The following is a 53,042-nucleotide window of genomic DNA, read 5'->3' as shown; positions in this document are numbered from 1 at the left end:
GTCCTTTACTGTGTCACTGTGTCTTTGAGCAGCTTAGCTTGAGTTCGTTCTGTTTGAACTGAGGTTAGAAGGTCTAAATGTTGTGGTGGACCAACAGTCTAAGACACAGCATGTAACAGTGGAGTCTCAGGTTCAAGTCCACACTCTTTACTTTTTTATGTCTGTTTTCTGTCACTTTCTACTGTCAAATATCAAATGAAGGCATGAATTCAAATATAATATAAAAACAGAAGTGGTCCAAATGTACAGTTGACCATTTCCTGTCTGTTTTTTTCAGCAGATAACTTTTACATCAGTACTGCTCCTGGATGTTTGTTCTTGACCTTCAGGAACAATATATGGAGGAGAGAATCTAAACTCAAAGGTCCACTTACTAATGATTTAAAGCTTTCAGCTGAAAGCTCTGAACCACTAGGAAATAAACCTTTGAGCTTCATTTTTAGTAGTTATTTAAAGAACAAACTCAAACATCAACACACAGAATCAAAGTGAGCAAAGCTTTTCTACAAATGCTTTTTCACCACATGTTGCACAGTTATGATGTGCACTGATTCAAGAAGCACCTGGTAGGTCTGAACAGCTGATTTGAGTCAAATATGAGAAAATGAATTAAACATTTGAAGCACATTCTCCCACATTATGAACAGTGACTATAAAGTTTGGGCAGAAATATATGAGTATTTTCTTGAAGAGTAAATTCTGAAATGGAGGTTCTCAGGTGTTTTGCTCCAGAGAAAAACATCAGTAGTTTGTGGCTATAAAACCCAGACTAAGATCATCTTAGTCTGAAACAGTATCTGCACTAATAGTTCTGCATCAGCAATATAAATCTTTGAGCAGAATATTTTGTCTTCATCCTCAATGCATCATCTTCATCAGGTCAGCTCACAGTAAAAACAGTCTCTTACTTTGTGTCTGAGGGTCCAGGTTCATTACTGAAGTCTGGAGGATAATCTTTGGACCAATCACTCTTCATAGACAGACAGCTGGATACTGGAGACTCTGCTCTCTGTCTGTACTGAACTCTGCAAACACCAACATGATTTTATTCATAATGAATCCTTGATAACAACAAAGACATTAAAGGAGCTCTGAATACACAAACTACTGTTACTGCTGATATTTAGAAGGTTTAACAGTTTGTATTAGTCCTCTTAGATTACATTACAGCTTTTCTAGGTGACTGACAGCGGTCACTGATAATAAGAGGAAGAACCTCAAACTCAACTTAAAATCTCTAAATCAACAGAAAACATTGTCAGAGGTACAGTAACTGAAAATGACTCCTATTAATGAGTTAGCAGCAGTTCTCTTACTTTGTGTCTGAGGGTCCAGGTTCATTACTGAAGTTCAGAGGAAGACCTTTGGAGTCGTCACTCTTCATAGACAGACAGCCGGAGACTAGAGACTCTGCTCTGTCCTCCTCTTCCTCCACACAACCACTCATCTTCTGATCTGAAGTCAGTCTGAGAGTAAAACAGTAACACTGACTGTGAGCTCACAACACAAGAATCAAGACCGAGAGAACAGGAAGACACACACACACACACACACACACACACACACACACACACACACACACACACACACACACACACACACACACACACACACACACATAACACACACACACAGTTAATAACAGCAGACAGTTCATTCTAACATGTGTCTCCTCTACAGTCCAGGTGACTCACAGACTGACAGTGTCAGATGTTGATTAACACTTTCACACTCTTCATAGACAGACAGATTCGGAGACTAGAACTGTCCTCCTCTTCCTCCACACGATTACTCATCTTCTGATCTGAAGTCAGTCTGAGAGTAAAACAGTAACACTGACTGTGAGCTCACAACACAAGAATCAAGACAGAGAACAAGTAACACACACACACACACACACACACACACACATGGAAACACACACACACACACACACACAACAGAAGAAGTTCACACAACACACACACACACACACACACACACACACACACACACACACACACACACACACACACACACACACACACACACACACACACACACACACACACAGTACAAAGTGTAATAACAGCAGACAGTTCATTCTAACATGTTCTCCTTACAGTCCACAGGGTCCAGAAAACTGACTCAAGACTTTGACAGTAAAACAATCAGATGTTGGATTAACACTCTTCATGACTCAGCCTTCAGTTTACCTCCTTCTGCTCTGTCCACTCAACATGGAGTCTGAACTCCAAGACTGATTATTCATTCTTCTGATCTGAAGTCAGTCTGAGAAAAATCACAATAACACACAGACTGTGAGCTTGCACCACAATATTTTTTTTAAAATGTAACACAACACACACACTGAGAAGACAATTAAGTGACAAGACAACATTTACACTTTAATAGTCAAAAAAAACTAATTCATTATTCAGTTATTAATCAGTATTTCAGTTCTCTAGTTGAACAGCTGGCATAGTGTAGCTTTTTTTTCTTCATCAATATTATTATCATAATTAACCTTTATTTAGACAAAATCTTTGATCCGAAGGTCTCATTTTCAAAAGTAACACTAGTGATATAACAACACAGAATAAAATAAAAAGAAACAAACACACAACAAAACACAAAACACACAACACACAATAAAACACAAATATACACACAACACACACACACACACTCACATACTACAAAGTCATAATAACACTTAATGGTTAGCAGTCATTCTCTTACTTTGTGTCTGAGGGTCCAGGTTCATTACTGAAGTCCAGGAGGATGACCTTTGGAACAAGTCACTCTTCATAGACAGACAGCCGGAGACTAGAGACTCTGCTCTGTCCTCCTCTTCTCCACACGAAACACCTTTCTGATCTGAAGTCAGTCTGAGAGTAAAACAGTAACACTGACTGTGAGCTCACAACACAAGAATCAAGACCGAGAGAACAGGAAGTAACTCACACTCTACACTCACTGCACAACAACACACTGCACACACACACACACACACACACACACACACACACACACACACACACACACACACACACACACACACACACACTGCTTCACACACACACACACACACACACACACAGTACAAAGTGTAATAACAGCAGACAGTTCATTCTAACATGTGTCTCCTCTACAGTCCACAGGGAGAAAACTGACTCACAGACTTTGACAGTAAAACAATCAGATGTTGGATTAACACTCACCCTGCCTCAGCCTTCAGTTTACCTCCTTCTGCTCTGTCCACTCAACATGGAGTCTGAACTGAAGACTGAACTATTCAAGGTTCACTTCCTGATCTCAGGTAACTGGATCACCTGGTCACTGTGGCTTGCTCCCCCAGGATAATTTTATTTTAAATATGAGCTTTAAAATGTAGCATTCTGGTGTACTCTGAGAAGAAAATTAAGTGATAAGACAACATTTACTTTAAGCAAAAAACTAATTTAATATTCAGTTATTAATCAGTATTTCAGCTCTAGTTGAACAGCTGGCTTGTTAGCTTTTTTTTTTTCAATCAATATTATTATTATTATTAACCTTTATTTAGACAAAATCTATTGAGACCGAGGTCTCATTTTCAAAAGTTTTAGTAATATAACAACACAGATAAAATAAAATAAAAGAAATAAAAACAAGAAAGGCAAACAACAACCATGAATAAAACAACCATGAATAAAACATCAAATATACATTTTCACATATCAATCATCATATACAATATGGTTAAAGTCATTCATGGAGTTGAACAAGTTGTGGCTGGTGAACCAAAGTCCTTTTTTTGGCCTGAACAAGTCCTTCAAGGACTCGTTTGCGCTGCTTAGCCATGTGCCTTTTTCTTGCAGGCCTTTCTGCCTCTACCTCCTGCTTCCTTTTCTCTGCCTCTACCTTTCCTGCCTCTACCTCCTGCTTCCTTTTCTCTGCCTCTACCTCCTGCTTCCTTTTCTCTGCCTCTACCTCCTGCTTCCTTTTCTCTGCCTCTACCTCCTGCTTCCTTTTCTCTGCCTCTACCTCCTGCTCCTTTTCTCTGCCTCTACCTCCTGCTTCCTTTTCTCTGCAGCAGTAGATGTTGCCTGACACTCCAGCTCCATCCTCCTCTCTCTGGCTATGTTCACTGACTCTGTCTCTGGGCCTTGTCCCTTGTTCCTGCTAGATGTTGATGTTGCTAATATAATGTAACACTTAAACTTGGGCCTTGTCCCTTGTTCCTGCTGTACTGATGTTGCTACATAACACAACTTAAACTTTCCAGATTCCCATCCCACTCCAGAGAGGGTTAGGTATTATGGAAAAACAGGAAGTGGTTTGGAGGAGGAGAGGTTCTGCTCCTGAAATACTGCTACGTAGCTTCAATTGAAGAACTGGAACATCTGAAACTACACTTTCATCCAGAAATAGATTCTGTTTCTTCTTCTCTGGTGTTTTTAGGACTGTAATGTGTTGCATTCTGTTGCTACACACTGAACACAGACAGGAAGTGGGGAGCTTTATTCTGAAAGGATTCACAGGAAATTTATAGCATGCTGTTGTGTGAATATATATTAACAGTGTTTAGTGGAGAGTGCAGTTACTCACTCTGACCACTGGAGGAAAACTTTGGAGGGAGAATGAAAACTTTACTCAAAGAAACAAAGGCCTAAAAACAAAATATTTATTCTTTAATAGTATCTGTTAAAAAATGTGAAGTATTAAAGTTCCAGACTTTTGTGCATATCAGCATTCTAGAGCCTGTGTAACAATACTGACTTTTATACATTTATAGGATTATTATGAGTCAAAGAAAGGAGCAAAAACAGTAAACATCTTTACCAACAGTAAGAATGAATATGAGCCTTTAAGGGTAAAACAGTATCAACTGCTGTAAAGTTTTATAGTTTATAGATTATGAGTCATACCTTTTCATGAAACAGTAAACATCTAGTTGGTGAAATAAAGTGTTGAGTGTGATACCTTTTCATGTTGGTGAGCCACCTGATGAAGACAGACAGACGGGTTCATCATTAGTCTTCAGTCTCATTTGATTTGTGTCTCATCAGGAAATCTAATCTGTTTCTGCATGTAGACTCTAAAGACAGCCAGCTGTAGTTTCAAGTACTTGTTGTCAGATAAACTTTGTTCTGTGGAGTCATTATCAGAGACAGGAGGTCAACACATGAACCCACAAAGAGCAGCTCGTTGGTCATGAAACACACTGGAATGAATAAAAGTTCCACTTACTCAGTTTCTTCTCATGAACTTCAACACTCTGCAGCTCTCTGCTGTCTGGACCAGGTCTGTGTGGAAAAAGAGTTTTCTGTTGATCTGAGTGGGACGATGAGCTCCATCAGGATTAAATCCTCTTCTTTGTCTTCATCAGTCCTCTGCGTCTGCAGGCTGCTGTCACACTCCAACACTTAATAATAATAATAATAATTAAGACTTTATTAGTCCCACAATGGGGAAATTACCATTATCTGCATTTAACCCATCCCGGAGGAGCAGTGGGCTGCTAAGAAGAATAAACCAGTCTGAACCTGCAGCACCCAGTTCAAAGATCAGCTGTATCATGTTTATATGACTTGTATGCAGTCTGACTGGTTGGACTGAGTCTCAGTCTGAGCTGACAGGATCAGATGTCATTGTGAACACAAACCTCCTCACAGCTCAAACAAGAGTCTGGATCTGCATCTGTGGAAAAATCATTACAACTTGTGAATTCTGTTGTTTGGAAAGAGTTGTTTGACAACAGTCTGAGTTGACCAGATAGTTTAGTTTAAACACACACAATCAATGAGGTCTCCACTTACTGAACTTTTAGCCATGAACTTCATCAGTGTGCACTCTCTTCTGTCCTCAGCAGGTCTGTGTAAAAAGAGCTCTGCTTCACTTCAGCTTATCAAGATGAAGTGACCAGCATCCTTCATCAGAGAGGGTGGTCCTCAACCATCAAAGTATGCAGTCTGACTGGTTGGACTGAGTCTCAGTCTGAGCTGCGTTCACAGGATCAGATGTCATTGTGAACACAAACCTCCTCACAGCTCAAACAAGAGTCTCTCAGGATCAAATCCAGCATCTGTGGAAAAATCATTACAACTTGTAAAGAGTTGCTTTGACAACAGCCTGAATTCTGTTGTTTGGACCAGATAGTTTAGAGGATCCATGCACGCCCCTCTTTGTCACCTTGTCTTCTTGTATCTGTAGACGAGGAGGGAACAGATGATCAAGCAGGAACCTTTGCAGTAAATGTTGTGTAGAGTTTAGCTTGAATAAATACATTCACTAAGACAACAGAGTCTGACCTGAGAGTGTTTTTATTCATCACTCCACTTTGTTGATCTGGTTGAACTTGTCAGTGTAGTGCAAATAGTTGGTGACATCCCATAATTCCCAGCACAGCTCCACCCAACTGCCACCTGACTAGAGGTCTAATCAGCCAGAGTGGTTGAAAACAGCTGTGTGGCTGTGCAGAGACTTTAAATTGTAAATAAACTATAACTGTATCTGTCAGATACATGTAGTGAAGTAAAAAGTACAACATGTACCTCTGGGATGTCGTGGAGTACAAGTATCAAGTAGCACAACATGAAATACTGCAGTAAAGTACAAGTAGCTCATCAGTGTACTTGAGGAAATGTTTTCACATTGGAACAGAGACAGAAATGTGTCACATGAGAAAGACTCACATTGTTGATCTGGTTGAACCTGTTTGGGCGGGACAACTTACCCACATACCCGTCTTAATCTGCGTTCCAAATCAAATACTTTTTATCTTTACTTTTAGGACATACTGCAGCTTCCTCACAGAGTACATACTGCTGCATGCAGAATGCATTCAACTGGGACGTACTACATCCTCCCAACATGGCACCTTGAACTTTGACCCTCTTGCTCACATATCTGCTGTGCAAAGGATTTTGGGTCAGAATAGCCCGGAAAGCATGCTGGCTTGCGAACAGCTAAGTTGTGAACAAATGTGGAACACAAGCTGTGATTCCTGCAGCAAACAGCCCCAAGGTGGATCCAGCACGACCACTGTCAGAAAACACCTGCAGGAAAGCCAAGATATCCTCAAGGGAGCAGGAAGGTGGTGTGAGGCCCTTGATCCTAATTTCATCTGATCCTCATTCATTCATTCATTCATGTGCAATATAAATCCAATGTATCCACTGTGCAATATTAACACCCGTTCTGTTCGTTTGTATCATACTTTAGTTATTTTTGTTGTTATTTTTTACTTCTTTATTATACTTTTACTGTGTCATTACATATTTCGGCCTTGAGGGGATGGAGCCCTCTACCTGCAGAGCAGAGGGCAGGTCCGGTACCCACTAGGGCCGCTAGTGATGCAAGGTGCAGGACCCACCCGGTGCCTGGACTCTACGGAGCTACCAGTAACATGAACAGGTGCTGCTTTGAACCCTGTTGTAGTTGCATCATCAGGCGCAAAGGGGGGCAAGGCATTCAGCAGGATGGAGGGCCAGGTCGGCCAACGGGGGACACTGGTTGTTTTCTCTATTTGTGAATGAGAGAGAAAAGGTGATGATCTGCCCACGTCAAGACACACTGCTGCCCTGTGTAGGGCCGGGGATTAGAGGGCTCCATCCCCTCAAGGCCGAAATATGTAATGACACAGTAAAAGCATAATAAAGAAGTAAAAAAATAACAACAAAAATAACTAAAGTATGATACAAACGAACAGAACGAGTGTTAATATTGCACAGTGGATACATTGGAATTTATTATTGCACATGAATGAATGAATGAATGAATGAGGATCAGATGAAATTAGGATCACAGGGTGTTCCACATTTGTTCACCTTCCTGCAAGCCAGCATGCTTTCCAGGCTATTCTGACCCTGCACAGCAGATATGTGAGCAAGAGGGTCAAAGTTCAAGGTGCCATGTTGGGAGGATGTAGTTCGTCCCAGTTGAATGCATACTGCATGCAGCAGTATGTACTCTGTGAGGAAGCTGCAGTATGTCCTAAAAGTAAAGACAAAAAGTATTTGATTTGGAACGCAGATTAAGACGGGTATGTGGGTAAGTTGTCCCGCCCAAACAGGTTCAACCAGATCAACAAAGTGAGTCTTTCTCATGTGACACATTTCTGTCTCTGTTCCAATGTGAAAACATTTCCACAAGTACACTGATGAGCTACTTGTACTTTACTGCAGTATTTCATGTTGTGCTACTTGATACTTGTACTCCACGACATCCCAGAGGTACATGTTGTACTTTTTACTTCACTACATGTATCTGACAGATACAGTTATAGTTTATTTACAATTTAAAGTCTCTGCACAGCCACGCAGCTGTTTTCAACCACTCTGGCTGATTAGACCTCTAGTCAGGTGGCAGTTGGGTGGAGCTGTGCTGGGAATTATGGGATGTCACCAACTATTTGCACTACACTGACAAGTTCAACCAGATCAACAAAGTGGAGTGATGAATAAAAACACTCTCAGGTCAGACTCTGTTGTCTTAGTGAATGTATTTATTCAAGCTAAACTCTACACAACATTTACTGCAAAGGTTCCTGCTTGATCATCTGTTCCCTACTCGTCTACAGATACAAGAAGACAAGGTGACAAAGAGGGGCGTGCATGGATCCTCTAAACTATCTGGTCCAAACAACAGAATTCAGGCTCTTGTCAAAGCAAATCTTTAATGGTAAATGATGGTAAATCGACTGTACTTTTAAACTTTTCTAGTCTTCTGACCACTCAAAGCGCTTTTACATTACTAATCATTCAATTCACACCCATTCATACACTGATGACAGGAGATACCATGCAGGTGCCACCTGCCACCTGTCAGGACCCTAACTAACATTCATACACATACATACACCGCAACTGCGGGAGCAATTTGGGGTTAAGTGTCTTGCCCAAGGACACAGTGGACTGTCAAACCGCCGATCCTCTGATTGGAGGACGACCCTGCTTTCCACTTTCCACCCACAAGTTGTAATGATTTTTCCACAGATGCTGGATTTGATCCTGAGAGACTCTTGTTTGAGCTGTGAGGAGGTTTGTGTTCACAATGACATCTGATCCTGTGAACGCAGCTCAGCTCGACTGAGACTCAGTCCAACCAGTCAGACTGCATACTTTGATGGTGACGTGAGGACACACCCTCTCTGGTGAAGGATAAGAAGCTGCGTCACTTCACTTCATCTGATAGAAGTTTAAGCTGAAGTGAAGCACGGAGCTCCTTTTCTACACAGACCTGCTGAGGACAGAAGAGAGCTGCACACTGATGAAGTTCATGGCTAAAAGTTCAGTAAGTGGAGCTGTGATTGGTTGAAATGACCTCATTGATTGTTGTGAACGTGTGATTGTTTAAAGCTGCTATCAAACTAAAACGTCAGCTGGGAAACAGAAATGTTGAAAACCAGATAAATGTTGTTTTAAATTATGACACTGTGATGAAGAAGATGAGCTCCGTCTGATCTGGGGTCTGTCAGGACTGTTACTGATGTGGAGGGGAAGGTAGCAGACAGACGAGCACTAGGACCCAGCAGGGACCAGAGAGCTCACCTGGGCCTTTGTTCCTGCACTGAAACACACCTGAGAGACTCTGTTTGCTCTCACCTGCTGCTTTCAACCCTTTAAGTCCACAAAGCTTCATGTTCATTTCCTTATTTGATTTTCAAGAGATTTAGTCTACACTGTGTGCACATTAATCAGCAGGTTGAAGTCGACCTTTTTTTCTCAACTTTCTGAGAGTTTTTCTATTTTACTTTTCTGTGTTAAAGAGGAGCTGAGCAGCAGAGACGGAACGTTTTCTCGTGTGCTTTGAGTTTTAACTGTAAAAACAACTAAATGTATAATTAACAAAAGGTTTGTTCACTTCAGTCTTTAGTCTGAGCAACAACAAGCCAAAGGGATTCAGCCCACACTGATAGGAACCAGAGAGAAGCAGCTGATAGAGGAGAAATGATGTGAAGGATGAATGAGTGATGATGTGCTGATGATGATGATGTGCTGATCAATGATTGGACGGATGCTTTCAGCTCTGCTCTCACTGTTTCCTCTACAGATGAAGGTAGAAAGTCTCTGATAGCTGATGTGGATGTGAATTCAGCAGCAGATAACAAGGTCACATGATTGATTTTGGATTATTGGACTAGCTGCCACTGCATGCTCTGACTGGATGTAGTAGACTTGGAGAAAGAGGAACATTTCAAACGTTGAAGAGCTTTTTAAAGTCAGTCAAATAGAAGTGAAAAGTGACGTCATCCCCAAAGAAAGGCAGTCGGTCTTCATTCTTGTGTTGTGAGCTCACAGTCAGTGTTACTGTTTTACTCTCAGACTGACTTCAGATCAGAAGATGAGTAATCGTGTGGAGGAAGAGGAGGACAGAGCAGAGTCTCTAGTCTCCGGCTGTCTGTCTATAAAGAGTGATCAGTCCAAAGATATTCCTCTGTACTTCAGTAATGAACCTGGACCCTCAGACACAAAGTAAGAGAACTGCTGCTAACTCATTAATAGGAGTCATTTTCAGTTACTGTACCTCTGACAATGTTTTCTGTTGATTTAGAGATTTTAAGTTGAGTTTGAGGTTCTTCCTCTTATTACCAGTGACCGCTGTCAGTCACCTAGAAAAGCTGTAATGTAATCTAAGAGGACTAATACAAACGTTTAAACCTTCTAAATATCAGCAGTAACAGTAGTTTGTGTATTCAGAGCTCCTTTAATGTCTTTGTTGTTATCAATGATTCATTATGAATAAAATCATGTTTGTGTTTGCAGAGTTCAGTACAGACAGAGAGCAGAGTCTCCAGTATCCAGCTGTCTGTCTATGAAGAGTGATCGGTCCAAAGATCAACCTCCAAACTTCAGTAATGAACCTGGACCCTCAGACACAAAGTAAGAGACTGTTTTTACTGTGAGCTGACCTGATGAAGATGATGCATTGAGGATGAAGAGAAAATATTCTGCTCAAGATTTATAAAAAAAGATTTATATTGCTGATGCAGAACTATTAGTGCAGATACTGTTTCAGACTAAGATGATCTTAGTCTGGGTTTTATAGCCACAAACTACTGATGTTTTTCTCTGGAGCAAAACACCCGAGAACCTCCATTTCAGAATTTACTCTTCAACAAAATACTCATATATTTCTGCCCAAACGTTATAGTCACTGTTCATAATGTGGAAGAATGTGCATCAAATGTTTAATTCATTTTCTCATATTTGACTCTAATCAGCTGTTCAGACCTACCAGGTGCTTCTTGAATCAGTGCACATCATAACTGTGCAACATGTGGTGAAAAAGCATTTGTAGAAAAGCTTTGCTCACTTTGATTCTGTGTGTTGATGTTTGAGTTTGTTCTTTAAATAACTACTAAAAATGAAGCTCAAAGGTTTATTTCCTAGTGGTTCAGAGCTTTCAGCTGAAAGCTTTAAATCATTAGTAAGTGAACCTTTGAGTTTAGATTCTCTCCTCCATATACAGCGGCTAAAATAAGTATTGATCACGTCTTCAGGTCTGGAAACAGGACTTGTTGTTTTAATACAGGGACACTTGTTGGATGACAATGATGTAAACACACAAAGGTCATGCTAAACCTAATGAATAAAACACATTTTAATAAAACGTTTTTAGTTTTTATAAATTTTCAGTGACTTCAAGATTAACGAGGTCGAGTTAACGGCGCTGTATTAAATATTCGGATTATATATTTATTCATATCTCATCAACTACTATCATCTTTTTAAAGATCTAGAGGAGGGATAATATAACCTGGAGTCAGCTGCAGGTGGATTAAAGGTCGTTATTGTTTCAGAAGCGTCTCCGCTAAAAATACGGCCCTAGTCTGTTTTTTACGGAGTCGTGGTTTGTTGCAAAGAGCAGATCGATCCGGGCAATATACCTAACAGGCTCTGTATGAGAAATATGAAATACATGTGAGGATGAAAGTATTTTAACAACTGAAACACAGACACAAATCTTTGATCCGTGATCATAAAAAACTATAAACAATATATGTAAAACACTTTGAAGTTCTTTTGACTTCAGAAAGTGATGATGACTTTCTAACCTTCACGTCTTTATATGTTCTCTCTTGTTTCTCTGTTTCAGCAGATAGAGGTCTGCAGGAGGTTCTAGATGAACATAAGATCAGTCTGAGGAGGAGATGTGAACGTGTGACTGAAGGAAGTGATGAAACAGGAAGTGGAACCCTCCTCAACAGGATCTACACTGAGCTCTACATCACAGAGGGACAGAGTGAAGAGGTTAATACCCAACATGAGGTGAGGCAGCTTGAGTCAGCTTCCAAGATGAAGACCCTCCATGACACTCCAATCAAGTACCACGACATCTTTAAAGCCTCACCAGACCAACAGAGACGCATCAGAGTCGTTCTGACCAACGGCGTCGCCGGCGTTGGAAAAACCTTCTCAGTGCAGAAGTTCACTCTGGACTGGGCAGAGGGTTTGGAAAACCAAGATGTCAATCTGGTGATTCTGCTTTCGTTCAGGGAGCTGAACTTGATCAAAGATGAGCAGTACAGTCTTCTGAAGCTGCTCCATGTTTTCCATCCAACATTACAGAAGGTCACAGCAGAGAAGCTCTCTGTCTGTAAACTTCTGTTCATCTTTGATGGTCTGGATGAAAGCAGACTTTCATTGGATTTCCACAACAACGAGGTCGTGTCTGATGTCACACAGAAGACATCAGTCAACGTGCTGCTGACAAACCTCATCGAGGGGAATCTGCTTCCCTCGGCTCTCGTCTGGATAACTTCCAGACCTGCAGCAGCCAATCAGATCCCTCCTACACGTGTTGACAGGGTAACAGAAGTACGAGGCTTCACGGACCCCCAGAAGAAAGAGTACTTCAGGAGGAGATTCAATGACGAAGAGCTGTCCAGCAGAATCATCTCACACATCAAGACATCCAGGAGCCTCCACATCATGTGTCTAATCCCAGTCTTCTGCTGGATCACTGCTACAGTTCTGGACCACATGTGGACTACAGACCAGAGAGGAGAGCTGCCCAAGACCCTGACTGACATGTACTCACACTTCCTGCTGGTCCAGACAAAGAGGAAGAAGCAGAAGTACCATGAGGGACACGAGACGAGTCCACAGGAGCTGATGGAGGCTGACAGGGAAGTTCTTCTGAAGCTGGGGAGGCTGGCGTTTGAACATCTGGAGAAAGGAAACATCATGTTCTACCAAGAAGACCTGGAGCAGTGTGGTCTTGATGTCACAGAGGCCTCGGTGTACTCAGGAGTTTGTACAGAGATCTTCAAAAGAGAGAGTGTGATCTTCCAGAAAACAGTCTACTGCTTCGTTCATCTGAGTGTTCAAGAGTTTCTGGCTGCCGTCTACATGTTCCACTGTTACACAGACAGGAACACAAAGGTACTCGAAGACTTCCTGAGAATTACATTTCTGGAGGACTTTCTGAAGAGAGCCATGGAGAAATCCCTTGAAAGTAAAAATGGCCACCTGGACCTGTTTGTCCGCTTCCTTCATGGCCTCTCTCTGGAGTCCAACCAGAGACTCTTAGGAGGCCTGCTGGGTCAGACAGACAACAGTCCAGAAATCATCCAGAGAGCCATCAACAACCTGAAGGAGATGAACAGTGATAAAATCTCTCCTGACAGAAGCATCAACATCTTCCACTGTCTGATGGAGATGAACGACCTCTCAGTACATCAGGAGATCCAAGAGTTCCTGAAGTCAGAGAACAGATCAGAGAAGGAACTCTCAGAGATCCACTGCTCAGCTCTGGCCTACATGCTGCAGATGTCAGAGGAGGTTCTGGATGAGTTGGACCTGAAGAAGTACAACACATCAAAGGAGGGACGATGGAGACTGATTCCAGCTGTGAGGAACTGCAGAAAGGCTCAGTAAGTCCAGATGTGATTAACTTCATGAATCCGTGTAGATCAGGAGTTTAGTTCTTCAAATATAGACAATATAATGTTTTCCAGTTTTATTTAGTCACAGATGTTCTTGTTGTTTCAAATGCTGACATGCAAACCTGGTAAAACAAATGAAGGACTTTAGAGGTTGTGTTTGAGGTTTAAGATTTAAAGTCTGCAGGTACGAGAGAGATGAGAGTTATTGTTATATGTATATATGTTAAGATAAGATCAGCTGGACCACTGATGGGAAGCGCAAATGTTCATCAAAACAGGAAGGAGGAAGTAAATATTAAGTGTCCTTTTTTTTATAATATTTTGTAATATTTGTGTCATGACAGACTTTCTAGCTGTGAACTCTCAGAGACTCACTGTGAAGTCGTGGCCTCAGCTCTGAAGTCCAACCCTTCCCATCTGAGAGAGCTGGACCTGAGTAACAAAGACCTGCTGGATTCAGGAGTGAAGCTGCTGTCTGCTGGACTGGAGAGTCCACACTGTAGACTGGAGACTCTGAGGTCAGACACCATTCTTTACTTCTGTTCTGAGATTAATATGATGTGAAAGTTGTGACGACATTAAACTACAGACATCAGGCTTATATTCTTCTGATCCACACTGATGCTGAGGTGGAATAGTTCACAAAGTCCTATGTCCTTTCCTCACCACTTCTCCTTGACCTCCATGGAAGACGTCATGAGGTCAAGGAAAGAAGTGAAGGAGAGTTCTTAAGGACTTAGGAAAAGTTGACCGTGGTACTCAGAGAATCCCACTGCACTTACGCAAGACTACAGATGTTTGTTTTTTAACAAAACTTTATTTATAACACATACAAAAACGATTACAGTTACAAACTCAATGTTGTACAATTCAAGTAAGGATTCTTGTCCACACAGAATCATCTCTCCTAAGAGGATGTTTTCAATGTGTCATCAGTGAACAATTAAAGAGAGGCGATGGATGTTATTGAAGACCGAACGGTGCGTCACTTAAACGTTGCTGCTGAAAGTTTGTGCCACAGTCATTGTCTCCTTTTCTTTCATAAAGGAAGGTCCAGTGTTCCCTATGCTAAAGGAGATGAGAAAGGAAGCACTGAAGCACCTTTCCTTAGCATTTAGAGAATGGGACCAGCTCTCATCATGACTGCTACTCAATACTTCTGGGTAATTTCACTCAGTTAGGAAACTTTACTGAGATAAAACAGACTATTTGACGTGGTCTAATCCACTGACTGTGGCAGAGCAGTGTTGAGCCACACATTTAAAACCTGAATATAACAAGAAGAATACGACACTGGAGGATTCACTCTGAACCTCTGCAACACTTGATTTTCATCTTTTATTCCCCATCAGCTTTATTCTAATAAATGATAATAATAAAAACATAAAACCAGAGGCCATTTTGTGATATGATCACACCAGTCATGAAGCTAAATCAGATCAGGGGCTTAAAGTGTGTGTGGGGGACTCCTTCCCTACCTCCTCCCCCTACTTCCTGTCCCCTTGCTCTGACCACACCCATCTTCACTTGGATCTCAACTACACACCTGTAAAGTTCTGTGACTGCATCTCACACGGTGGAGACTCTATGGCAGAGACTAAATCTGTCCACAGACAGACAGAAGTATTAACACCTGGTAAAGTCCTCAACCCTCCTATGTGGTAGTTCCTGCTACAGTCGCTGTCTCCAGGACCACATGTTGCCATGGTGACACACACACAGACTCACAAGGTGAAGACAACACCAGCGTCTCCGTCAAGGCTGGTAACAATGAAGAGTGACGATCAACAGGGACCCAGATGTCGGACACTGACTCAGAGGTGGAAGGATAAAGGAAGCTTTACTGACTGGTTGCAGAGAATGAAGGGGGAGGGAGGAACTCTGAGGGTGGAACGCTAGAAGATAATCAGAACAAACAACACTCATGCAGCCTGAGATGTGAAACTTCCTCTATAACTGAGTCAAGGATCTGGAGATGAGAGGATGAAGAACCGGGTGGATCTACTGCAGAGATGAGGAGCTGATGGACTTCAGGTGTGTGACTTTAAACAGGTGAGGAAGCAGGACAGCAATCAGACCCTCAGAGAGAGACAGACAGGAGGACAGGAGACAAAGTAAAGACACAAGAAACACAAGAACGATCAATATATAAAGAATCTCTATTTACACTGTCAGACTACAACAAATATCCAACATGTTTATGAATATATATGAGGTTAATACTGACTGAAGAGTTTAAACTGAAGTTGCTTTGATTTTATGACTCCACTATTATTAAAGAAATATTGTTCACATTTCCTCTAAATTCATCCTGACATATTTAACATCTTTGAAACTTTGGACCTTTAGTTGAATCTTCAGTTTTAGTTTCTGTGTGTTTTTGTTTGTGTTTGACTTCACAACCTGAGTTTGTATAGATGGAGCCTCTGGTGGAGGTTAAGAGGTGGAGTCACTAACTCTTTATTGAAATAGCAGCACGTTGTCATTAATATTAATGAGAGCTCTTTTTCACAGTTTCTAACTTGCATCCTGTTGAGTTCAGGTGTAGTTTCCATTTTCTAAACTTCTACATTCTGAACCTTCTTCATCTCTGAACAGATTATTAAACATTGAATGATTTCAAGAAGGAACGTTGTCGTCTAAAGTTACATCATTTATTCTTTATTCAGGTTGATGAGCTGCAGTTTGTCAGAGATCAGCTGTTCTTCTCTGATCTCAGCTCTGAAGTCCAACCCCTCCCATCTGAGAGAGCTGGATCTGAGTTACAACGACCTGCAGGATTCAGGAGTGAAGCTGCTGTCTGCTGGACTGGAGAGTCCACACTGTAGACTGGAGACTGTGAGGTCAGTTCACTGACTCTGTTACTATTATAGATCTAATATGTTTATTTAACAATTGAACCTAATTTACATAACTTACATCCATAAGGTCCATGTTTCTTGAACTAAATTGAATCTGCCGACATAAAACAAACACACACACACACACACACACACACACACACACACACACACACACACACACACATACATAGATACACACACACACACACACACACACACACACACACACACACACATAGAGATCATAACATATTTCAAGATGCAGCTGTTTAAAGGATCAATATAGTACTGATCGTCTAGTTCCAGACTTGACTGAGATCAGCAGCACGTTATTAATCTGTGTTGACATCAGTAGGTGTATGAATGTTGTGGTGACATCTGGATGATGTCTGTAGAAGGCTGACATGATGATGATCAACAATAACACAATGACAAAGAGAAAAGCTCATTGATTAGGACATAGCCATGTTGGGCTACACATTTAAAACCTGAAAACATCTGATTGGATCATAGATTGATTTTTATATCCATCATTTATTCTTTATTCAGGTTGAGGAACTGCACGTTGTCAGAGATCAGCTGTTCTTCTCTGGCCTCAGCTCTGAAGTCCAACCCCTCCCATCTGAGAGAGCTGGATCTGAGTGACAACAAGCTAAAGGATTCAGGAGTGAAGCTGCTGTCTGCTGGACTGGATAGTCCACACTGTAGACTGGAGACTCTGAGGTCAGACACCATTCTTTACTTTTGTTCTGAGATTAATTTGACGTGAAAGTTTTGTTGACACTAAACTACAGACATCAGGCTGATATTCTTCTGATCCACACTGAGGCTGAGGTGGAATAGTCCACAAAGTGACGTCCTATGTCCTTTCCTCACCACTTCTCCTTGACCTCCATGGAAAATGTCATGAGTGAAGGAAAGTTCATAAGGATTTAGGAAATGTCGACCATGGTGCTCAGAGAATCCCACTGCACTTACACTAGACTACAGATGTTTAACTTTATTTATAACACATACAAAAACGAGTACAGTTACAAACTCAATGTTGTACAATTCAAGTAAGGATTCTTGTCCAAAACAGAATCACCTCTCCTAAGAGGATGTTTTCAATGTGTCAATAGTGAACAATTAAACAGAAACGGTGGATGTTATTGAAGACCGAACGGTGCGTCGCTTTAAACACCAATGATTCCTTCCCTACGTCCTCCCCCTACTTCCTGTCCCCTTGCTCTGAACACACCCATCTTCAATTGGATCTCAACTACACACCTGTAAAGTTCTGTGACTGCATCTCACACGGTGGAGACTCTATGGCAGAGACTAAATCTGTCCACAGACAGACAGATAGAAGTACTAACACCTGGTAAAGTCCTCAACCCTCCTCTGTGGTAGTTCCTGCTACAGTAGCTGTCTCCAGGACCACATGTTGCCATGGTGACAAACACACACACAGACTCACAAGGTGAAGACAACACCAGCGTCTCCGTCACTGGTAACAATGAAGAGTGACGATCAACAGGGACCCAGATGTAGGACACTGACTCAGAGGTGGAAGGATAAAGGAAGCTTTACTGACTGGTTGCAGAAAAGGAAGATGGATGTGGGGGGATCTTCATTTTCAGTTTCTGTGTGTTTTTGTTTGTGTTTGGCTTCACAACATGAGTTTGTATAGATGGAACCGCTGGTGGAGTTTAAGAGGTGGAGTCACTACGTCTTTATTGAAGTAGCAGCACGTTGTCATTAATATTAATGTGAGCTCTTTTTCACTGTTTGTATTTAACAGTTTCTAACCTGCATCCTGTTCAGTTCAAGTGTTTGGAGTTTCCATTTTCTAAACTTCTACATTTTGAACCTTCTTCAGCTCTTGACAGATTGTTAATTATTAATAATAACTTTATTTATATAGCACCTTTAAAAACAGAGTTTACAAAGTGCTTCAACAGACAAGGCAGCAAAAGGAAGACAATTAAACAAAAGATAGCTCAGATAAACTAAGGTAAGACTTACACCCAGATAAAGATAAAACAGTACAATAGATGAAACAATGAAAACAATCTATAGGATAAAACTAAACTAAGAAATAACAAGTGAGAATAAATAAAATGAATAAAATTAAATGAAATAATGATAAAATAGTATATGAAAAACAAATAAGATGGTAAAGCCAATAATAAAATGAAACCTTAAAGTGACGATATCACATGAAAGCCATTCTGTAAAAATGTGTTTTAAGAAGTGATTTTAAAGAGATTACTGATTCTGCAAGCGTTATCTCCTCAGGCAGGTCGTTCCAAAGCCGAGGGGCCCTAATGGCAAAAGCACGGTCGCCTTTAGTTTTCAGTCTCAACTTTGGAACAGCCAGAAGGGCCCCACCTGGGGATCTAAGTCTGCAAGCTGGCTTATAAGGGGTCAACATTTCTAATATATATGTTGGGGCCAGACCCAGACGTGCTTTAAAAGTGATTAGTAAAATCTTAAAATCATTTCTGAAACGAACAGGGAGCCAGTGAAGAGAAGCCAGGATTATAGGTGATGTGATCTCGCCTGTTAAAACCAGTAAGAAGCCTAGCTGCTGCGTTCTGAACTAGTTTGAGGCGAGAGAGTGACTTGTGGTTGATGCCAGAGAGGAGGGAATTACAGCAGTCCAGTCTTGAAAAGATAAATGCATGCATGATTTTTTCCAGGTCAGGGTGAGTGAGGAGTGGTTTTATTTTGGCGATGGTTCTGATTTGAAGGAACAGGACTGGACTATTTTTGTGATGTGGGGTCTGAAACTGTAATCGGAATCAAATAGAACTCCGAAGTTTATTGAAGTGGATTTTATATTTACAAACAGAGGACCAAGGGCATTTACAATAGGAGTGATGGGGTTTTGGGGACTAAATAAAATTATATCTGATTTGGAATTATTGAGTTGAAGAAAATTTTGTGCCATCCAACAGTTGATATCCTTAAGACAGTCTAAAATAGCAGCTAGGCTTCTTGGGTCGTTGGGTCTCAGTGGAAGGTATATCTGTGTGTCGTCTGTGTAGCAATGAAAAGAGACCTTATGACGTTGGATGATTTGACCTAGTGGGAGCATGTATATAGAAAATAGAATTGGACTTAAAATAGAACCTTGCGGTACACCACAGGTAATGTTGGAAGTAGAAGATGAGTAATTACCTATGGTGACCGAGTGGGTTCTGTCTGAGAGGTAAGAATAAAACCAAGTGCAGAGTGCTTGATGCCAACCCAGTTCTTAAGACGATTGATTAAAATGGCATGGTCTACCGTCAAAGGCTGCACTTAGGTCTAAAAGGATTAAAATCGAGCTCTCCCCCTGTCAGCTGCTAAAAGGAGGTCATTGGACACCTTGAGGAGGGCGGTTTCCGTACTGTGTAAAGCTCTTAAACCTGACTAAAACTTCTCGAACACATTATTAAGACATATAAAAGCTAAAAGTTGGGTTGAAACCACTTTCTCTAAAACTTTTGATAAACACAGAACTTTAGAAATTGGCCTATAATTGCTGAGAACCGAGGGATCAAGATTAGGTTTCTTTAAAAGAGGTTGTACCTCAGCATGTTTAGGAGTAGATGGAATAGTTCCTGTTGCTAATGAACTATTAATAATCAATAAAATACTGGGACCGTCTGTATCAATAACCTCTTTAAGAAATTTAGTTGGTATAAAATAAAGGTTACACATGGTTGATTTCACACGGGATATGGTTTCATCTAAAAAGAAAAGCGATACAGATTTAAAACTGCTAAAATAACTAAGAATATTCCTACTGCCGATTTCAAGAAGGAACGTTGTCATCTAAAGTTACATAATTTATTCTTTATTCAGGTTGAGTCGCTGCATGTTGTCAGAGATCAGCTGTTCTTCTCTGGTCTCAGCTCTGAAGTCCAACCCCTCCCATCTGAGAGAGCTGGATCTGAGTGTAAACACGCTGCAGGATTCAGGAGTGAAGCTGCTGTCTGCTGGCCTGGAGAGTCCACACTGTAGACTGGAGACTTTGAGGTCAGTTCACAGACTCTCTGTTACTATTATAGATCTAATATATTTATTTAACAATTTAACCTAATTTATGTACAAACATAACTTACATCCATGAAGTTGTTAATTTACTTTTGTTCATGTTTTTTTAACTAAATTTAATCTGCAGTCATAAAAGACTTGTGTTTCTTATAGAAACTATAGAAAATGTCATCTGTTAGTTTTTAAGGTAAAGTAATGTTTATAAATGGTCACATATGTAAACAGAAGATCCTCTGAAATAATATTTGTTTTAAATTGATCAAGTTTACTTAATGAAGTAGAAATATTTATTTGGTTTCTGTTCATTTAAATGTTTTCACATATACACACACACACACACAAAGAGATCATAACATATTTCCAGATGCAGCTGTTTAAAGGATCAATATAGTATTGATCCTCTAGTTCAGACTTGACTGAGATCAGCAGCATGTTATTGATCTGTGTTGACATCAGTAGGTGTATGAATGTTGTGGTGACATCTGGATGATGTCTGTAGAAGGCTGACATGATGATGATCCACAATAACACAATGATCCGGGACATGTGTACACATGTCGCATGTGTACAGATTGTAAAGCCCTCTGGCGCAAATTTGTAATTTGTGATTCTGGGCTATACAAAATAAACTGAATTGAATTGAATGACAAAGAGAAAAGCTCATTGATTAGGACATAGTGATGTTGAGCTACACATTTAAAACCTGAACACATCTGATTGGATAATAAATGGATATTTATTTTTATTCTTTATTCAGGTTGTGGAACTGCAGGTTGTCAGAGATCAGCTGTTCTTCTCTGGTCTCAGCTCTGAAGTCCAACCCCTCCCATCTGAGAGAGCTGGATCTGAGTTACAATGACCTGCAGGATTCAGGAGTGAAGGTGCTGTCTGCTGGACTGGAGAGTCCACACTGTAGACTGGAGACTCTGAGGTCAGACACCATTCTTTACTTCTGTTCTGAGATTAATATGATGTGAAAGTTGTGACGACATTAAACTACAGACATCAGGCTGATATTCTTCTGATCCACACTGAGGCTGAGGTGGAATAGTCCACAAAGTGACGTCCTATGTCCTTTCCTCACCACTTCTCCTTGACCTCCATGGAAGACGTCATGAGGTCAAGGAAAGAAGTGAAGGAGAGTTCTTAAGGACTTAGGAAAAGTTGGCCGTGGTGCTCAGAGAATCCCACTGCACTTACACTAGACTACAGATGTTTGTTTTTTAACACAACTTTATTCATAACACGTACAGTTACAAACTCAATGCTGTACAATTCAAGTAAGGACTCTTGTCCAACACAGAATCACCTCTCCTAGGAAGATGTTTGCAATGTGTCAATAGTGAACAATTAAACAGAGACGGTGGATGTTATTGAAGACCGAACGGTGCGTTGCTTTAAACGTTGCTGTTGAAAGTTTGTGCCACAGTTATGTGATGTCATTGTCTCCTTTCCTTTCATAAAGGAAGTTAAAGTGTTCCCTATGCTAAAGGAGATGAGAAAGGAAGCACTGAAGCACCTTTCCTTAGCATTTAGAGAATGGGACCAGCTCTCATCATGACTGCTACTCAATACTTCTGGGTCATTTCACTCAGTTAGGAACCTTTACTGAGATAAAACACTATTTGACGTGGTCTAGTCCACTGACTGTGGCAGAGAACAAGAAGAATACGACACTGGAGGATTCACTCTGAACCTCTGCAACACTTGATTTTCATATTTTATTCCCCATCAGGTTTATTCTAATAAATGATAATAATAAAAACATAAAAACCAGAGACCATCTTGTGATATGATCACACCAGTCGTGAAGCTAAATCTGATCAGGAGCTTAAAGTCCTCCCCCCTACTTCCTGTCCCCTTGCTCTGAACACACCCATCTTCACTTGGATCTCAACTACACACCTGTAAAGTTCTGTGACTGCATCTCACACGGTGGAGACTCTATGGCAGAGACTAAATCTGTCCACAGACAGACAGACAGAAGTATTAACACCTGGTAAAGTCCTCAACCCTCCTCTGTGGTAGTTCCTGCTACAGTCGCTGTCTCCAGGACCACATGTTGCCATGGTGACACACACACAGACTCACAAGGTGAAGACAACACCAGCGTCTTTGTCATGGCTGGTAACAATGAAGAGTGACGATCAACAGGGACCCAGATGTAGGACACTGACTCAGAGGTGGAAGGATAAAGGAAGCTTTACTGACTGGTTGCAGAGAATGAAGATGGATGTGGGGGGAGGATCCGGCTGGTGGAGGCAGAGGTAGTGGGGAGCTGGTGAAGGTGAAACCAGGCAGAGCGAGGGATGAGAGCGTGGACAGTGATCCTGTGGCTCAGAGAAGAACGCTAGAAGATAATCAGAACAAACACCACTCAAGCGGCCTGAGACGTGAAACTTCCTCTATAACTGAGTCAAGGATCTAAAGATGAGAGGATGAAGAACCGGGTGGATCTACTGCAGAGATGAGGAGCTGATGGACTGCAGGTGTGTGGCTTTAAACAGGTGAGGAGGCAGGACAGCAATCAGACCCTCAGAGAGAGAAAGACAGGAGGACAGGAGACAAAGTAAAGACACAAGAAACACAAGAACGAAACACATTTCCTCTACATTCATCCTGACATATTTAACATCTTTAAAACTTTGGACCTTGAGTTGAATCTTCAGTTTCAGTTTCTGTGTTTTTGTTTGTGTTTGACTTCACAACATGAGTTTGTATAGGTGGAGCCACTGGTGGAGTTTAAGATGTTGCACGTTGTCATTAATATAAATGAGTGCTCTTTTTCACTGTTTGTATTGAACAGTTTCTAACCTGCATCCTGTTGAGTTCAGGTGTTTGGAGTTTCAATTTTCTAAACTTCTACATTCTGAACCTTCTTCATCTCTGAACAGATTATTAAACATTGAATGATTTCAAGAAGGAACGTTGTCATCTAAAATTGCATAATTTATTCTTTATTCAGGTTGAGGAGCTGCAGGTTGTCAGAGATCAGCTGTTCTTCTCTGGTCTCAGCTCTGAAGTCCAACCCCTCCCATCTGAGAGAGCTGAATCTGAGAGGAAACAACCTGAAGGATTCAGGAGTGAAGCTGCTGTCTGCTGGACTGGAGAGTCCACACTGTAGACTGGAGACTCTGAGGTCAGTTCACTGACTCTCTGTAACTATTATAGATCCAATATGTTTATCTAACAATTTAACCTAATTCATGAACAAACATAACATACATCCATAAAGTTAAATATTTGTTTTTTTGTTCCTATTCCATATTTCTTGAACTAAATTGAATCTGCCGACATAACACAAACACACACACACACACACACACACACACACACACACACACACACACACACACACACATACATAGATACACACACACACACACACACACACACACACACACACACATAGAGATCATAACATATTTCAAGATGCAGCTGTTTAAAGGATCAATATAGTACTGATCGTCTAGTTCCAGACTTGACTGAGATCAGCAGCATGTTATTAATCTGTGTTGACATCAGTAGGTGTATGAATGTTGTGGTGACATCTGGATGATGTCTGTAGAAGGCTGACATGATGATGATCCACAATAACACAATGACAAAGTGAAGATATCATTGATTAGGACATAGTCATGTTGAGCTACACATTTAAAACCTGAACACATCTGATTGGATCATAAATGGATTTTTATCTTCATCGTTTATTCTTTATTCAGGTTGATTAACTGCAGGTTGTCAGAGATCAGCTGTTCTTCTCTGGCCTCAGCTCTGAAGTCCAACCCCTCCCATCTGAGAGAGCTGGATCTGAGTCATAACAACCTGCAGGATTCAGGAGTGAAGCTGCTGTTTGCTGGACTGGAGTCTCCACACTGTAGACTGGAAACTCTGAGGTCAGTTCACTGACTCCCTGTTACTATTATAGATCTAATATGTTTGTTTAACAATTGAATCAAATTATGTACAAACAAAACTTACATCAATACATTTCTTGATTTATTTTTGTTCATGTTTTTTTAACTAAATTTAATCTGCAGTCTCAAAAGACTTCTGTTTCTTAAAGAAACTGTAGAAAATGTCATCTGTTAGTTTTTAAAATAAAGTAATGTTTTTAATTTTTGGTAAATGGTCACATCTGTAAACACAAGATCCTCTAAACTAATATTTGTTTGAAATTGATCAAGTTTACTTCATGAAGTAGAAATATTTATTTGGTTTCTGTTCATTTAAATGTGTTTTCACAAATAATGTTTAATCATTGATATTTACCTTTATTAACATACACACACACACACACACACACACACACACACACACACAAAGACATCATAACTTATTTCCAAATGCAGCTGTTTAAGGGATCAATATAGTATTGATCCTCTAGTTCCAGACTTGGAGCAGCATGTTATTGATCTGTGTTGACATCAGTAGGTGTATGAATGTTGTGGTGACATCTGGATGATGTCTGTAGAAGGCTGACATGATGATGATCCACAATAACACAATGACAAAGTGAAGATATCATTGATTAGGACATAGTCATGTTGAGCTACACATTTAAAACCTGAACACATCTGATTGGATCATAAATGGATTTTTATCTTCATCATTTATTCTTTATTCAGGTTGAGGAGCTGCGGTTTGTCAGAGATCAGCTGTTCTTCTCTGGCCTCAGCTCTGAAGTCCAACCCCTCCCATCTGAGAGAGCTGGATCTGAGTGACAACAATCTGCAGGATTCAGATGTGAATCAGCTGTCTGCTGGACTGGATAGTCCACACTGGAGACTCTGAGGTCAGTAGAGGGTTGGAGTCGGTCCATGCTGGTTCCAGCAGTATTGTTCTAAACACAGATCCAGTATTTCCTGTAAACCTCCAACCTTCTCAGTGAAGCTGTGAGAGGAGAACGCTGACAGGCTTCAGGATTGGACAGAAAGACAGACAGAGAGAGAGAGAACAGTCAGCCAATCAGAGGAGCCAGAAGCTCGTTGTGATCATGTGTTTGATGTGAAGACGACTGTTGTTGTTGTTGTGTTCATGTCTGCAGGAAATCACAACACGTATAGAGACAGTGGTCCTCATTCATCAATCTGATCTGTTCTCCTCATTGGAATATTTCACAGTAGATGAGACATTCAAGTGTCACTGAGACTGTGGTTTTTATCAGCTTTGACCCCTAACAGCAGTGACTCTCTCATTACAGTGAGCAGTGAACACCTCTCTGTTTCTGCAGTCATGGTGCGTTCAGGAGCCTCAGCTCTTTATTTCCACTGTGTGCTGGAGTGAAATGTGCAGAGTGAACAGACTTGATGTCCAAAGTGTCTGCAGGTGTGTGAGCTTCACTCCAACACGTTAAGATGAGAGCTGAAAGGAAGCTGCTACGCTGCTCAGACTGAAGTCCCTGCTGCTCTTTATACTGGAGGTGCTGCTTCACTGACTGACAGCTGATGAAGGGAGTCTCTGGAAACACTGACTCATCTCTTCTCTTCTTCTTCTCTCTGCAGATGGAAGTCATCTTAGTCAGAGTGAGTCCACCATGGTCTCTGTGCTCCTCTGGATCTGATCAGAGGATCATCCGTGGATCTGGACTCCTCCAGTCCTGCTGCTCCTCACTCCACCACCTCCTCCACCTGGACCTGGATTTAGTTTGCCCCTTTGATTCCTTCATGTATTCTGAAGCTAAAGTGTCTCTGCAGATGAGTTCTGTTCATGACAGCATAACAGTAGATGAACACATTTAAATGGATGTTCCTCCTTTGCTTTCTGTTGCAGCTCCCCCCTGTGGAACGATGAGGTTCTGCAGTTCATTTACACATATTTCTCAATAATAGTTGGAGTTTATATCACATGTATAAAGTTACATTATTACCACCAATACCAGCATTTTGTCCTATAATAACATATACATATTTGCTTATATCAAACAGAAAGAGAAGATAAAACCTGAACCTGAATTCAATTAAGGCTTCACTTTAGTTTCTCAACTGACAAATAAATCAGCAGCTTAATATTTTCAGTTTATATTCATTAATCATGTACAAACAGGAACATAATAACCCTGACTATCTGGTTGTTCTTTGGTTCATTACAGTTTAATGTTTTTATATAATCAAAGTTTTTATATCTTTATGTATTTGATGCTTTTTTTCCTTTTTGATCAATAAAGTTGATTACTGATGTAAAATGAGCCTCAAATGGAGCCGTGATCTCTACATGAAGTTACATCCTGAGTTCTTCTGTCTGTTAATAAATCAATTCATGAAAATGAAAACCACCTCGACTGCTGTTTAGAGCTCAGTCCTAATGAGTGGATTATTAACAGTTGACACTAAACTGAGTTTAGAGAAAACTAAAGATATGAAGAAATGTTAAAGATTCATCTAGTTAGACAGCAGAACTCTCAGAGTGAATTAGTCTTATTGAACTTTAGAGTGCCTTTACAACATTTTTCCTCTTCCCTGATACAGACTTTTCTCTTTACTGGAACAGTTGGAATTGGTTGCAAAATTAATGTTAAAGGCGGACTTATGAAATTAACTTGAATAAATCCATTTGTTTGAAGGAGCCGTTTTCACAGCAGTATAGATATTAGAGATGAAGTATGAGCTGTTTAAATTCCTAACACTAGCTCTAAGCAGCTTTTAAAACATAATCAGAACGACTGATGCTAAGAGATTTTTGTTTTTTAACAAAGCAAATTATTAAAGGCGCTTTATTTTAAAACGTGAAGTTTCATGTCTTATTATTATAAAGCAGGTATATGTCCAAATAATAAAGTTGCAATATTGTCACAGTATTAAAACCTTGAACACACAGAGAAATGCACACGTATTCAGACACTGTGCCTTTAAGAGAGCTGTAAGGATTTCATTAAGTCTGTGATGTCTGCGTTTCAGACAGAGAGTGAATACAGGTGTATTCAGACATAATAATGTCAATCTATTAGATATTGATGTTAAAGTGACTCTTTAAAGTTGGAATGGATCGTCAATGTGAGGACTTTTTCCTCATGATGATTATGCTTTTTTCTTACAATGTTCAATAGCGCACAATAACTAATCATAGAGGAAAGTGGGACAGCAGCGTTTCCTGACGGTTCAGATGATCTCTGTTTGTGTGCACAGTCAGTCTCATTCTAGTAACTTTATGATGCAGAAAAACAGTTGAGACAGCAGCTACAGGCTGGTGAAAAGTGATGCTCACTCTGGAGAGCTGACGTCACCAATAACTATAAAGATCCATGTCTCATTTATTTATTAAAACTTTAAAAAATGAAACCCTGAAACAGAGGTTTTGGTCCTCTGCATACTCTGCACCTTCATGACCAAGGCACACAGTCTTTTTTATGGCTGTTTGATCTTTTTTATTATTATTATTTTACTAGTGTAGAATGAGATAAAATGAGGAAACGTTGATCCTAAATGAAGGATTCTATCTTAAAGTTAAAACATGCTGTGAAAGTAGAGCCCAGTGCTGGAAGCCCCGATCCTAGCTTTGTGCTAGCAGCTTCCTCAAGTCCTGTGTAGGAGACTTAGAGTCTGAACTCACTCTCTGGTTCACTCTCTGTTCACCATATAGGACAGACAGTCACTAGTTCACTCTAGAGGGAGCTGTGCATTGAGATATCTCAACTTATGAATCACCATCAGTTTGTGTCATTACTGATATGCAATGCATTATGGGATTTTAATCAGGAAGTAGTGCACTATTCATCCACACTGCTTTTTTTCAATTGTGCAATTTGTGAGGCTTATAAAAAGAACATAAAATACAATTAATAATGATAATGTGGACACTTAAATGAGTGGTGAGTAAATAAAGAGCAACATAGAATAAACTGGGAGTCATGGATCCTCATTTACAGAGCTCTTTAAAACAGTAGCACACTTTGTATGGGAGAGTGTGAGGACTTCTGTTTGTCATCTGTTCTCTTTACAGCTGAAACTCATCAGCTTCAGTGGGTGTCCCACAGAGGGGAAGGAAACAAGGCAGGGAGGTGCATGATGGGACGTTTTTTTTTTTTTTTTTTTAAATAAGGACGCAGGTCATTTCAAACCTGTCTTTAAACACATGTACATTTCATGCAACCGGTTTGCAGATCCAGTTGCTTTCTGTGTCCTTCCCCACACTGCGTAGTATCATTCATCAGTAGTAGTTCAGGTGGTTTGTAGCTCTGTTGAGGTCGGTGATCCATAACAGGAAGTATTCCTTGTTCTTTTTCTGTGGCAGTAGAATCATCGTCTCCTGGTGAAACAGTGAAGGGCGGGACTATTTAGTCACGTTTACAGGACATGCTGCTGCTTATTGTTGGTCACATATTAATGTCAGCACTTGACACATTTACTACACATAAACACATTCTGAACATAAAACTTTACATTCAATATAGCTGAGGTGTTATTAACTAACTATTTGACTGTTGTAGATCAGAGCCCAGGAAAAAGCCTGGCTAAAGAGAAGAAGAAAAGAGGAAACATGAAGACGGTGGAGAAAGAAACTGGTAAGTTGTAACATTCTGCAGACTTCAGAGCTACTGTGACGGTGATTTCTGTGACTGTGTGCCAGCTCTGCAGCAGCTGGAACGCATTAACTCTCATCACTTCCTTTGATATGTTGATGGCAGTAAATGTGATTAATAATATGTTAATCAGTCTGCCTTCCAGAGTCAGCTGTGTACCCACACAGACACAGAACAGATCAGATATGTGTTCCTGGTCACTTTAAGGCTCCTTAAACATAAATCAACACACATTTAAACGTTGAATCAGGGCTCCACATTCATTGTAGCAGTAGGAGGTTTGTTTGTTTGTTAACCCTCCACTATACCGTCATATACTGTGTTCATTACAACCAGCCATTTAGCAACCAAAACGCTCTGTCAAACCAACATGTATCTGGTTCTCATGTCTCCTCCTGTTCGCTTCCTTTCTTTATGTGTTGGACATTTCAGTTGTTCATGTTTTATTCAGTATTCTTCACCTTTCCTCTTGTTTCAGGTTCTTCACTCCTTCCTTTGTGTGTTTTCCCGCCTTTCTGATTGTCTGCCCCGCCCCTGATTGGATGCACCTGTGTCTCGTCACCTCCACCTCCACAGTGTATTTAAACCCTGTGTTCCTGTCTCTGTGCCACTTTGTCTTCATCCTTTCTGTTCCTGTCATTTTCTTCTGTTGATGTTTCTGTTTTTTTAGTGAACTTCTACTTTTAGAGATTAGAAAAATAATAGTCACAACTGAATTAATGACCAAGATATCCTAAGGATCAGTACTGCTTAGTGACACTAGATGGCACTAGAGCACAGTGCAGAACAATGAGCGTCCTCTTTGGCTCCCCTTCATGTGTGTGTTTTTTGTAAAGAGCATTATTAAAAGACAAATAAAGAAATTAAGGGACATTTTTCTGAGTTTTAATGTCGTTCTTTCTTCAAAGTATCTTTATTGAATTAGTTTACATGCAAGACACAAACCCCTGATGAACAGCAGCAACATGAAACAGGAGAGTTTACACAGTGATTCAGCAGGAGGTTCTCTAATACCAGAAAACAATCTAAGTAATCAGTTCAAATGTGCTTTCTGTACAAATGAGTCATGTTTGAAAGGCTACTATCTACATCACCAGAAATCCAACATGGACGCACCAGAAATCCAACATGGACGTTCCAGTCTGCTCAAAGTAAAAACGCCTTCCAACCAGTCCACACCCACCGATAATCATCACAGGGATTCCCCCATAAATACAGGAGGTCCACTTCATAAACGCTCTCACTCACTGTTTCCATGGAGACACTGTTCTCCTCATCCTGGATAAACTCCTGGATCTACTGCCTTCACTCCCGACCTCCATTAAAAGAGTTGTAGTTCACAACCGGGAGTCTGAACGCACCAAAAACTATTGTGACCTCCTGTTGGAGCGGTTTAAAGGACTGTGGAAAGACTGTTTTTATATCAGACCCTATCCCCACTCTTGGTGGTGGAGCGGAGCGCTTTAGCAGACTCCTCAGCCTCCATCCATGGCTCCACTCCACCAGCAGGACTCACAGCATGGCTTTTACTGACTGTTCTGGGATCGTGCCTCTCTGTTTAAAAGAGACAGGATCCACAGCAGTCCCCCACATGACTGTCATCATCCACACAAACACTAAGCAGACGGATCCCCCTCTACGTCAGCGTCTACGTCACAACCTCAGCACACTGATTCCAATAAGAGCTCCCCCCACAGGTCCCTCATGGTAGCAAATGTCAAGTCACCACTTTCATCCTCTACTTCTGCACAACAGTCAGCTCTGATAAAGTGGAGCAGTAATCTCAGTCCTATAAGCACCATCACCTCCTGTCACAGAGCCTCTGCAGCACGCTCTACTACACCCCCCTCTGGTGAGAACCACAACAGTTTCATTCACATCACCCTGCAACCTCTGCTTTCTACGGCTCATGACCGTAAGCCTGCTTATTTTGGCCTTTTTAAATATCACATCCCTAAATAATAAGTCATTTTTATCTCAGGATTTTATTCACATCACAGAGACACGGTTGTCTCAGGGAGGGGGTTGATGTTATCTACAGGAAGGTTGTTTTATGCACTCCCATTTCACATAGCTGTTTTACCTCATTTGAACATCTTGGTTTTATAGTAAACTATAAAGTTCCAGTGATCATTTTATTATGCATCTGAAAAAGAGCTTAACAGGCCTGTTTAGGTACGGCTGGTTAAGAAGTCTCACGGCCGAGCCACACTCTCTGTATCTCACGGTTAGTGTTCCACACACAGTGTTGTTGCTGCTGCCAGCGCTTCTTTCTACATGGTTTGCCTTTCATAACTGCCACACTGTTTCATTTAATTATGAATGGAATTTTTATTTAATTCAAATACAAAAGGGTTAAGAAGCATGTGCTCATTCATAAATAATATGAACAATCCACAACTGAAAGTCGGTACTCTTTAAATTTATGGAGTCGAGCAAGTAATTGTATTTTCCTACACTGTCCTCCAAATATTTCAGAATAAAAGCCTTGTGTTAACCAGTGAAGGGATTCTGTTAGCAGAAAGATGCTAACAGACTTTTATTGTTATATTAAGTGAAGAGTTAAATAAATGTGAACTTGTTTCCTGCCTGTGAAATGTTTTACAGATATAGACATTGAAACTGTAGTAGGCTAAAGATGCTGGTATTACGTCAACACACTGTCAAGAAGAAGGCATTCTAAACTGTACACCAATGTAATACCAGTTTAGTTATAGCAATACCATATTGATGTGTTTGAACTTACACTTCAGAGTCAGCAAGGAGTCACCAGCAGTGATGGTCTGCAGTTAGAGACAGAAAGGAGGAGGCCAGGAGGAGTGGAAGGAGGGTGAGGGGGGTGAGGGATGAAGAGAGGTAGAAAAAAGAAAAACATGTTCAGTTCACTTCAGAAAACCAACCTCATGGCTTATTTGAATTATAAGCTCTTTCAGGTGGAAAATGTATTTCCTTATTTCTAACAATGTCTCATCAAAAGTCATCATTTTCTAGGAAGTAAAACTATATATTGCAGTGCGACTGTGAGTTGTATGGTAATACTTCCTGTCCCTTTGTAGACGTTTCATGACTCTGTGTAGTTGTGTTGAGTCTCTTTGTAGTTCTTTGCCTCTCTTTGTGCTCATCTTGTGTTAGTTTTTGTCTCCTTGTCTGGCTTTGAGTCTCTTGGTCGTCGTTTTGCGTCTCTGTGGTTGTTTTGTATCTCCTTGTGTTTGCTTTGCATCTCTTTGTGGTCATTGTGGTTGTTTTGAGTCTTTTTGTGTCTCTTAGTTGTCCTTGTGTGAGTCTTTGTAGCTGTTTTGTGTCTCTTATTGATCTCTTTTTGTTTGTTTAAGTCTTTTTGTGGTTCTTTTGAGTCGTTGAGTCGTTGTTTTTCTCTTTTGTTCTCTTTGTTGTTGTTTTGTTTGTTTTTTTGCATCCCTGAGGGTGTTTGCGTTTCTTTGTCATTGTTCTGGGTCTCTTTGTAGTCACCCCCTTGAGACTAAACAGCAGAGACCATGTGACTTGATAGTTTTAGTGAAAGCAGCTCCGTTGGCCTCCTGATGATGTCATGAACCCAGACACGACAGCGTTGGTTTTCTACTTCACTCTGACCACTGGAGGAAAACTTTGGAATGAAGTGAAATTAAAACTTTATAGAAAAAACTGTTGAGTAGAAAACAAAAGATTTATTTTGTTTCAGAGTGAAAAGCTGCAGATTATTGAGTCTTTTAGCGGTTTGACGTCAGACTAATGTGACACTATCTCTACTATACTAACGCCAACATGTCGCTCTGATCTCTTTTATATTTGTTCATTAAATGATTCTTTATTGAATGATTGATTTCCTCACTACAGCTGCTCCACAAGTTCACCTCTTTAACACAAGTGATTTTTGACATCAGTCCTTAAACCTGCAGATTCCTCCCAAATCATTTGGACTCTTTCAGGTCCTCATTAGTTTCTCACTTTATACCTGATCTGTGATGTTTGAAAATCCACCAACTCTCTGAATTGATCAGCCTTTCATTGAATAAACAGCTGAGTTGGTTCTTGATCAGTAGTTTGGTTCAAACTTCTTTTGTCTCTCTTTTGATTTGTTTCTATGAGTTTCCCCAAACTAGCACACCGTCAGTGATGAATGGAAGTCAAAGTGAACAATACAACGTGAATAATGAAGCTTTATTTAATAAATCAATCATTTTATACAGTGTAGAATCATCCCAAAACTTTGATTTATTATTATTTCAACATCACTTATCAAAGTTTGTTCATTTGTTACACAATGACACAAGATGATGAATTTAGTTTGTTCTAATCAAAACAACTCTTTACACGTTGTGATTATTTTCCCACAGATGATGAATTTGATCCAGAAAGACTCTTGTTTGACATTCGTAGGTTTTTCTTCACACAAACAAATGTTTCAAGACAACAAAGTTCAGTTTTATACACAAAGTAAAACATGTTTCACACCTTCTCTCAGACAACTGATCATTTCAGGTAATTACATGGACCTCGCTCAGCTCTTTCAGCCATCCATCTGCAACACCACAAGTCCCAGAGAGCTCTCAACCCCCCAGAGTCCAGACCAGCTCAGGTACCCCTCACCTGCTCAGACTGCATTTACAACCACTGAGAGATCAGGTTGGTACTAACTAACATCAGCTGTGTGTGATCCTGTACAGACTGAACTATCTGGTCAGCAGAGAGAAAGTTTCTCTACCAGGAGGAGACTCTCCCTCCTACAGAGAACACAGAGACACTGAGGAACCAGATGACCAGAACCCAAACCCAGGATAAAGAGGTTCAGTGAATGTGGTGTTGAAGGTGTGGAGGTGGATCAGTGTGTCAGAGGAGACTCTGTAGAAGGACAGAGAGCCAGCAGGACAGTCCACATACACTGCTACTCTACCAGAGGAGGAGGAGGAGGAGGAGGAGGAGGAGGAGGAGGAGGAGATGGGTGTTATTGTGTCATTGTGACGGACATAGTAACCATCATCAGAGCAGAACAGACTCCAGGACTGATCATTCTCTCCAAACAAACAGTCTTCACTGTCTCCTCTCCTTCTGATTCCTCTGTAACTCACTGATATATAAACTCTTCCTCTCCACTCGACCTCCCAGTAACAGCGACCAGTCAGACCAGTTCTACACAGCAGCTGCTCCCAGTGGTCAAATCTGTCTGGATGATCAGGATATGACTGATCCTCCTCCACATGTGTCACCTTCCTGTTGTTGTCAGACAGTTTGAGGTTTCTGTTCACTGTGTTTGTGTCGAGTGTGAGTTCACAGGAATCTGATGGAGAGAACAAGACACAATACAGCTGCAGTTATTAATCTATCATCTGTTCATCTGTTGACACTGTGATGATGACATCAGAGATGTGAATGAGTGATGTCACAGTTTGAAGATGGTTGAATGTGTGCTGCTTTGTTTTCATGAGTCAGATTCAAAGCACACTTACACTTCCTCAGACCTGGTCTGAACCATCGGACTCCAGCAGGCTCCACCCTGAAAGGAGGAGGGGGTCAGAGCAGCATGGAAACATGGACATTACATCGTCTCATACACAGAGCTTTGTATTCATGTTCACATGGAGCACTTATTATTAATCACATGATATTCTTTTACTTCATGGAGCTTCTTCTGATTGGCCGATGACGACATTATGTTCACTTATTCATGTAGCCCTGGTGTAAAAGTTAGGGATTAAAATAAGTTCCTAATAGTTTATTATAAAGTTGGATGAAATGACTCAGTAAGGCAATTAAACTGAAAGTAATTTAGTTTAATAAAAATGGTTAACTGAGAGATTAAGATACTTTAGTCATAAATAAGGCAGGATTTAAATAAGTGAATAAGAGTTGAAATAAACAGTTCTAAACAATATTGAAGGCAAACAGTGGGTTTAACTAAGTTAAAGTTAAAAGAAAAGTAAACTGATTGTGCCTTTAGTTTGAGCTATGGTGTTTGATTGGTTACGCAAGGTTTCAATCAGCCCCACCTGTGGTAATTGGGCGTAGCTAAAGGAGGGGGCGGGGTTAAAGAGAAAGGAAGAAGTAGTGAAAGAGAGAGTGAGAAGGACAGAACGGGAGAAACACAGAGAAACATGAAGTAGATAGCTTGATGAATGTTCAAGTAAACAGAAGAAAAACTGAAGCTGTGGACACTAACGCTCATTTATTGATTAAATCTCAGTTGATTTTGAATGTTTGTGCGACTGTGTCTGTGTGTAGCTAAAGTTTGTCGGTCGCTGGAACAGAGGACGCCATTGTGGACTGAAGGACTGTTGGTTTGTGTTTCTGATGAGTGACCTGCCGTCACCTCGCTGTCGCCTGGTTTTTCTTCTGTTGGACAACGAACTGTTTCTACAAGACTTTCACTGAACTGTGAGTTTGACTTTCTGTGTCTTTGCTCTGCTGAGGACTCTGAAGGCAGCAACGCACCGGAGCAACGCACAGGCCTGAAACTTTACTTATTTTTGTGTGTGTGAGTGTGTGTGGGCCCATGTGTGGTTTAGATTCTAATTAAGTATTTATCTGCTGTAGTAAAAAAGGGTCAAGAAATAGGGATTTAGCCATAGGAAGCTGAATAGATTTAAGTTGTATGCTGTAATATTTAGTTTTTTTACTAATTCAGTTCGGCATATTTTCCAAGTAACTCATTGACTTATCATTTTGCTAAATGTTAATTTGAATCATATATTTTGAAAGTGCTATGTCTTATTTTAAAGGGGTCTAATTTGTGTTTTTGTTTATTGTCCCCCGAAATGGTGAAGTAAAGCAGTTACAGATCAACATGATGATTCATCAGGAGTCTTTGTGTTTGTGTCACCTGATGAATGGAAGTCCAATATTCTCTCTCTTTTAGCTCTGTTTTTGGTCTCCACCACCTCCTGAGGGAAATATCTGTCTCTTTAGCTGCTAAATGCTCCACTATGTTCACCAGCTAGTCTCTAACTGAGTCTGTCTGCTGTTTGCTGCTGAGCAGGTAGTGTACAGAGGCTTCATCACAGCTTGTTGGATGAAAACAGCTGCTGGAAACACTGAGACTGAACCAAACAGGAAATGTGCTGCAGAACCAAAACTAGGAGCTAAAAGAGGCTAAAAAGCTCTGTAGAGCTGCAGAGATGGAGACAATTCTCTGTGGGTTCATCACCACCACATGACTCTTCACCATTACACAGAGTCAGCTGATCGGTTGTAAATATAGAAATATTGATTGTTGGATGTTTTGGTCCTGACAAGCGACCTCTTGTGTTTGTGTTATAATGACTGTTGTCTCTCAGAAGTAAAGGAGAAAGTAGCCTGAAATCACTACAGCACCACAAAACCTCTGATGGAGGAGGTCGGGGTGGATGGTTGGATGTACAAAGTGTCTGACTTTGACACTGCTGTTCACATCCCGTCTCCTAGCAACAGTCAACACTGGTTTCTATTATCTGTAATCTGGAGGTTTAGAATATTACAGTTCAAGTCCGTCTGCAGCCACAGAGCACTGCCTGTGTTCCCTATAACTTTGGTCCAGTCCTAAATAAACCTCTTTGGGCTCTGACACACCATGTCCACAATCAGCTGTTGGTTCTCCACTGAGCGTCTGTGGTCGACTGTCACCTGTAGTTTCAACAAGTCCACTCTTATCAACCAGGGAACTCGCTCTCAGTGCAAAACAAACCAAAACCAGGTGAAGCTGAACTCCTTTAAAACAGCAAAACATTCCTATTGTGATGATTTATCAAGACGGTTTAAACAGGTTGATTCTTTGTCTGTTTGTCTTTTCACAATAATGTCTGGACTAAAGGACAACACACACTGGTGGCAGATGAAGAGCATCAAATCATCCAACTAGAAACTCGTAGACTTTCACGTGGTCTACCTGCAGTTTTCTGCACTTTTCACCTCCGTGCCCGGAGGCTCAGCCCGCAGCCATGGCCCCCATTGTTTACAGCTGGGGTCAGCTTTACGCTCCAGGACACGGCGCCGCTGCTCCGGAGGAGAGACCCGAGGTTCCCCAGTGAGCTGAGGAGGAGGAGACGGGGATGCCAGTGCTGGGGCAGAACGTCGCGCCAGGAGCAGACGTTTTAAACCCGCCTCCCTCCATCATCATGGGAAACGTACTGAGTCTCTCCCAACAAGATGGACGAGCTCTCAGCACTGACTCGCCATCAGAAGGAATACCGGGAGTGTAGCGTCATGGTGTTCACGGAGACATGGCTCACGGAGATGACTCCTGACACCAACGCTGCACTGGACGGGTTCCGCATCATCCGGGCAGACAGGACAGCGGAGAGCGGTAAGAGGAAGGGAGGAGGTCTGGCAGTGTTTGTGAATAATAGATGGTGTAACTGGGCACATCACTGTTAAGGAGCAGACCTGTACAGAGGACATTGAGCTGTTGGCCGTTAGCATGAGGCCGGTATATTTACCGAGGAATTCTCGCACGTTATCACAATAGCTGCGTATATTCCCCCTCTGCTAACGGAGAAGCGGCCTGTGACGTCATACACTCGGCGACAAGCAGGCTGCTGACACAACATCCCAATGCCCTCCTCCTCCTCTCTGGTGACTTTAACCATGTCCCTCCATCCTCCACTCTGCCCACCTTCACCCAGTACATCACCTGCCCCACCAGAGACAACAGAACCCTGGACCTACTGTATGCCAACACCAAGGAGGCATACAGCTCATCACCCCTCCCTCCCCTGGACCACAACCTGGTGCACAACCTCCGGACTGTGTACAAACCTCTTGTGCACAGGCAGCCAGCTGTGACCCGCACAGTCAAAAGATGGTCCGATGAAGCCGAGGAGGCTCTTAAGGACTGTTTCGACTCGACTGTGTGGGAAGTGTTCAGTGATGCCCATGGGGAGGACATCGAGGGTCTCACAGACACGATAACGGATTACATAAACTTTTGTGTGGAGAACACCGTACCCACCAGGACTGTACGGTGTTTTTCCAACAGCAAACCCTGGATCAATCCTGATATAAAGACCCTCCTCAAGGAGAAGAAGAGGGTCTTTAGATCAGGAAACAAGGAGGAGCTGAGGACTGTGCAGAGGGAGCTGAGGAGGAAGATATGGAGGGGAAGAATATCTACAGGACAAAGATGGAGGATCAGCTGCAGCAGAACAACATCAGCGGAGTCTGGAAGAGCCTCAAGGCCATGTCTGGCCACAAGGGGCCCAACCAACAACCTGTGGGGGACCAACAGTGGGTGAATGATCTGAACTCATTCTTTAACAGATTTGATCAGCCACCCACCCCTCCCCCCACCCAGACCTCCCTGCCGCTGCAGCCCCCATCGTCTGCACCCCCTGTGGATTACCCCCTCTTCTTCCTCCTCCTCCACCCCCTTTTCCACAACACTCGGCTCCCCTCCACACTCCTCAAACACTGCACACCTCCAACACCCCACCCCCACCCCCACTCCAACAACCTACAGCACACAGCCCCCTTCCCCCAACTTGTCCCTCTCAATCAACCAGGTGAGAAAAGAACTGAGGAGAATAAAGGTGAGAAAAGCCACGGGTCCGGACGGCATCAGCTCAAGGCTCCTCAGATCCTGCGCAGACCAGCTGTGCAGGATTGTGGAGCACATCTTCAACTTGAGCTTGAAGCTGGGGAGGGTACCACAGCTATGGAAGACGTCCTGCGTGGTACCAGTCCCAAAGACCCCGGGGGCCAAGGACTTCAGCAGCTTCAGGCCGGTGGCTTTAACATCCCACCTGATGAAGACCCTGGAGCGGCTGGTCCTTGTGCACCTCCGCCCCCTGGTGACCTCATCTTTGGACCCTCTTCAGTTCGCCTATCAACCTGGCATCGGGGTGGATGACGCTGTCATACCTGCTACAAAGATGCCTTTCTCACCTGGAAAAGGCTGGAAGCACTGTGAGAGTCATGTTCTTCGACTTCTCCAGTGCCTTCAACACCATCCAGCCTTTGCTTCTGAGGGACAAGCTGGAGCAGACCGGGGTGGACCACCACCTCACTGCATGGATACTGGACTACCTCACCAACCGTCCACAGTATGTGAGGATAGGGGAGTGTGAGTCAGATCGGGTGTCCTGCAGCACGGGGGCCCCACAAGGAACCGTTCTGGCTCCATTCCTCTTCTCCATCTACACTTCGGACTTCACATATAACTCTGCTACCTGCCACCTGCAAAAGTTCTCTGACGACTCTGCAATCACGGCCTCATCCCCGCCGGCGATGAGAGGGAATACAGAGAACTGAACCAGGACTTCATAGGATGGTGCCGGCGGAACCGCCTCCAGATCAACTCTGGTAAAACCAAAGAGCTGGTGGTGGACTTCCGCCGGGGAAAACACTGTCCTCCGGATCAGTGAACATCCAGGGACAGGACATTGAGATTGTGCAATCTTATAAGTACCTGGGTGTTCACTTGAACAATAAACTGGACTGGACTAATCATTCAAATGCACTGTATAAAAAGGGTCAGAGCAGACTCTATCTGCTGAGGAGACTGAGGTCCTTTGGAGTGCAGGGAGAACTCCTGAGGACTTTTTTCAACTCCGTGGTGGCATCAGCCATCTTTTATGGAGTGGTCTGCTGGAGCAGCAGCATCTCAGCAGCAGACAAGAAGAGACTGAACAAGCTTGTCAGGAAGGCCAGCAGTGTGCTGGGGTGTCCATTGGATACGGTGGAGGTGGTGGGAGACAGGAGGGTGATGGCCAATGTCATCCCTGATGAACAACACCTCCCACCCCATGCAGGACGCCCTGGCAGCTCTGTGCAGCTCCTTCAGCCACCGGCTGCTTCACCCCCGGTGTGTGAAGGAGAGGTACCGCAGGTCCTTCCTTCCTGCTGCTGTCAGGTTAAATCTTTTGGGCTCTGACAACCAGCTCTGCTCCCAGCAGACCACATGACACATGACAATAAAAACACTGTGCAATAATAGTTAATATAGTTTTTTTTTTCTGTCTGTAAATATTATATTTCAGTTATTGTGTTTTTCTACTGTTTTTATTGCTTATTTATAATACTTGTTTTTTTATTTTATTTTTATTTTTTTATTTTCATTTTTATTTTTATCTTGTCTTTCTTTACTATGTCTCTTGTGTGCACTTTAACTCTATGCTGCTGTAAGCCTGCAAATTTCCCTGCTGAAGGACTAATAAAGGATTATCTTATCTTATCTTGTTTGATATGAACCCACAAACCTGCAAAGTGACGACATGTTTCTGTCAACCCACCATGATGGCCGTCAACGTGTCAGGATACACCACTGTCCTATTTTCTAATGTTGAAACAAGACAACGCTCCAGAAAAACAACAGTTTCATCACCTTCTCTCCCTGTTCTGGCTCATCCTGGCTACTGTTCCCTGACTACTGTCTGTATTGATCGTCTGATGTGGGACACAAAGAGTTTGATGAGTCTCTGGTAGTTTGAGGTCAGCTTGGTGTGTCAGGGTCATATTAAACAGCTCTACCTCCTCTATCAGACTGATTGTCTGTGGCTGCAGCAGGCCTCTTCATACCTGAGAGTTTCCAGTCTCCAGTGTGGATCCTCCAATCCAGCAGACAGCAGCTTTAGTCCTGAGTCTCCTGGATGATTGTAGCTCAGGTCCAGCTCTCTCAGGTGGGAGGGGTTGGAGCTAAGCTGAGTCCAGAGAAGCACAGCCTTCCTCTGTGATCAGACAGCCTGACAGCCTGCAAACACACCAAACACCACACATATCACATGATCTGAGGGAACTGTGAGGGCTTTGGTTTCTGCAGTACTGAGATACTGTGGGGTTACATTAACATTGGTACTGATTGGTTTCTAGTCACAACCAAACACCCACCAAAGTCCATCAACAATCTGACAACATTACTGGTATCACTGGTTTTTGATATTTCAATTTATAACAGCAGAGTGAGCAAAAACAATACATTATGTTTATATAAATACATTACATTTTATATGTGACTGGAATCACACAAGCAGAGCTAATCTGAGGAAGGTTACGAGTTTACCCATTAATGTAAATCAGGATTTAAGTGGACAAATTGAATTTTGACCTGAGAGTTTCCAGTTCACAGTGTGGACTCTCCAGTCCAGCAGACAGCAGCTTCACTCCTGAATCCTGCAGGTCGTTGTTACTCAGGTCCAGCTCTCTCAGACTAGAGGACTGGGAGCTGAGGACTGAGGACAGAGGTTCACAGCTTCTCTCTGAGAGGTTACAGCCACTCAGTCTGAAGAGACAACAATCAACAAGATGAAAAAAATCATATGTGTTAAAATGAAATCCTCTTTGATAATGAGTCTGTACTAAAGTAGAACCAGAAGGAACAAAGATAATTTATTTAATGAAAGTGGATAAAATACTTGTTCTACACTAAACACGATACAATGTAGGTTCAGTGTAGTCTACTGTATACAGGAAGTACTGTAGTATCACTATCAGGATGAGGGGTGGATATTTATATTTATATTATTATTAAGGAGAGGTACTGCAGGTCCTTCCTTCCTGCTGCTGTCAGGCTGCACCACCAACTCTGCTCCCAGTAGATTACACATACAAAAAGACTGACTTTATAAATATGTGTGTTATAAAATGATGTGCAATCCACTGCAATACTAAAATGATTCTGTCTGTTTAAATATTATTTTAGTTATTGTGGATTTTTGATGTTTCTTTACTTATTTATTATTCTTTACTGTGTTATTACTTATTTACTGATTCATAATACTTATACGTCTCATGTTTGCACTATCCTCTCTGCTGCTGTAATCCTGAAAATGTCCCCGCTGCAGGACTCATAAAGGATTATCTTATCTTATTTATTGTTGGTCATTAGCATTTAAAACAAATTCAAGTGTTTCTGTTGTCTTCCCGACTCGTTTTAAAAAAAGAGAGGAGTTGTGACCAGCAGAGGGGACGAGTGAGCTTAAGAGAGAGAGAGAGAGAGACACAGAGAGAGAGAACAAAGTGAGTGAAAAAGGTAAATTAAACTTCATATACACATTTCTTGTCGGTTACGTTCTGAAGCAGAAATAAACAACCATTAAACTCTCAGCAGATCGTCACTGTAGAGACAGACATTCAAGTTTTCAGGTTCTTTCCACCTCTGCATTTCTCCTTTTCATTCATTAACGATATAAAACCACCTGAAGCTGAACCTGGACAAAACCAAGCTACTCTTCCTCCCGGGGAAGGGTTGCCCGCACCGAGACCTGTCCATCACCATTGATGATGCCGTGGTGACGCCAACTCGGACTGTGAGGAATCTGGGTGTGACCCTGGACGACCAACTGTCGTTCTCAGCAAACATTGCATCGGTCACACGCTCCTGCAGATTCCTCCTCTACAACATCAGGAGGATTCGCCCCTTCCTCACTGAGGAGACGGCGCAGGTGCTCATCCAGGCTCTGGTCATCTCCCGCCTGGACTACTGCAACTCACTACTTGCTGGAGCCCCGGCGTCGGCCATCAGACCTCTGGAGCTTGTCCAGAAAGCCGCAGCACGTCTGGTGTTCAATCGCCCCAAGTTCTCTCACACAACTTCCCTTCTCCGTTCTCTACACTGGCTCCCTGTAAGAGCTCGCATCCAGTTTAAGACTCTGGTGCTAGCCTACAGGGCAGTGAAAGGAACAGCTCCTTCCTATCTCCAGGCCTTGGTCAAGCCCTACACCCCTGCCCGACCACTTCGCTCTGCTGCCTCGGGGCGATTGGTTGCCCCGTCGCTCAGAGGTCCCTGCGGCCGATCCACCCGGTCACAGCTTTTTTCTGTCCTGGCCCCTCAGTGGTGGAATGAACTCCCCACTGACGTCAGGACAGCAGAGTCGCTGCCCATCTTTAGGCGCAGGCTGAAAACTCACCTCTTCAAGAAGTACTACCCGGAGCCTTCCTCGTAGCACGTATTGCACTCGTATTAGTTGCTGCACTTACTGTATTCGTATCAGTTCGCTGCACTTATTGAATTTGTATTTGTTTACTGCACTTATCCTATTCGTAGTAGTTTGTAGCACTTACTATATTCGGATTAGTCTGTTGCAATTATTGTTTTCGTAGTAATCTGCCTCTGCACTATACTTTTGCTCTGGTTGTTGCTTTTAGATGCTTGTTTAAGAAAGGAGATGCACTTATGACTTCTGGTGACTAGTAGTTCTCTTGAATACCTATGTTGAATACACTTCCTGTAAGTCGCTTTGGATAAAAGCGTCTGCTAAATGACTGTAATGTAATGTAATAAAACATAACATCACAAAGCATAAATAAGAGCAACAACAGGATGACCTTGTGATGTTTTATTGTGAATGTTGTGGCAGACGCCAGGGAGGGGTGGTGATTGAGGGGAGGTATGTGGCAGCATGCTGGCTCCACCCCCAAGCTTTACAGGGACTGCCTCCCTTAACGATGCAAGCCTGAGGTGCATTAGGCAGGAGTGCTTGGGGATAAAAGGGAGCATGCAACCACAGGGAGGGAGACCTACTATGGAGTGCCTCTGCGTGAGCCTCTGCGAACTGTGTGTGGCCAAAGAGTGCAGGAAACCTGAACATTAACAGATTATTTGTGTACCGACCGCTTTGTGTGAGAACCCTCCCGGTGACGACCCCTGGACTACGGACTACGGACTACGGACTCTGGATTACCCTTTCCCCACCCTGGTGACATTTACTCGTCTATCTTGAATAAACCACCTTATTGAACTGCTCTCGGTGTGTGTATCATTTGACTTGGTGGCGTGGAAACCCCACACCCACTGGCCCGCTACACGTGGTGGAGAATGCGTGCGTGTAGCCAAAACCAAGTCAAATAGATAGACCAACACAGGGACAACAATGGAAGCGTTGATGAAACAGCTAGTGGAAGTGAGCATGGCGCACCAGGCTACGACCCGGGAGCTGGTGGGAGCGCTAGCAGCCGGACATGGCGGCGTGGCTGCAGGCGCTACAGCTTCCCGTCCTGCCCCCAGCAGGTTTCTTTTAAAGCAGACAGAGACGGATGATATAGAGGCATACCTCAATACCTTCGAGAGGACGGCGGTTCGGGAGAAGTGGGATCCAGCACAATGGGCCAGCCTACTCGCACCGTTCCTGTCAGGCACAGCACAGAAGGCGTATCAGGACCTGACGGACGATCAGGCGTCTAACTACGAAGGGCTGAAGAAGGAAATACTACGCCGGTATGGATACACGTTGATAAGTAGGTCACAGAGGTTTCATGATTGGACTTATGATGCAACGGCGTCGCCGCGCTCACAAATACACGATCTAATTAGGTTGGCCAAAGGCTGGCTGACGGCTGCCCCACTGACGCTTACGGCCACAGAGAAGGTGGTCATGGACAAATTCTTGCGGTCCCTCCCATACGAGGCTAAAAGTTAGCCAGCCAAGCTAACCCGCAGAGCGCAGATCAGTTGGTGGAGTTGGTGGAAGGTCACCAGGCGGCTGTGGAAGTCCTACGCAGTGGACGTCCACTGAGGGGGGAACCCAACCCTCGCCCAAAGGAGCAGGAGCGGGAGCGGATAAGGACGGAGGACCACGGCAGGATCCCGGCCAGGGAGACGCCAAGAGCCAGCCCCCGAGACGTCGGCCCTTCCTGAACCCAGACAGCAGAAAGTGCTACGAGTGTGGCGAGCCGGGACACATCTCATGGACCTGTCCGAGTCGTGATGTCTCGATGCCGTCGGCATCAGCTGGTGAGTTAACAACCGGGCGTCCCTGCAGATTGCTGACGGTTTGCTGGGGGAGGAAAGTGGTCCTTCCCCAGTCACTCCGGTGAAGGCCAACGGAAGGGACACGACAGCTATGTTGGATTCCGGGAGTATGGTGACCCTGATCCGACCGGACTTCGCCCGGTCCACGAGCTTGAGGGACACTGTGGCAGTAACATGCATACACGGGGAGACTAAGAACTACCCCACTACCCTCCTTCACCTACAGACCACAAAGGGGCAATACACAGGACCAGTGGGAGTCGTCCCAAACCTGCCAGTGCCGGTTCTTATTGGGAGGGACTCCCCACTGTTCAGCCAACTGTGGGCCAGTTTGGCCGGAGAGGGGGGAGAGCGGGGGAACCTAAAGGAAAGAGGACACCGGAGAAGGGCGAGGGCCGATAAGAGGGAGGTCCGGATGTGTGGCCTACACGAGGTGGACCCACAGGGGTCAACTGAACCTCTATCGGGAAGTGACGCAGGGGACACGGGACAGGAGGCAGGGGAGGCGAGTATGGACAATCTGTTCCCGATGGACCATGAGGCAACGCCAGAGCCTGCCTCATTATCGGGACGGTTCGGAACAGCCCAACTGGAGGATCCCAACCTGACGAGTGCTCTCCAGCAGGTGACCGCGGTGGACGGGAAGGCCATCGAGGGGGTAGGTCCGATCACATACCCTCATTTTGCCATCAAGAACAAGTTGTTGTATCAGGTCGTAAAGAGGAATGATGAATGTGTGGAGTTGTTGTTGGTGCCCCGTCCCTTTGTTCAATCAGTCCTGCAGCTGGCACACTCCCACCTTCTTGGGGCTCATCTAGGGGTGGAGAAGACCCTGGACCGGATCAAGGCAAGATTCCACTGGCCGGGGTAAAGAGGGCAGTGGAAGATTACTGCCGCAGTTGCCCGGAGTGCCAACAGGTGGCACCAAAACCACATTTCCGTGGCCCATTAATTCCCCTACCCATTATTTCAGTTCCTTTCAGCAGGATTGCCATGGACCTGGTGGGACCACTACCCTGGTGCGGGAACACATGCAGGAGGCCCAGGTTGCCCAAGCACGGGTCTACAACAGAGGGGCCCAACAGCGAGACTTCCAGCCCGGAGATAAAGTGCTGGTACTTGTCCCCACAACAGAGTGTAAGTTTCTGGCCCGGTGGAACGGGCCATACGAAGTACTTGAAAAGGTAGGGGAGGTGAATTATAGAGTCCGACAGCCGGGACGAAGGAGGCCGACTCAAATTTACCATGTAAACCTGTTAAAGAAATGGAATGCCCGGGATGTACTCTGCTCTATTCCTCCAAAGGCTACCAGTGAAACCGGGCCTGCCAAGGTGCCCCTAGGGGAACAGCTGAGCCCAGCACAGAGGCAGGAGCTCATGGAGTTGGTCGACCAGAACCAGGATGTGTTCTCCAGTGAACCGGGCCACACCAATCTGGTACAGCACCACATCATCACTGAGCCCGGGAAAAAGGTGAAATTGAGACCCTACCGCATACCGGAGGCCAGGAGAGAGGCCGTCAGGACCGAGGTAAAGACTATGTTGGAAGCGGGAGTCATTGAGGTGTCAAACAGTGAGTGGTGCAGCCCCATAGTGTTGGTGCCAAAAACCCGATGGCACCATACGCTTCTGCAACGACTTTAGGAAGCTAAATGAGATATCTAAATTTGACGCCTACCCCATGCCCCGAATAGATGAACTCATAGAACGGCTAGGGACAGCCCGGTATATCAGCACGCTCGACCTGACAAAGGGTTATTGGCAGGTACCCTTAGCTCCCGAGGCGCGGGAGAAAACCGCTTTTGCCACTCCTGACGGGCTGTTCCACTACAGGAAGCTACCCTTCGGATTGCACGGGGCCCCGCCCACCTTCCAGAGGTTGATGGACCGGGTACTCCGTCCCCATCGGGGGTACGCGGCCGCCTATATTGACGATATAGTCATCCATGGGAGTGAGTGGGCCACTCATGTGAAGCAGGTGAGCGCAGTGTTGCAGGCCTTACGGGAGGCGGGGCTAACGGCTAACCCAAAGAAGTGCCAGCTCGGTCTGCAGGAGGCGGAGTACCTGGGCTACACCATTGGGAGGGGATGTGTGAAACCCCAGATGAAGAAGGTGGAGGCGATACAGGACTGGCCACGGCCCCTGACCAAAAAACAGGTACGCACGTTTGTGGGGCTTACCAGCTACTACCGGAGGTTTATTCCCCACTTTGCATCCGTAGCCAGCCCCCTGACAGATCTGACCAGGGACCGGCTGCCCGCCCAAGTCACATGGACCGAGGAGACGGAGAAAGCCTTTCAGGACCTAAAGACCGCACTGTGTTCAGGACCCGTGCTGGTAACCCCGGACTTCACCAAGCCAATGGTGGTGCAGACGGATGCGTCGGAAACAGGGGTGGGGGCAGTGTTGTCACAACTACATGAAGGTGAGGAACACCCGATTATTTATATCAGCCGGAAGTTGTTGCCGAGGGAACAAAAATACTCCACGGTGGAGAATGATATGATATGATATGAACTTTATTCGTCAGCTGGTGCTGAAATTTGTCTTGCGACCCAGCAGCCGTTGCATGTTTAAACAGAAAACATGAATTACACACATTGACATGACACATTGAAACACAACAAATTTACATACATGGGTACAGATAGTCGAGAGCACATTGTCCACCACTTCGCCTATCTCCGGTTTAGCATCAAAGTCGATTGATGGACAAAAGACTTTTTTAGTCTAACCTTCTTGAAAAGTGGTACCTCGTATCTCCTTCCTGAGGGCAATAACCTGTATTCACTATACAAAACATGATTAGTGTTTGAGGTGATGTTTTTTGCCAACCTCAGCATGCTGTTGTCATACATGGAAGCATACAGCTCCTGAAGTGGTTGTCCAACAATCTTTGAACAAATGTTTAGTTGTTGTAACATTTGTGACTTTAGGGCTACAGACAGACATCCATACCAGGTGGTACTGCAGTACTGAAGAACACTCATAATGACAGAAGTGAAAAACAAAAGAAGAATCCTTCTACTGGCACCAAAAGATCTTAAACGGCGAAGGAAATAGATTCTTTGCTTTGTTTTCTTACACACTGATTCAATCTGATCTTTCCATGAAAGAAGATGGTCTATTGCTACTCCTAGGTATGTGTATGAACATACCTGATCGATCTGTTCACTATGAATAGTAATAGGAGATTTGCATATCTCCAGTGGTGCACCAAAAACAATCTCTTCTGTCTTTTTTGTGTTTATGATGAGAGCATTGTTATCACTCCATTCAACCACCTTATTTACTCTCTGCTGGTGCAGTCCAGGGTCACTGAAACTATTTAAGAGAGAAATTAAAACTGTGTCGTCAGAGTACTTTAGAATGTACTGATCTGGTCCTTTGCTCCTACCCTCAGACAGACATTCTTCAGTACGACAACTGTCAGTATAAAGAGTGAAGAGTACAGCTGAGCTTACACAACCCTGTGGAGCGCCAACATTTGTAGTTAATGCTGAGGAAAGGGTTCTGTTCACCTTTACTCTCTGTACTCTGTTGGTTAAGAAACATGCATACCAGTGAATCAAATATGGATTCAGTTCTAACTGGACCATCTTTGACACCAATATATCAGACTGTATCGTGTTGAAGGCTGAAGAAAAGTCCAAGAACAACACCCTTGCATAGTTGTCTTTAGACTGATCTAGATGTTTTGTAATCAGGTGGACCAGTGTGGCGACCGCATCCTCTGTACCGCAGCCCTTTTTATAAGCAAACTGACAGGGGTCAAGTTTCTCTTTGGTTAAACTAACAAGATATTGTAGCAGTATTCTTTCAAGTGATTTCATGATCACTGAAGTGAGGGCTATGGGTCTATAATCCTTATGCTCTTTTGGACATCGGATTTTTGGTAGTGGTTTTATGTAGGAGGTTTTCCAAGACAGAGGGATTGTGTGTGTGTCTACAGAGGTTTGGAATATAGGTTGCCACACTGGAGCCAGCTCAGATGCAAAGTTCTTGAGGAGGAAAGCACTGCACTCATCTGGCCCATTAGCTTTCCCTGTATTGGTACACCGAAACACCCTTCTCACATCCTCTTTAGTGATGGTAATTCTGTCTGAGGGGGCAGGTATTACGGCCTTAAGTATCTCAGTGCACTTTGAGGAATTATCTAATGATTCAAATCTAGCAAAGAATGTGTTTAGGTCATTGCTTAAGGCACCTTCATTTTCTGTCAAAATAGGTTTGGATGGGGATGACATTCCTGTCATAGATTTCATTGTGTCCCATGTCTTTTTGTGATTATTAGAATTGAATGCGTCTTCCAAACGCTGTCTATGTGCCGATTTTGCTTGTTTAATTCTGTTTTTTAGCTTTTTCTCTGCCAATTTTAGTGCTCCAAAGTCTTTATTTATGAAGGCTGTTTTCCTCTCATGTATTATTTCTTGTATATCTTTGGTCACATAGGATTTATTATTAGGATAGATTTTTATCTCCTTTGTGGGAACAACAAGCTCTACACAAAAATTAATATAATCATTTGTGACTGTGGTAATTTCATCCAATGAGCCGTAACTAAAAGTGTCCCAATCTGTCAAGTCAAGGCATGCTTTTAGTTGTTCCTTGCTTTCATTTGTCCATGTCCTCACTACTTTCTTCACAGGCTTTCCTCTTTTTAGTTTTGATTTATAGACTGGAGTAATGCACACAACATTATGATCAGAGGTCGATATAGGTGGCCCAACCCTGGCTACATATGCATTTTTAATGTTTACATAGCACTTGTCCAATATATTATTTTTTCTGGTGGTATCCTGGACGTATTGTTCAAATCCCGGCAGCACAATGTCTAGAAAACACTGGTTCAGATCTCCGAGGACAACTGCTGGTGCTTCTGGGTACTGCAGTTGCAGTTCATGCACACAGTCAGCGATGGTCCTTGCTGCCTGTGCAGCTCTTCCCGGCCCTTTCGGGGGACATAAACAGCAAACAGTAAGATGCACCCAAACTCGCGGGGCGAGTAGAATGGTCTTAAAGTCATGCCCAGGATCTCTACATTGGGATCGTCACATATCCTCGTTTTTATTGAGTAGGCACGACACCAGAGATCATTGATGTACACACATACACCACCGTAGCCACTCCCCCCCCCTGTCCATTCGCACCAGAGTGAATCCAGGGACTTCATAGAGTGAGTCTGGCTTTGATGGCTTTAACCAGCTTTCCGTGAAAACAAACAGTGATGCCTCACGGAAATCATGACTGTACCTTGCGTATGTCCGTACCGTGGCGATTTTGTTGTGAAGGGATCTCACATTGGTGAGAACGATAGAGGGTAGTGGTGGACGGGTGAATCTCCTCCGTAGTCGAACTCGAGTGCCCCCCTTCTCCCCCGTTTCCGCTTCCTTCTCTTTCGGATCAGCTCCTCGGGGATGTTATCCAACACTGGTGGGTAGATGTGACCCGCGTTGGTTGTGTTAGGCTCTGGTCGCAGCGACAGCAGTGCATCCCGGCTGTATACACGCGTGAACCCGGGCGCTTCCTCACGCCGGCTGTTTGTGTTGCTGTTGAGTTGAGCCTGAGGTTCAACTGACCCACATCGTCCACGAGAAGGAATGTCTTGCCATCAAGTGGGCCCTGGAAACCCTGAAGTACTACCTGTTGGGGCGCCACTTCACCCTGGTCACAGATCATGCACCACTGGTTTGGATGTCAAGGAATAAGGACAGTAACGCCAGGGTCACCCGCTGGTTCCTATCATTACAACCTTTTGCCTTCTCGGTTGTTCACAGGTCCGGGGCAACCCATGGGAATGCGGATGCCCTATCCAGGAGGGATGCTCTGGGGAGCTGGACCGCCCCTCCCTCCCGGTCGGAGCTGAGGGGGAGGGTGTGTGGCAAACGCCAGGGAGGGGTGGTGATTGAGGGGAGGTATGTGGCAGCATGCTGGCTCCACCCCCAAGCTTTACAGGGACTGCCTCCCTTAACGATGCAAGCCTGAGGTGCATTAGGCAGGAGTGCTTGGGGATAAAAGGGAGCATGCAACCACATGGAGGGAGACCTACTATGGAGTGCCTCTGCGTGAGCCTCTGCGAACTGTGTGTGGCCAAAGAGTGCAGGAAACCTGAACATTAACAGATTATTTGTGTACCGACCGCTTTGTGTGAGAACCCTCCCGGTGACGACCCCTGGACTACGGACTACGGACTACAGACTCTGGATTACCCTTTCCCCCACCCTGGTGACATTTACTCGTCTATCTTGAATAAACCACCTTATTGAACTGCTCTCGGTGTGTGTATCATTTGACTTGGTGGCGTGGAAACCCCACACCCACTGGCCCGCTACAATGTGAATTATGTTTCAAATTCCACCATCATTTTTAATCCGTTGTGGATCAAGTTTGTCTGTTCTACAAGGTTCTTAAGATGGGATGGAAAAACAAACAGGAATTCACAAAAATGACTTTTGTACTCTAGTTTAGTCTCTGAGATTAGTTCCATAGTTCTGGTTCATTTCCTGGTGAAAAAGAGGTTTATGAAATCTGAAATCCAGATAAACTAATTCAAAGATTCAGAAAGAGGCTGTTTACACTGCATGGAGCTGATAGTTTAGAGACACATTTACATCATTCAAGACAAACTAACTTGATCTGACCTGAGAGTTTCCAGTTTACAGTGTGGACTCTTCAGTCCAGCAGACAACAGCTTCACTCCTGAGTCTCCTGGATGATTGTAGCTCAGGTCCAGCTCTCTCAGACTAGAGGACTGGGAGCTGAGGACTGAGGACAGAGCTTCACAGCTTCTCTCTGAGAGGTTACAGCCACTCAGTCTGAAGAGACAACAATCAACAAGAAGAAAAATAATAATTATGTCAGAAAGAACAAAGATCATTTGTTCAGTGATAGTGGATAAAATACTTGTTGTTCTACACAAAACACGATACAGGTTAGGTTCAGTGTACTCTACTGTATACAAGTAGTGCTGTAGTATCACTATCAGGATTAGGGTGTTTAGGATTAAGGATTAAGTGTTTCTGTTGTCTTCCTGACTCGTTTAAAAAAAAGAGAGAACAAGGGGTTGTGACCAGCAGAGGGGACGAGTGAGCTAATGGGAGAGAGAGAGAGAGAGAGAGAGAGAGAGAGAGAGATGGGAGATACAGAGACAGAGAGACTCTGACAGAGAGACAGAGAGAGAGAGAGAGAGAGAGACAGAGAGACAGAAAGTTTGATGGTGTCATTCATAACCATCTCTTGTTGAAGAGCCACTTCCACTATGACTGCTCTCAGCTGCATCTTTTTCTAGTAATTACAACAGAGACCTTTGTCTTCTCCAGCTGATCTTCTAACATCCTGCTTTGTTGAGACGTTTGGGCCTGTGTTAGGCTGCTGGTTATCACTCTGAGCTCTGGTTTAATCTCACCACAGCAGCTGTGTGGTTGTCTCTTTAGCAGCCTCATCAGCTTCTGATATCATGAAGATCATCACAGTTCAGAACTTCACCTTTATTCAGCTTTACATTCAAGTCTTTGTCTCTCTGTTTACACAGAGTTTTGATCTGCTGTCATCAGATCTTCATCAACCTCCTTCATCTCCCTCACACACTCTACAGCCTCATTAGGACTGACATCACCTTCACTGACTGATGGACCACAATGTGAGTCTGTGGAAGCTAAAAACTCCTGTCAATCACTTCATTTCTCTACTTCCTGTTACTCTAACAAATATTCAGCTTTTGTTTTCAGTCAAATCCTGAAACCTTTCAGTCAGTGAACTGACCTCAGAGTCTCCAGTCTACAGTGTGGACTCTCCAGTCCAGCAGACAGCAGCTTCACTCCTGAATCCTTCAGATCGTTGTTACTCAGGTCCAGCTCTCTCAGATGGGAGGAGTTGGACTTCAGAGCTGAGGCCACGACTTCACAGTGAGTCTCTGAGAGTCCACAGTCAGAAAGTCTGTCATGACACAAATATTACAAAATATTATTATGAAAGAGGACACTAAATATTTCTCTCTCTCTCTCTCTCTCTCTCTCTCTCTCTCTCTCTCTCTCTCTCTCTCTCTCTCTGATGAAGGGAGAGAAAGTGTAATTACATTGAGGCTTCAATAATGTCCAGTCTGTCAGTGTGATCTGATCCCATGTCTGCCTTCTTCATCAACATCCTGCAGTT

The 53,042-nt window shown here is 43.2% G+C and overlaps 2 protein-coding genes and 1 long non-coding RNA gene across 3 annotated transcripts; 1 reads left to right on the top strand and 2 right to left on the bottom strand.

Moving 5' to 3' along the window:
• Positions 1–16: 16 nt before the first annotated feature.
• On the bottom strand, positions 17–3,269 carry LOC129115123 (uncharacterized). The gene is made up of 3 exons (XR_008532860.1): positions 3,204–3,269; positions 1,317–1,466; positions 17–1,025 (listed from the first exon to the last, which is right to left on the bottom strand). It is a non-coding gene; the product is annotated as an uncharacterized LOC129115123 (long non-coding RNA).
• A 7,013-nt stretch (positions 3,270–10,282) lies between these two features.
• LOC129115120 (NACHT, LRR and PYD domains-containing protein 12-like) lies at positions 10,283–26,244 on the top strand. The gene is given in 11 exon segments (XM_054626834.1): positions 10,283–10,439; positions 10,731–10,899; positions 11,189–11,205; positions 12,005–13,843; positions 14,200–14,373; positions 16,525–16,698; positions 17,248–17,421; positions 20,533–20,706; positions 21,482–21,655; positions 24,447–24,620; positions 26,229–26,244. Coding segments are annotated over 11 exon segments (3,216 nt in total). The 5' UTR covers positions 10,283–10,308.
• A 7,145-nt stretch (positions 26,245–33,389) lies between these two features.
• On the bottom strand, positions 33,390–53,021 carry LOC129115122 (ribonuclease inhibitor-like). The gene is given in 8 exon segments (XM_054626835.1): positions 33,390–34,517; positions 34,687–34,733; positions 40,724–40,846; positions 40,848–40,895; positions 41,250–41,423; positions 51,533–51,706; positions 52,653–52,826; positions 52,966–53,021. Coding segments are annotated over 8 exon segments (1,341 nt in total). The 5' UTR covers positions 53,013–53,021; the 3' UTR covers positions 33,390–33,963.
• Between the last annotated feature and the right edge of the window lie 21 nt (positions 53,022–53,042).

Source organism: Anoplopoma fimbria, unplaced genomic scaffold, assembly GCF_027596085.1.
Source record: "Anoplopoma fimbria isolate UVic2021 breed Golden Eagle Sablefish unplaced genomic scaffold, Afim_UVic_2022 Un_contig_7024_pilon_pilon, whole genome shotgun sequence".
In the NCBI taxonomy this organism is placed as follows: Eukaryota; Metazoa; Chordata; class Actinopteri; order Perciformes; family Anoplopomatidae; genus Anoplopoma; species Anoplopoma fimbria.
This window is presented reverse-complemented; position numbering and strand designations above follow the sequence as displayed.